This window comes from Oncorhynchus keta, chromosome 15 (genome assembly GCF_023373465.1).
Source record: "Oncorhynchus keta strain PuntledgeMale-10-30-2019 chromosome 15, Oket_V2, whole genome shotgun sequence".
NCBI classification, from domain to species: Eukaryota; Metazoa; Chordata; class Actinopteri; order Salmoniformes; family Salmonidae; genus Oncorhynchus; species Oncorhynchus keta.
The window spans coordinates 30,445,622-30,517,710 of NC_068435.1; the positions used below are offsets into that span (position 1 = coordinate 30,445,622).

Sequence of the window (72,089 nt, forward strand, 5' to 3'; positions counted from 1 at the left end):
AATGGCTCACATCAACACCATTATCCCAGAAAGCCTAGACCCACTCCAATTTGCATACCACCCAAACAGATCCACAGGTGATGCAATCTCTATTGCACTCCACACTGCCCTTTCCCACCTGGACAAAAGGAACACTTATGTGAGAATGCTATTCATTGACTACAGCTCAGCGTTCAACACCATAATACCCTCAAAGTTCATCACTAAGCTAAAGATCCTGGGACTAAACACCTCCCTCTGCAACTGGATCCTGGACTTCCTGACGGGCCACCCCCAGTTGGTGAGGGTAGGTAGCAACACATCTGCCACGCTGATCCTCAACACTGGAGCTCCACAGGGGTGCGTGCTCAGTCCCCTCCTGAACTCCCTGTTCACTCACAACTGCATGGCTAGGCACAACTACAACACCATCATTAAGTTTGCAGACGACAAACAATGGTAGGCCTGATCACCGACAACGACGAGACAGCCTATAGGGAGGAGGTCAGAGACATGGCCGGGTGGTGCCAGAATAACAACCTATCCCTCAACGTAACCAAGACTAAGGAGATGATTGCGGACTACAGGAAAAGGAGGACCGAGCACGCCACTATTCTCATCGACGGGGCTGTAGTGGAGCAGGTGGAGAGCTTCATGTGGAGAGCTTCAAGTTCCTTGGTGTCCACATCAACAACAAACTAGAATGGTCCAAACACACTGACAGTCGTGAAGAGGGCACGACAAAGCCTATTCCCCCTCAGGAAACAAAAAATGTTGGCATGGGTCCTGAGATTCTCAAAACGTTCTACAGCTGCAACTTCAAGAGCTTGGTTGCATCACTGCCTGGTATGGCAATTGCTCGGCCTCTGACCGCAAGGCACTCGAGGGTAGTGCGTACGGCCCAGTATATCACTGGGGCTAAGATGCCTGCCATCCAGGACATCTACACCAGGCGGTGTCAGAGGAAGGGCCAAAAAATGGTCAAAGATCCCAGCCACCCCAGTCATAGACGGTTCTCTCTACTACCTCATAGCAAGTGGTACCGGAGTGCCAAGTCTAGGACAAAAAGGCTTCTCAACAGTTTTTACCCCCAAGCCATAAAACTCCTAAACAGGTAATCAAATGGCTACCTGGACTATTTGCATTGTGTGCCTCCCCAAAACCCTTTTTTTACGCTGCTGCTACTCTCTGTTTATCATATATACATAGTCACTTTAACTATACATTCATGTACACACTACCTCAATTGGACCGACCAACCAGTGCTCCCACACATTGGCTAACCGGGCTATCTTTATTGTGTCCCGCCACCCGCCACCCACCACCCGCCAACCCCTCTTTTACGCTACTGCTACTCTCTGTTCATCATATATGCATTGTCACTTTAACCATATCTACATGCACATACTACCTCAATCAGCCTGACTAACCGGTATCTGTATGTAGCCTCGCTACTTTATAGCCTCGCTACTGTATATAGCCTGTCTTTTTACTGTTGTTTTATTTCTTTACTTACCTATTGTTCACCTAACACCCTTTTTTGCACTATTGGTTAGAGCCTGTAAGTAAGCATTTCACTTAAGGTTGTATTTGGCGCACGTGACAAATAATCTTTGATTTGGAATCATTTTTAAAACATTTATTCATATATATCAGTGGTCACATATCAGTTGACCTCCAAGGCATTTCTCGTCGATCCCAAACATTTCTGTCTCTTTGACCGTAGGTGCACCTAATTCAGCTGCCATGTGTGCCGGGTATGCAAAGTGTTCTGATTTAGAACCCTTTCATATGTCTGAAGGTAGAAATCGGCCTTTCCGGCGGGCCCGTAGAGCAAATCAAGTGCACTATAGGCCTAATGCTGGCAAATTTAGATTGCTCAGATTTGTCTGCAGTAAAGTAACATTGTATGCTGTAGAGATAAGATTTCCCTTTACTAGTACTAATGGGTCCGAACCATGAAAAACAGCCCCAGACCATTATTCCTCCTCCACCCAACAGCAGTATGCATTCGGGCAGGTAGCGTTATACTGGCATCCGTCAAAACCAGATTTGTCCGTCGGACTGCCTAGATGCCAGAGAACGTATTTCCACTGCTCCAGAGTCCAATGGCGGCGAGCTTTACACCACTCCAGCCAAAGCTTGGCATTGCATATGGTGATCTTAGGCTTGTGTGCGGATGCTCTGCCATTGTAACCAATTTCTTGAAGCTCCCGACGAACAGTTCTTGTGCTGATGTTGTTTTCAGAGGCAGTTTGGAACTCGGTAGTGAGTGTTGCAAATGAGGACAGACTATTTTTATGCTCTTCAGCCCTCAGCGGTCCCGTTCTGTGAGCTTGTTTGGGGCTACCACTTCGCAGCTGAGCCGTTGTTGCTCATACATGTTTCCACTTCACAATAGCAGCACAGTTAACCAGGGCAGCTCTAGCAGGGCAGAAATTTGACAACCTGATTTGTTGGAAAGGAGGCATCCTATGACAGTGCCATGTTGAAAGTCACTGAGTTAGCCCATTCTACTGCCAATGTTTGTCTATGGAGATCGCATGGCTGTGTGCTCGATTTATACACGTGTCAGCAACGGATGTGACTGAAATAGCCAAATTCACAAATGTTTTGTATTTATAGTGTATAATTGCATTGGCAGGGCCAATATGTGGTAATAATGTATAGGGCATTTAGCCTACTGCACGAACACCATTGCTCCAGTTGCATAAGCTTACATTTTTTAAAGTAATGTAAAAAAAATCTGAGCGGTAGATCTTGGCTTGCATATTGAAAGGGATTTTGACTGATATATAGTATTGATATATAGTATATTGTTTACCTGTGTCCATATTGTCCATGCGTTTCTACTGGATAGACTATCTGGTTAAAGAGAAAATAGCCTAATTAATGACGAAAAAAAGCATCTAATCAACAATAGTATTATTTCCAATTAACCCCGCGACTCTTCCAACTATTGACTTTTTTCACAACTGCCACCAGTTTGAAGCGAAAACATTTACAACAAAGACATACTGACGTAAATAAATAAAAGTGTTTAAAGAATATATGCAGTATATTTCAAACTGAAACCCTCATACTAAACATCAATGGTATTCACTAAGTTTATGGTTTATATTTAGGACAATGTTATAGAGCTTTGTCATAAAAACAACACACAACAAAATCCAGTAATATACACTCCCTTTGCAAGCCTGGTTGTGACAAAAAATGTTTATGGTCACTGAATGTGTAAGGGAATTCAGCTTTAGCTTGACTTGCTGAAGAGCTTGACATTGAGCTTTGCATGTCATCTCAAGCATGAGACACTCGCTCCAATTAAAAGACATTACTCAAATGTCCCCCGAGGAATGCTCTTGGTGCTTTCTGTAATGTATATCAGGAAGACAGAGACAGTTTAGCTGTGAGAATGTCTTCTCTCTGTATATTTTTGGGAGAGGATCAAACTGGAGAATGTCTGTGATGTTGACTCCCTTTGTCTAGTAGCACAGAGATGAGAAGATCCAGCTGTTTCAGTTAAAAATAACCAGGACAGTTGTATGGGAAGGGCTGATGGGAAGAGGGTGGGTGGGGTGGGAGCTGGGAAGAGCAGTCCAAGAGGCTGCCACCGTGGCCCCAAGGTCGGCTAATGGTTCTTGAGAGTTCTGAGTCGTACTGCAGCTTGTCTGCTCCTTTTTGTTGGAGCGTGTGTGTGTGGGTGGGTGGTTCGAAGGAAAGACGGATGTCAAAAGCTTGAGAGAATCCCAAAAGACCAAACTGAACTTTTTTAAGTTCTCACAAAACCCGCCCCAAGTCTAAAGCACTTCCAATATAATTTTACACAAAAATCCAATGATTGGTCATTAACTTAATGTGTTTTTTTATTGTAATTCAACACAAAAGTGAGAATGTATGTACCCTTCAGATACCAAAAAAACACAACAAAACCTTGAGAACACAGGCTGAGAAAAGCCTTGATATAGTCTGATTAGGATGCTGGTGGTGTGGTGTACAGCATTTTGATGTAAAACAGAAATGAAGCTTTTATATCATCCATATGGGAATGCTCTCTCTGGGCTGTCAGGAGCTTCTTCTGGTGATCTAAGCCAGTCAGAGAGACAAAGCAGAGATGTGTTGAAAGGCTTGCAACAGGAATAGTAACTTATCACCGGCCCCAGGCCCCCTGGCACTTGGCTACAGTCAGGGCTTAGGCACAGCCAGGCCAGTCTTTCCCCTCCCTGCCCCTCTTCCCCTCTGTCTCCCACTTTAGTTTTCCAAACTTCAGCTGCCACACGAAGACTTACTGTATCTGGACTGCTGTACAAATACATATTTATGTGCATGTGTGCACAGAATCTTGTCACTAGCTAGCAATTCCCATATGTGTCACTAGCTACGCATGGCCATATGTGTGTGAGTGATGATAAGACTACAGTATTTCCAATGCTTGACATGTGTGTATTGGAGAGCATTCTAGAAAGTGTTATGACCCTGGGACTTGGCCAGGAGAGGACATTTTTGTTTTCCATTTACTCTTTTTTTACGTTAAAAAGATTCCGATTCCAAAGGGGTCAGAGATATTGTCAGTGTGTTGATGATTATGGCTGGGGCTGTGTCATATGGTTCTAGTGGCAAATGGTTCAGACACGTGTGTTTAATTGGGGTTCCTCCACATTTTGACCTCTTTAAAGTGAATGTTAGCGCTGATAGATAATGCGGTGGGCAGCTGGCTGGTGGGAGACGGAGAATGTTAAGCAGTAGGATGGGTTAGAGCAAGGCTATGTAGCAGCTGCATCAACATCACTCCTGGTGAGATGTTTGACATATAAAGGTTGGTGTAAGACCGTGAGTGGCAGAATAGTATAATAGAGAAAAGGGGTAATGTGTTGTATTTTGTAAGTACGTCTACATTGAATAATTCATAGCACATAGTCTACACAGTAAATTGCATTACTGCATCATAGATTACCTCTAAACCTTTGCTTAAGTAGAGTGTTACAGTATGTGGAAGATAATATTCAAGGATTAATCCTGCAGAAGTAATTTGTCATATGAATTCAGCTTGTAATTAAAGACCATCTGGCATGGTCTGATTCCCTAAAAAGTTTTGCTTCCTGTTATTAAGTGGTTGACAGTAAACAGTTTTGGAGTTGAAAACTTAAGAGACGAGAATAACTTACTTTCACAGTTCATATCAAACCCACACAATTTGCCGAGATGGAGGACATTCAAGAAGCTGCGGTTATTTTCTGAGCAACAATGGTTACGCAGTGAATGCTAATGCTAATCAGAAAATAGGTGGACAAAGGACAAAATAAAATTGCATTACAAACACTGATACAGCATGGAGTGTGTTGCATTGAGAATTACCTGCAATAAACGAGTGTCAGAGAGTCTGAGGAGAGAGGGAGAGATAAAATGAGAGAGAGGTAAAAAGAAAATAAATGTGCAGGCCGCCTGCAGATTTGTTGTGTGAAATAGCCGTTATCTGGACAGGCAGCAAGTTCTTCCAGCTAGCATGTCGTGAGGAATACTAACGTGTGGCCTGGCATGTAATTAACAGATAAAAATGTGGGTTCATTAAATGCATATGCAGTGTCATGTGTTCCCAGTGCCACTATCGATCTGCAGGCAGGTAGGCTGCCTCCACGGCCCTTCCCGCAACACCGTACAATGTGACACTGTACATCCATCATAACCTCCACCATATTTATAGAATTTTAATTAGCTCCGCGCTCAAGCCAACATCATTAGCGTTTTTTTTTCTCTCCAGCAAACAGCCAGCCACACATGTTAATAATTTGTCTGTGAGAGAAGCAGTGGGAGCCCCTATCAAGGACACAGAGAGACATGGGAGGGGAGTGAGGGTGAGAGTGGGAGAAAGGGGTGATAGTTTAAAATGACAATGAAATATTAAGCAGTTTTAAGAAATGTAACTTAACATGTGGCATGACACACACACATGCATTAATGTCACCTTGGAATCATTTTCCAAATGATTAAATAAGCAGAGTTTCTCATTCTTCAGAGATGAACATGTCTGATAATAGTCAATATGTTGGGTGCTGTGTGAATCACGACGTGAGAGGACATGGTCACTAGACAAGATAACCTCTTGAGACGCAAACCAAGTGAACTAAAGGCTAGCACAGCTGGAATAAACAAGGCTGACATCTGCTGGCCCTGAAGAAGTGCATGACCTTATATGAGACCATGTTAAAAACAATATTCAGACAATTGCCTTGATCTGCAACATAGCCCACACTGACATTATTGCCCCCTTAATGTTCAAGGTTTCAACACCACTGCACAAACGTTTTCATCCAATAACAAATCAACTTGAATGAATGTGAATTTACCAAGGTCCAGTTTTTCAAAGGTACTCAAAAGGTATGAGCCCATCAGACCAGACCAATGAAAGACCCAAGACTATGAATAGGTAGTGCTCAGCTCAAACATCATTTCATTCATGTTAAAATGAAACATTTCTCTCCTTTCAATCAGACCTGAACAGAATTGAGGGGAGCAATGAAGAGAGTCCTGAAGTCATAATTTGTCTGGTGATGTGGACTGGAGGGCCTAAAGATTCGTTCTGGCCTTGCCTCTCCGTCTGCCCAACAAGCAAGCCAGGAGGTCGCAGAGATGACAAAACCAAGGTGAAAAGCTGCACATTTAGTGTTAGCCCCTGACTTTCAGCTTCAGCAACTGAGGCCCACTGTATGAGACTGATATCAGCTGTATACAGACTACCATCCTGTATTAGACCAATAGAAATATTGTATGTTGACCACCAACCAGCAAGAGGTCTCAAGCAGCTGTTGTGGAAATCTACTGAATACTTGTTCGTTTTGTGGCCAGATAACACTTTTGTAAGACATTTTTAATTGCATGCCAATGTTGTCAGAGATACTTTGTTGACAGTGTTTTAATTTACCCTTCGTTAAGCCCCGCCCATAATTGTGGGTAACCAATCACAGCGCTCCAATGTACAGCAAGTATCATCGAGTCCGACACCTCGGATAAACTCACGTTTAAATCGCGTGAAAGCCATTGAGGGCTAATCAAATCAAATCAAATCAAATTTTATTTGTCACATACACATGGTTAGCAGATGTTAAATGCGAGTGTAGCGAAATGCTTGTGCTTCTAGTTCCGACAATGCAGTGATAACCAACAAGTAATCTAACTAACAATTCCAAAACTACTGTCTTATACACAGTGTAAGGGGATAAGGAATATGTACATAAGGATATATGAATGAGTGATGGTACAGAGCAGCATACAGTAGATGGTATCGAGTACAGTATATACATATGAGATGAGTGTGTAGACAAAGTAAACAAAGTGGCATAGTTAAAGTGGCTAGTGATACATGTGTTACATAAGGATGCAGTCGATGATGTAGAGTACAGTATATACATATGCATATGAGATGAATAATGTAGGGTAAGTAACATTATATAAGGTAGCATTGTTTAAAGTGGCTAGTGATATATTTACATAATTCCCATCAATTCCCATTATTAAAATGGCTGGAGTTGGGTCAGTGTCAATGACAGTGTGTTGGCAGCAGCCACTCACACTGTTAGTGGTGGCTGTTTAACAGTCTGATGGCCTTGAGATAGAAGCTGTTTTTCAGTCTCTCGGTCCCAGCTTTGATGCACCTGTACTGACCTCGCCTTCTGGATGATAGCGGGGTGAACAGGCAGTGGTTCGGGTGGTTGATGTCCTTGATGATCTTTATGGCCTTCCTGTAACAACGGGTGGTGTAGGTGTCCTGGAGGGCAGGTAGTTTGCCCCGGTGATGCGTTGTGCAGTCCTCACTACCCTCTGGAGAGCCTTACGGTTGAGGCGGAGCAGTTGCCGTACCAGGCGGTGATACAGCCCGCCAGGATGCTCTCGATTGTGCATCTGTAGAAGTTTGTGAGTGCTTTTGGTGACAAGTCGAATTTCTTCAGCCTCCTGAGGTTGAATAGGCGCTGCTGCGCCTTCTTACGCTGTCAGTGTGAGTGGACCAATTCAGTTTGTCTGTGATGTGTATGCCAGGAACTTAAAACTAGCTACCCTCTCCACTACTGTTCCATCGATGTGGATAGGGGTGTTCCCTCTGCTGTTTCCTGAAGTCCACAATCATCTCCTTAGTTTTGTTGACGTTGAGTGTGAGGTTATTTTCCTGACACCACACTCCGAGGGCCCTCACCTCCTCCCTGTAGGCCGTCTCGTCGTTGTTGGTAATCAAGCCTACCACTGTTGTGTCGTCCGCAAACTTGATGATTGAGTTGGAGCGTGCGTGGCCACGCAGTCGTGGGTGAACAGGGAGTACAGGAGAGGGCTCAGAACGCACCCTTGTGGGGCCCCGTGTTGAGGATCAGCGGGGAGGAGATGTTGTTGCCTACCCTCACCACCTGGGGGCGGCCCTCAGGAAGTCCAGTACCCAGTTGCACAGGGCGGGGTCGAGACCCAGGGTCTCGAGTGATGACGAGCTTGGAGGGTACTATGGTGTTGAATGCCGAGCTGTAGTCGATGAACAGCATTCTCACATAGGTATTCCTCTTGTCCAGGTGGGTTAGGGCAGTGTGCAGTGTGGCTATGTCAGAAACGGAGAGAAAACCGTTTAAATGGCTAAATAATTTAACAGTGCACCAGGAGTACTTGCTACTGTGATTGCTGAAATCCACAGTCCGTTGGAGTATTTTTAAAATCCAGCATCATACTTTTGTTAATTATTTTGCTTATTCAGCTGATTAGCTAGCTTTCAGTCTCATTTACCATCAAACGCTGCTAACGCTACCTAGCTAACTCGCCACTTTAATATAGCTTGTTTTCTCCAAACGTATGCCAGCTAACTAAGTAAGCAATGTTATGAATACAACTCCAATCTGCTGTCGACATCAGGATACGATTTGAGAGCACTAGTTAGCTCCAAATGTGGTTAAAGTTTCGACTGCATGCTGAAAGTGAAGTCATAGCCATTCAGTGGCTACGTACACTACAAACTAGGTGCCCGTGAAGTAATTGTAATGAAAGTCCACCATAACATACCCAAGATTTTCCTGATTAGCAAGGGGTCGTCTGTGTTTAATCTCATTGTGTATTAGAAACACAGTTTGAGATCATCGTGAGGGTATTTCACCAGTGGCTGAATGGTGAATTTGGCTGCCTGGGAAAATGTCCGAGGTTGCAACTGTAACCAAGCAAAGGATCTATTTTTGCCATTATGTAATTTCACTTAGATTCCTATTAAGATTAATGGATTTAAATTAGGTAAAGATTGTTAATGTTCGCATATTTTAAGTAGACACACTGTACTCAGTACAATGCCAATCTTGAATGAATCATGTGAAGCTGAAGGGCTCTTTAGCTGTGGTCCAGCAAAGCCTGTTCTGGCCACTTGATATGTACAGGGGCAACCATGATGACCTCGCAGATGCTACGGTATAGAGACATAGTTCCATAGAGACATTATAGACATAATATTCTGCGGTTGGTGTTTTTTGTAATGATTTAAGTGACCATTGTGCTGTTGTTGCTGTTAGAAATACTAAGGTTCCAAAGACAAACCCACGTTTTATTCGTAAGAGAAATTTGAAGTGTTTTAATGAGCAGGCTTTCTTTCATGATTTGTTTTATTTTGACTGGAGCAAGATTGAGCTTATCTCTGATGTGGAAACTGCCTGGAAATTATTTCATGATGGTTTTTCCCAAATAGTAAACAAACATGCCCCATTCCGCAGGTTCAGGGTTAAAGGGCAGGATAATCCATGGTTTTCTTCTGAGCTGTCTTGTATTATTCACGACCGTAATCTAGCCTGGGCTAAAGCAAGGAAATCATGTTCTGATGCTGATTGTCTTATTTTTAGGCAGTTACAAAACAAGTGTTCCTTTCTTCTCAGGGAGGCCTATTCTGAATATTTTATGTCTGTTACCACTGAATGACCCTGAATGACCCTAGAACGTTTTGGAAGGCTATTAAGTCTGTCTGTTAACATTAATGAATTACCGTCATGTGTTTTGAAGGACTCTGTTGCTATATGACAAAACTGAAATGCTGAATTGTTTCAATGTGTACTTTGTATCATCTGGTAGGCTGTTTGATTCAGTGTCCTCTCTCTGTACAACCCTGTGTGGATGAACCAGTGAGAGCTGGTAAAAGTTTGAGCTCTTTGCCATTCTCAGTGCAGGTGTTACATAAAGCCCTGAAATCCTTAGATCAGAGAGAGCCTGCAGGTCCTGATCTTTTGGATCCCTACTTTTTAAATCCGGCAGCTGATTTTATAGCTGAACCACTTACTTCTCTGTTCAAGCTAACCCTGGAATATAATGAAATTCCAAAGATCTGGAAATCAGCATTTGTCCTACCACTTTTAAAAGGGGGAGATCCAACTATTTTAAATAATTATAGGCCAATCTCAAAGCTGTCACCCCTGGTGAAAATACATCAAACCCTTGTAAGTGAACAGCTAAAATACTTTTTATTTACTATTTTAGCAATGTAACAAATCGGGCTTCAGGAAGAGGCATAGCACAATTACAGCAGCCATGAAGGTTTTAAATTATATCACTGAAGCTTTTTATTGATCTCTCTAAGGCTTTTGATACAGTTGATCATGCTATACTAAGGCAGAGATTGTCGAGTGTATGTCTTTTGGAGCATGCAGTTGCATGGATTGCTAACCATCTGTCTGATAGAACTCAGTGCACTCAATTTGATGGGCTTATGTCTGTTAAATTGTCTGTCTTGAATGGTGTGCCCCCAAAGCTCTGTACTTGGTCCTCTCTTATTCACTATTTACATAAATGATTTAGACAAAAGTCCAAAATGCACAACTTCATTTTTATGCTGATGATACTGTTATTTAGTGTTGTGCCTCGTCTCTTACAAAAACTTTCCAGAACATGCAAACTGCTTTTTAATACTGTTCAACATACCTTGTATCAATTGAAGCTTATCCTCAATACTGACAAAACTAAACTAATGGTGTTTTCTAATGCAAGAATATAACAGCAGATTTCCACTTCATCTGAAGAGGAGTAAGGATCGGACCAAGATGCAGCGTGGTAAGTGTTCATGACGATTTATTAAAAACGAACTGAAATACAAAACGATGTGATGAAAACCAAAACAGTACCGTGTGGCGACAAACACCCACAAACCAACAGTGAAACCCAGGCTACCTAAGTATGATTCTCAATCAGCGACAACTAACGACACCTGCCTCTGATTGAGAACCATACTAGGCTGAACACAAAAACCAACATAGAAAAACAAACAGACTGCCCATCCCAAATCACGCTCTGACCATACTAAATAAAGACAAAACAGGAAATAAAAGGTCAGAACGTGACAAAGAAATAGACCTCTGAACCTTTCACCTATTACTACCTGTCAGGGCAAGGAGATTGAGGCTGTAACCTCATATAAATATCTTGGAATTTTAATTGATGACGGCCTCTCTTTTAAATTGCATATTCAACAACTTTCAAAAGAATTGAAGCTGAAATTGGGATTTTATTTTAGGAATAAGGCCTGTTTTTCTTTTGAAGCCAGAAGGAGGCTAGTATGGGCTAAATGTATGCCTTTACTAGACTATGGGGATATTTAATATATGAATGCTTCCACTCAGTGTTTGAGATCAATTGACACTCTTTACCATGGCACTTTGAGATTTATTTTAAACTGCAAAACCCTTACGCACCACTGCACTTTGTATACCAGGGTTGGCTGGCCTTCTCTAGTCACTCGTAGGCTCAGTCATGGGTATAGTTTTATTTACAAAGCCATTTTGGGTTTACTACCTTTTTCTTTGTGCATTTTTTATTGTTCAGAAATGTGGTGGGTACTCTCTTCGTTCGCTGGACTTTATCCTGCTAACTGTTCCAAATGTCCGAACTGAATTTGGTAAAAGGGCTTTTATGTACTCTGCGCCATCGTCTGGGAACACCTTACAAAATACTTTTAAACTGGAAGAACTTGTCCCGATTGGTGTTTTTAAATCACTGATGAAGGATTTTGAGGCTGATTCCCTGACCTGTCAATGTTTTTAATTTGCTGTTTTATACTCTTGTGAATTCAATGGTTTTTACTAGATTACTTGTAGTTTGTATTTTTTTGTAATGACTTGGTTCTGCCTATCTTGGCCAGGGCGCTCTTGAAAAATAGATTTTAATCTCAATGAGCCCTTCCTGGTTAAATAAAAAAAAATAGAAGCGCCTAACTGTGCCTCGTGTACCATCGCACCATTTTTATTTTGATAATTGGTTTTCTTTTGTCAGTCCACATACCTTTTCACACACACACACACACACATTTGGGGGTGACCTAATATCACCACAGGGTAGGTGTAATTCACAGGTGGCTGGTGGCAACATGTATTGGGGAGGACAGGCTCATAGTAATGTCTGGAAAGGAATTAATGGAATGATATCAAACATAAGGTTTCCATGTGTTTGATCCATATGTTTGATACCATTCCATTCACTCCATTCCAGCAATTATTATGAGCCGTCCTCCCCTCACCAGCCTCATGTGGTGTAATTACATGGACCTTTATCTGTTCCAGGCTGCACTACTGGCTGCCTGTGAACTCAATCGCTTTGGGCATGTTCTGCTGTTGCTTGGAGACTGAATGATTTAACCCACATGTGTCACACTCATTCCACGTAGGGCCGACTTTTAAATCCTCCTTTGGACTTGATTGCTGAATTGAGGTCACTGATTAGTAAGGAACTCCCCTCACCTGGTTGTCTTGGTCTTAATTGAAAATAAATATTAAAAACAAGCAGACACTAGGTCCCCCATGGAATAAGTTTTACACCTCTGATTTAACCCATTATTTATAACAACCCTTTTATATTTTACAGCATCACCAGAAGCAAGCATTTAGAAAGCTCTGCATGACTGCATAGTAGGTGAGGGGCTACTGTTCAATGTATGCTTGATATTCAAGTGTTTTTACAGCTTTTTGTTGTATGTAATTTAGGCTTGCATATTTTTTTTCCAGATAGGTCTTTCAGACAGCACCATGTGACACTTGAATTAGAAAATTGGGAGTCCCACGATGTGACCGGTTCGGTTATGAGCTGGCTGAAGTCATTCAGGGAACACATCCATAATCCTGACCTTACTGTTGTTATTTTAAGATTTTGTTGTACTATCATTTATTTGACTATCCCTAGGACAACTATTAGAGCTGCTAACACTGGGAGAATATCTAGAGGTGGGTGTACTGCGTTACTACTACCAGTTAGGTTGATGTTTGGGGTGATTGGGGTTGATGACAAATAATCTTGTCAGCGGCGTCGTCATGTGTGGCGGATGGGAGGCAGTTTGTGCTGAGAGGCCCCGTTAGTAATTAATCACTGTGTTCCAGTAATACATTCCTTCGATCGGAGCGTCAGGGAATAATTTCTCTGGACAGTGGCCCATGAAAGGTCATCCACACCGCCCGCCACTGGCCGGTCATTGGTCATTCCGGGATGGCACCAGGCACAAAGCTCATCCAGTCAATGCAACTTAATGATTTATGCACATATGAAATGAGTCCCGGAAACATCACGGCCAAGTTGGGATTGAATTATTGTGTTGCTGGAGTTTCTAGTCACTGCTACAGTATGAGTGAAATGCTGTCTACTGGAGCAGTACAGGTTCTCTGGAATATGGTACAACTTCTGCCAGGGCTTCAGGCAGTGGACAGTGTGACTGGAATTATAGAGTGCAAGAGATTTGGTGAAATATAAATCATTATAATAATAGTAAAAAATATATATCTTATTGATCATCTGATTTACCATCTCAATAAAATGATGTGATCATGGCGATCCACCATCCAGTTGCTGATTGTCTGTGAAACTCTGTGAACATAGAACGCCGCCACGGAGAAAAGAACTGAGCTCTAACACATGTGACACGGGTTCAATCCACCGAACTGGTGTTCTTCTGCACTATGCATCACCATTCTCTGGCCTATTTTCATTACTTACCATCCATGCTCTGTGTTGATACATACCTGGCCTCCCAATAGGCCTGTGTTGATCCCGGTCTGACAGTAAAATCAATAAAATGCATTCCCTCAGCCTCAGCGTCGGTGGACATAAAAAATGCATTTTGAGCTCAGTCTCAGGAACATGAAAGGGATCGACATATAAGGGCGTCGGCGAGGTTTAAGTTCGCCGGTCTTTGGTATAAATAAACAATAAAGTGGTCACTGAGCTTACTGAGGAATTTTCTGCGATGCTATATTGAATTTTTCACAACCACCTGGGATACATGTATTCTACCTTAATGAATTTGTGTACTTCTATGGCCTGTTAGAGATGTAGATGCACTGTACACAAACTCCCAGGTACATCCCGAGTAGCGCAGCGGTCTTAGGCACTGCATCTCAGTGCTAGAGGTGTCCTTACAGACTCTGGTTCAAGTCCCATTGTGGGTGCACAATTGGCCCAGCATCTTTAGGGTTTGGCCGAGGTAGGTCATCATTGTAAGTAAGAATTTGTTCTTAACTGACTTGCCTAGTTAAATGAAGGTAACACTAAAAATATCCTGTGGGAAAGGCTTCGGTAGAGTATATTGGACACTTTAAACGCTGCATTCATTACACAGTGTGCAAGGAATCTGTAACTTACATTGAAAACAAATATTCTGAAGAGAATAGCTGATGCTACACCCATAGATACACTGCAGAGTCTGTCAAACTTGCCATGAGACAGATGAACTGATCCAAGGCTATTACACTCATAAAACCACATTTTTTTTGTCACAGATCATTTGGAGCCAAAATGGTGTATAGTTGACTAAACTCCTTGATCTAACGCTTTGGCGTTTTTCTCACATCACAATATTTCCCTACCCACACAAGCTTTTCAGATCAACATACTGTAGACCAAAATTCCACACTAGCACAAAGCGATTATCGAGGCCGTAGCTCTCTGGTACCATAAGGATGTTGTGATGCAGATGTAAAGCCCTACCTCCTTATTTACTCCCTCCCTCTGTCGAGGAGCAGGAGAGGACCTCTCTGTCAATAGCACAACCTAGTGAGTGTACATTGCAAGTTAGTGGTGGTCCCCTTGGCAGGTGGTCTGATCTCCGATACAGATCTGTACTACAGGGATGACACACAGAGAGAGCTGAGGAGGAGCCTCCCCTCAGTGAGGAGTCAGGTCCCTGAGGCAGTCCCCCCAATAAGCTCAAAAACACCCTCTTCAAAGCAGCTCGTCTCTCACCCACACATACCATCTTCCTGTCTCTCTCTCTTTCACTCTCCTATTATCTCCCTTGCTCTCTCTTTTGTTCTTCCTGTATGTATCTGTTAATCTCCCACTCTGCCACTCTCCCTCTGTCTCTCCTTCTCTGCATCTTACCAGATCTCTTGACCACATTCACTGAATCTCTCATCTCTTCCACACCCCCTCCATTCTCCCCTGTTCCCTCTCTCTGTGATTGTGAGTAGATTCACTTATACAGTGCTTTCAGAAAGTATTCAAACCCCTTGACCTTTTCCAAATGTTGTTGTTGTTTTACAGCCTAAGATTAAAATGGATCAAATTTATAATTGTTTTGTCACTGGCCTACACACATTACCCTATAATGTAAAAGTGGAATTATGTTTCTCGAAAGTTTTACATGTTCAGGTGTTCAAAATGTTCAGGAGTAAAAATGTGCTTAACAAGTCACACAATAAGTTGCATGGACTCTGTGTGCAATAATAGTGTTTAACATGATTTTTGAATGACAACCTAATGTCTGTACAGTGAATCTCAAACACATATTCAAACAAAAGACCAGGGAGGTTTTCCAATGTCTCGCAAAGAAGGTCACCTATTGGCAGTGGCGTGTATACATGGATTGCAAGGGAAGCCAGGCTTTCCCAAAAAATGGACAAAAATCTATTCATAAATACATACATTATTTTGTATCTTTCGTCTCTTTGTGTTTCATAAATGTAAATTTGCAAGAGGCTGAATGTATCTTGCACGTTACAGCATCCATGTGAACGAAGCAGTGCCCCTCTGGATCTATCTGATGCTGTCTGGTCAGAAAGAGTATGACATTATTGCTGTCCGTAGCATTGAATGCAAGGGAACCAGTGAGCATTTTTCTTCCCTTGATAATATTTGTAAGTAATAGCCAATTAGCATTGAGCTAAACTGAGTGAGCTCAGCTGTTAATGGTCCTGGCGCACCAAAAAAAAGTGTCAAGGGAAGCCAGTTTGGATTTGGCTTCAGACCAATCACATCACAACCCAAAGGTCATTATTGACAGAAAAAAACATGAATTTAGCATATATTGCATCTTCTTGTGTTGTTGTACTCCAGTGGATAGCTAGCTAGCTAGCCATCTAAAATTGTCTCTTTCTTAAATAGCCATGGATGAAGATATGGATTTGGACTTTTTATTTAATTCTCCGTACTGGCCAATGATTATAATGGTGATTCTGATCCAACCATAAATTCATACATTGTGCCCTTGGCCAGAGAGGAAGGAAGTTCAACATGTAGCTAGCTAGATGTAATATGCTAATTATAACTAGCGGGCCTGACGTATCATTGCCCATGAAAGGAAGTTAGGCTAGCAAGCAAGTACTTTCCTGAGGTAGCCTAGGAAAACAAAAACTTAAAGCATGTACTGTATGACAGTTATAGATCGTTTAGGCAACATGAAAGAGGAGGATGGCATTGGCGTTTCTCTACAAGTAGGGCAAGTCGACATGTTTGTTCTACTTGCACGCACACACAGAAATCAGTACCATGGACAGCCACATCATATTTAGCTTACGTTAAAACTAAATAGTTTTTGCTGTCTTTTAGTTGTCACTGTATTAGACTAAGCATAGTTGATTAGAGGATGTTGAAATGTTGAAGTTGAAAGGGTGCTGGAATAGTGGAGGCAGCTCCTGTTTTCTTTGTGACGTGATAACTCTTTGTGGTTATTAGCCTGACCATGCTGTAGGTCATCAATCAATCAATTAATCAAATGTATTTATAAAGCCATTTTTACATCAGCAGATGTCACAAAGTGTTATACAGAAACTCAGCTTAAAACCCAAAACAGCAATCAATGCAGATGTAGAAGCACTGTGGCTAGGAAAAAGACCCTAGAAAGGCAGGAACCTAGGAAGAAACCTAGAGAGGAACCGGGCTCTGAGGGGTGGCCAGTTCTCTTCTGGCTGTGCTGGGTGGAGATATTAAGAGTACATGGCCATTTAAGGCCAGATTGTTTTACAAGATGTTAATTCATAGATGATCAACAGGGTCAAATAATTATCACAGTGGTTGTAGAGGGTGCAACAGGTCAGTACCTCAGGAGTAAATGTCAGTTGGCTTTTCATAGCCGAGCATGCAGAGGTTGAAACAGCAGGTGCGGTAAAGACAGAGAGTCGAAAACAGCAAGTCCTGGACAAGGTAGCACGTCCGGAGAACAGGTCAGGGTTCCCTAGCCGTGGGCAGAACAGTTGAAACTGGAGTAGTAGTATGACCAGGTGGATTGGGTACAGCCAGGAGTCATCAGGTCAAGTAGTCCTGAGGAATGATCCTAGGGCTCAGGTCCTCCGGGAGGGGAGGGAGAGAGAGAGAATTAGAGGGAGCATACTTAAATTCACACAGGACACCAGATAAGACTGAAAACTGGGTTTGGTCTGCTTTCCACCAGACACTGGGAGATAGTTCACCTTACAGCAGGACAATAACCTAAAACACAAGGCCAAATCTACACGTGAGTTGCTTACTAAGAAGACAGTGAATGTTCCTGAGTGGAAAATCTATGGCAAGACCTGAAAATGGTCTATCAATGATCAACAACCAATTTGACAGAGCTTGAAGAATGAAAAGAAAAGAACAATGGCCAAATGTTGAACAATCCAGGGGTGGAAAGCTCTTCGAGGCTTACCCAAAAAGACTACAACTGTAATCGCTGCCAAAGGTGATTCTAGCATGTACATCTAACATCACCCAGAGGTTGAATACTTATCTAATCCATATATATTAGCAATTAATTTCTCATATAATTTGTTTTTACAGATGTTAGACCATTTCTTCCACTTTGACATTACAGATTATTTTGTGTTGATCGTTGACAAGACATGACCATTTTAAAATGACATTTGAATCCCACTTTGTAACACAACAACATGTGGAAAAGGTAAAGGGGTGTGAACTTTCTGAAGAAACTGTAGCTAACTCACTTTGCTCATCCCGTAGCGTCGACTGCTGACTGTTCAGTTGTGAAATTCCAGGAGTTGGGAAAGAGATTGGGGATTGGCCCTAATTTTGATTATAATTACAGAGGAAAACACTTTGCCTGTTCCCTCTCCTATCCATGCCAGATTCAGATGACATCGCCTGGTAATGACACCGTGTTCGCCGAAGGAGTGCAGTTTCACGCTGAGACTCTGAGTGGGCCTCGGAAACAAGCGCCCTTCTTTCATCTCTGATGCGTTACAGAGACTAGCAGCATCTCCCTTTAGATCCCACCGCTTGGTCTGTAATCAGGAACCATCTCGTACATCTCTCTCCGAGTGCATTGCGTACTAATTAAACAGATTGTAACTGTGTTTTGACACAGTCAGTCGAATTGATCTTACTTTCAACCTCGCGACTGGAAACGAGAGGAGCTGAGGATTCCGTCTCAGATGTTTCTGCTTCAAAGATTTTCCAAAAGTTTGATAACCAGTGGGACTCTCAGCAGGTTCAAAATATGGAACATGAAATTACAGCATGATGATTACATGTGTCTCTTCAGCCCCACACTACTAATGGACTTTAAAAAAATGTCTTACGCACAAACGTCTTATTCTTCCAAAGACCAAATATACCTACTCTGTATTTTTATGTGTTCCAGACCAGATGCATTGAATAATCGTCCAATGGAAAATTGGTTTCCAACTTCCTGTTTATAGTTGGTATAAAGTAAGGCACAATTGGACAGATGTTCCAACTGAAAAAAAGATGGAAGAAATATGCTAGACAAGATCTATAAGATATGTATTTTTTTATTTAACCTTTATTTAACTAGGCAAGCCAGTTTAAGAACAAATTCTTATTTACAGTGACGGCCTAGGAACAGTGGGTTAACTGACTTGTTCAGGGACAGAACGACAGATTTGTACCTTGTCAGCTCGGGGATTCGTATCTCTCATGGACAGAAGCACGTAACATAAATGGTAGTAGCGTCTGTCATACAGACTGTGGGATGTGACAATTAATGAGGAGCTTTGTTCCAGTACGCTTCTTTTTCGTTACTGATCATTTGGACATATCACAATTTTGCAGGAGCTCTCATCTTTCGAATTTCAAAAGAGGAGGGGACATTTGGGCCATAAACGTGCCTGATACTTGCTGAGTTTCCGTTTAGGGGTTTGGAGACTTCGCATGTCGCGTTAGTGTCTCTCTCTTAACATCTATCCCCAGAATTTAATCGAGCATCTGACGCAATTATGCAAGATTTTAATTCTAATGAGATACTGAAATTCTGTACAGTTCAGGACGGAAAATAAATTAACCCAATTCCCTTCTAAATTGTTTAATGCCATTGCTGACGCGTTCTGGAGCAAGCTCCATCATCAGAGCACTATTAGATACATTTTCATATCACTTTCATGTTGCAGCATGTGTGTCATTTATATCATTGTACCCCACTCTTATGCCTTAGACCTATAGACAGATGGGATTGCGTATGCTGTACTTTAAAATGCCAGATCAAGATTATTTTCTCAGTACAACACACGTAAATTGAACTCTTCACTTCCTATTCTTGGTTATTTTGTATGAATGTGTATCACCATATTGTGTATGTCACAGAGACATACAAATAGTAGTGGTATTGTACATTTTGTAAAAAGTTTGAATTAGAATGAAGCTAGGACATTCATACAAAGAGTGAGTTAGTTAGAATTTAACTGTTGGCATACACAGTTTTTTTTTTTTTATGAGAGAATGAGCATGTTGTACTGAGATTATGTCAGTCCTCAGAATCTGGTAGAACATCATCCATAGATGTTAATTCTGTAATTGTTTTGACTATCTCCTGAATCCTGTCCATTTTTTACATTTATTGTTTCTTTATTATCTCCTGAATCATGTTGACTAATTGAGACAAAGATTCCTCTCTGGGGCTTTTCGCTGCTAAATGTATTTATCTAATTAACTTGTCAGCTGCGTGTATAAAATTAGCGTGGTTGATAGTGATTGTAACCCCGAAAGAAACACAATAGCCCAAACAAATCATTAAACAGGGAAATTATACTCTTGCATAATTAATGTACAAATAATTAATGGAATATTTTCCCAAATGGTGAGGATAGATCCGATGATGAGATGATTTCATTATGCTTAGGCATATCACATTAGTCATACTCTTGATCTACTCTTACTCTTACTTCTCCCATTCAAATTGATTAGCTACACTGTATACAATGGCTGAGAAAAATCTCATGGTTACCTAGCATGTTTTTCTCTTTCTAGGCTACATGTAAAACAATTCTCTTCAAAACAACAATGTCATTCTTCAATCATGACTATATTTCATACCCAGTGTTCTTGGTCTTTCTAAAGAAATGTCATTCCATTACGCTGACTAACAGACTATAATTACATAAAGTCCATCCAGTAACCTACACGTTTCTACTACACAGGCACTACGATCGATGCTGCTGTGGGGAAGAGACCAAAACATATGTTCCTTCCTCCTTCCCTATTCAATAATCTCTGAAAAAATAAGAGCAAGAAGAAAAATACTATTGTTGTGATCTGTTTGTTCCTTCTACCTTAATTGCTTCATTAGTTGTTGCCGGGTTTAAATGCTCCTAAATCATCTATTACTGATCTCACCCATGTACAGTTAAGGCTCAGCGTCAGCTCCTGACTGGCGCAGCGATCTAAGGCACTGTATCTCAGTGCAGGAGGTGTCTCTACAGTACCTGGTTCAAATCCAGGCTGTATCACATCCGGCCTTGATTGGGAATCCCATAGGGTGACGCACAATTGGCCCAGTGTCGTCTGGGTTTGGCCGGGGTAGGCTGCCAATGTAAATAAGAGTTTGTTCTTAACTGACTTGCCTAGTTAAAAAAAGATAAATAAATACCAAATAAAAATAATTGCCTTATAAATGAGACCTTAAAGAGAGGGGGTGGTGGATAAGGAGAATCTAACTAAGGATGTAGTGAATATAACCCATGCATGCCTAACAGTGGTGTGACACTGAACATCAGTGAGGAACACTTTTTTTTTTAACTAGGCAAGTCAGTTAAGTACAAATTCGGATTCACAATGATGGCCTACCCCGGCCAAACCCTAACCCGGACGACGCCGGGCTAATGTTGCACCAACCTATGGGACTCCCAGTCACAGCCGGTTGTGATACAGCCTGGAATCGAACCAGAGTCTGTAGTAATGCCTCTAGCACATAAAGCCTCAGTGTTGACAAGTCATTCAGGGCATGTGCACCTGTTTTGAGCCCCACCTGTTTAGCTACAACAACAACAACAAACAAAACCAATAATATATATATATATATATACTGTAGATAGATAGATAGATAGATAGATAGATAGATAGATAGATAGATAGATAGATAGATAGATAGATAGATAGATAGATAGGATAGATTTTTTCTGTCATTCTGCCCCAGAACAGGCAGTTAACCCACTGTTCCTAGGCCGTCATTGAAAATAAGAATTTGTTCTTAACTGACTTGCCTAGTTAAATAAAGGTAAAATATATATATTTTCTTTTGCCTGTTTTGCATGTTATTTTGACATTAATACATGTCACATATCAGTTTGCAAACAATGTAAAATAATATATAATTGAGTTAATAAAGCCGCATTTGCTTTATTGAGTAAGGCAGCTCCAAAATGCAGGTGTTTCAGCCTACTTAGCTCAGTGCATTGTTTGCTGGTGGAGCAGCCAGCGGAAAATACGGAGTATAGGGGTTGGTAATGGCCCAACGTCGTTCGGGGTAGGGGAGGGTTTAGCTGGCCTGGATGTCCTTGTCTCATTGTGGCAGGAGTCTCGTCCTTTGCCAAGTCCATAGGGTAGTTGCACCGATGAGACCAATTGGATATCACGAAAAAAGGGGTAACGCCATGGGACAGAAATGTTTGAATACATTGGCCATGCTGTCAATCCAGCATGACTTCTGCCACGGTCAAAACAAACTGGAAACTAGGAACTGGGAAATCTCAGACTTCAGTGAATTCAAGACACTGGGAACTTTGGATAAAACTCGCTCCGACTGGGACAACGCAGAAAATAATTTTGAACGGTCATCCAACTGAGAATTCCAAGTCAGGATTTCAGGGCTCTTTCTAGAGCCCACAAGAAGGACCGCTAAGCCACCTTCCTGTTCAAGTGAGCACAGCACAACAAGGTGAGTCCAAAAATGTATTGTATGCTGCTGCATAAATTATGTAATATGCCAGGGAGATATGTATACGGTAGCTAAGAAAGTAATACTAAGTGTATGTTGTGTAATAAGCTGTTAATAGCCCATGTGCCTCACCCTAATCATTTGTGACCTTCCCTCTCATAATTTAGCCTACTGTTCTGACTTGGTGGTGCACATGTAGCCTATAGCCTGTTTTAGAGAAATGTAATCATCAAATATTGTAAGAGCTTTCATTGTCTGCTTATATGCCCCCTTAATGCATCCTACAATTCTGACTTAATGTACAGGGAGAATACTGTAAGAACGGCTCATGTTCTGAATTCTGTCGCTGTACATTTCAAAATTGCTGAACAAATAGTTATATTGACTATGTCCATCCTAGCTCGCTGAATTGATGTCTTAATCCAAATTACAGATTGCCTCTTGCCTCGTATCATTCCCTTATGCCATAGTTTGTACATCTCAATTGTCAGTAGAAACCACACTTGTTTAAGCAAGTCAGCAATATCATCAATGTTTTTTTAAAGGCAATAAATTCGGCTGAATTAACTGTTTCGCTGTCAGACAAGGCTCGGCTGATAGCCAGGTGTAGCAGTGGTAAGGATTCACAACATGGTGCTTATCATAACTCAAGGTGAGACCCAGATGCAGACAGGAGGCAGATGCTTAATAATCCAAAAAGGAGTAGGCAAGAGAATAGTCATGGCCAGGAAAAAGGTCCAAACCAGATCAGAGGTACAGCGTGGAAGGCAGGTTTGAGGTCAAGGCAGACAGAATGTCAGGTAGGCGGGTACAGAGTCCAGAAACATGCAAGGATGAAAACCAGGAGGACTGGAAAAAGGTGAAATAGCAAAAGCAGGAGAACAGGGGAAAAAAACACTGGTTAACTTGGACATACAAGACGAACTAGCACAGAGAGACAGGAAATTCAGGGATAAATACACTGGGGAAAACAAGCAACACCTGGAGGGGGTGGAGACAATAACAAGGACAGGTGAAACAGATCTGCGTGTGACAGGTAGGACGCCGCCTGGCATCCTACCTGGGTGCATACCTGGCTGAATGGGGTGAAATGGTGAAATGGTGAAAATCGGTCGATGAGGGCTGGGTCCGGGATGTCTTTAGCAGAGACCCAGCACCTCTCCTCTGGGCCAGAACCCTCCCAATCAACCAGGTACTGGAAACCCCTACCCCGTGGTCGAACCCTCAGGAGGTGTCTCACCGTATACGCTGTCTGGCCATTGATGACCCGGGGGGGATGGTAGGGCCTGGAAACAGAAGACAAAGGACAGTGTAACACAGCCTTAATCCTAGACACATGGAAGGTAGGATGAATATGGAGGGTATGGGTTAACAAGACTGACAGCAGTGGAACTCAGGACTCTAGAGATGGGAAAAGGACCAATGAAATGGGGAGACAGCTTGCGGGACTCCACCCGAAGGGGCAGATCCCGAGTGGAAAGCCATACCCTCTGCCCAATGCGGTAGCGGGGACCTGGCGTCCGGCGATGGTCCGCATGTTGACGATACCTGAAGTTGGTCTTGAGAATAGCCACCCTGGTTCTTCTCCAGGTATGTCAACAGCAGCGGACAAACATCTGGGCCTAGGGTACGCTGACCTCCTGCTCTTGTTCCGGAAAGAGTGGAGGCTGATACCCCATGGAGCACTTGAAAGGGAAGTGTCCCGTGGCAAAACAGGGAAGGGTGTTCCAGGCATACTCCACCCAGACCAGTTGACGGCTTCAGGTAGTGGGGTTGGTTGAGACCAGGCATCTTAAGGTGGTCTCCAGGTCCTGATTAGCTCGCGCCAACTGGCTGTTCGATTGGGGATGGAATCCTGAGGATTGACGGGCCAATGCCCCAATAAAGTTGGAGAACGCCTTCCAAAACTGAGATGAGAATTGAGGATCCTGGTCGGAGACCATATCCACCGGGTGACCATGGTGCAGCATGGTCTTCCGGATCCATGAGCTGGGAAGTTTCCTTGGCAGAGGATAGTTTAAGGAGAGGGATGAAATGAGCGGCCTTAGAAAACCGATCCACCACTGTCAGAATGACGTGTTGCCATTAGACGGGGGAAGTCCAGTGACAAAGGCCAGAGAGATATGGGACCAGGGACGATGAGGGACCAGTAGTGGCTGAAGAAGACCAGAAGGAGCTTGCCGTGAAGTCTTGGTTCTGGGTGCACACCGTGCATGCGGCGACAAAAGCAGAGACATCAGGAACCATTGCGCTCCACCAGAAACGTTGTTGAAGGAAGGCTAGGGTATGGGCGGGAACCAGGATGACAGGTTAGCCTGGAGGAATGAGACCATTCCAGGACCGGACTGAGTTGGGGACAAACAGCTGGGCAGCCGGGGCCCTCTTCAGGTCCAGGCAGGGAGCGTTGTGCCTTGCGAACCAGGGTCTCAATAACCCAATCCACTGTGGCTGCTACGCATGAGGTAAGGTGAATGATTTTGGTGACCGAAGGTGTGGCAGAGGAACTGTATAGGCTAGAGAGAGTGTCAGGCTTCACATTTTTGGACCCTGGGCGGTAGGAAATGGTGAAGTTGAATTTGGTTAACAAGAGCCCACCGGGCCTGCCTGAGTTAAGGCGCTTGGCTGTACGGAGATATTCCAGAATTTTATGGTCGGTCCAAACCAAGAATGGCTGTTCTGCTCTTTCCAGCCAGTGCCTCCCCTCTTCCATCTTCCATCTTGACCGCCAGGAGTTCTCGGTTGAGAACGATTGAGACGATGGGACAGGAAGGCTCAGGGATGAATCTTTTGGTTCTGGGCAGATCGCTGGGACAGGATGGCCCCCACTCCAACATCTGAAGCATCCACCACAACCACAAATTGAAGCGACGGGTCCGGATGGATGAGAATGGGTGCTGTTGTGAATCGATGCTTCAGGTCCACAAAGGCTTTTTTGGCAGCAGGAGACCATTTGAACGGTGCCCAAAGGGGGGCCGCCAGGGTGCTGTAACCCCAAATGAAACGGTGGTGGAAGTTTTTCAATCCTAGGAAACATTGCAACTGCACCCTGGACCTAGGTTGAGGCCAATCCACCACTGCTTTCACCTTTCCAAGATCCATCTGGACATTACCCTCAGCAATGACATATCCCAGAAAAGTGATTGTATAGTGGTGGAACTCACACTTCTCGGCTTTCACAAACAGTTGGGTCTCCAGGAGGCGCTGAAGGACCTGCCTGAAGTGAAGACCATGCTCTTGGGCAGACCAGGGAAAAAACAGGATGTCATCAAAGTAGACAAACACAAAACGGTTAAGCATGTCCCGGATCCCATCGTTTACCAAAGCCTCCAAACGGCATGACCTGATACTCATAATGTCCGCTGGCTGTGTTGAAGGCTGTCTTCCACTCATCCCCTTCACGTATCCGAACCAGGTGGTAGGCATTCCGAAGGTCCAACTTGGAAAAAATGGTGGCCCCTAGGAGATTTTCAAAAGCCAAGGAGAGGAGTGGTAGTGGGAAATGATTTTTGACAGTAATGTAATTCAGTCCCCGGTAGTGTATGCGCAGACTCAGGGTCTTGTCCTTCTTCTCCACAAAGAAAAACCCTGCGCCGGCAGGAGATGCAGACAGACGGACGGCCCCAGTAGCCAAAGACTCCTCTTTGTACTCTTCCATAGCCTTGGTCTCTGGCCCGGATAGAGAATGTAGCCGACCGAGGTGGTGTGGTGCCTGGGAGAAGATCAATGGCACGGTGCGGGGGGTAGGGAAGTAGCACGTGCCTTACTGAAAACTTTAAGTATGTCATGGTATTCAGTGGGAATGACAGAAACTTCTAAAGCCTTGCTGACGTCCTGAGGAAGACATCTGGGGGAAGACTGTGCTGCTTGAAGACAGTGGGAATGGCAAAATGGGCTCCAACCCATGATGGAGCTTGTGGTCCAGTCAATAACAGGGTTATGGTTTTGGAGCCAGGAAAACCCCAATACAACAGGAACATGGGGAGGTGCAATGGGGAGGGAACCGAGAGAGGTTGAATGGGAATACCTAACTCAGAAGCAATAGTAGCATCCATAAAACTTTTATCCGCCCCAGAGTCAAAAAGCACTCGGAGAGACTTAGATTGGTCTCCCCACAGCAAAAGCACAAAAAAGGTGTGAGGGTTATGGGAATAAGGGAACTCCCAGTCTGACTCACCAAAGTACTTGTACCCACCAAAGACGAGGGTTTCCTAACAGGGCAGGTGGGTATGTAATGTCCTGCCTGCCACAGTAAAGACAACAGTTAGAATTCAGCCTACGTGAGCGTTCCCCAACCGATAACCTAGCTCTTCCGAATAGCATAGACTCAGGAGAATTCAACTCACCCGTCGTTGATAATTCACGAGGGCGCTCGGGTGGCTTCGGATCCTCTTGGGAAAACTGCCTTCGAGAACTTCCCGATTACTTCGAAGATGAGCGAGCCATAGCGGGTGAACGAGTGTGGCCGAGGCCAGACCTCCTCTCACTCCTGCGTTCCCTTAAGCGTCCATCAATTTTAATGGTTAGGGCAATGAGGGAGTCAAAATCTACCAGCAATTCCCGAGCAGCTAGCTCATCTTTTATCCACCTCAGACCGTGAAGAAAGGTATCGAAGAGAGACTACGGATTCCAAGCAATCTCAGCGGCCAATGTGCGAAAATCAAGAAGTTTACTGGCTGCCTCTCTCCCGGATACTGGAGACTCTAATACCTTCCTCACCTCCGCCATGAATTCCTCCAGTTGACATCAAAGGGTGGCTTATTGCACCCAAACAGCCATGGCCCTGGAGAGCGCCCTTCCCGACATTAGCGTAATAATATATGCTCTCTTCGATCGGTCTGAAGGGAACGAAGATAGCTGTATTTATTTTAATTTTATTTTTGTATTTCACCTTTATTTAACCAGGTAGGCAAGTTAAGAACAATTTCTCATTCACAATTGCGACCTGGCCAAGATAAAGCAAAGCAGTTCGACACATACTACAACACAGAGTTACACATGGATTAAAACAAACATACAGCCAACAATACAGTAGAAACAAGTCTATATACGATGTGAGCAAATGAGGTGAGATAAGGGAGGTAAAAGGCAAAAAAAGGCCTTGGTGGCAAAGTAAATACAATATAGCAAGTAAAATGTAAATGTAAAACACTGGAATGGTAGATTTACAGTGGAAGAATGCGCAAAGTTGAAATAAAAATAATGGGGTGCAAAGGAGCAAAATACATAACTAAAATAAAATAAATATAGTAGGGAAAGAGGTAGTTGTTTGGGCTAAATTATAGATAGGCTATGTACAGGTGCAGTAATCTGTGAGCTGCTCTGACAGCTGGTGCTTAAAGCTAGTGAGGGAGATAAGTGTTTCCAGTTTCAGAGATTTTTGTAGTTCTTTCCAGTCATTGGCAGCAGAGAACTGGAAGGAGAGGCGGGCAAAGAAAGAATTGGTTTTGTGGGTGACCAGAGAGATATACAGGCTGAAGCGTGTGCTACAGGTGGGTGACCAGCGAGCCGAGATAAGGGGGGACTTTACCTAGCAGGGTCTTGTAGATGACATGGAGTCAGTGGATTTGGCGAGGAGTATGAAGCGAGGGCCAGCCAACGAGAGCGTACAGGTCGCAATGGTGGGTAGTATATGGGGCTTTGGTGACAAAACGGATGGCACTGTGATAGACTGCATCCAATTTGTTGAGTAGGGTATTGGAGGCTATTTTGTAAATTACATCGCAGAAGTCGAGGATTGGTAGGATGGTCAGTTTTACAAGGGTATGTTTGGCAGCATGAGTGAAGGATGCTTTGTTGCGAAATAGGAAGCCAATTCTAGATGTAACTTTGGATTGGAGATGTTTGATGTGGGTCTGGAAGGAGAGTTTACAGTCTAACCAGACACCTAGGTATTTGTAGTTGTCCACGTATTCTAAGTCAGAGCTGTCCAGAGTAGTGATGTTGGACAGGCGGGCAGGTGCAGGCAGCGATCGGTTGAAGAGCATGCATTTAGTTTTACTTGTATTTAAGAGCAATTGGAGGCCACGGAAGGAGAGTTGTATGGCATTGAAGACTACCTGGAGGGTTGTTAACAGTGTCCAAAGAAGGGCCAGAAGTATACAGAAAAATAAGCGAGCACTGAGAAAGAAAGCCCTAACAGGTACCATAATCTCTAGAATATCGCTCCAGAGTAGGTAAGCAGGGTTCTCGGGGAACCGGGGTAGGCTGTACCAACTCACCACTAAAATGAAAAAATGTACCGGGAGGTTGGGGTCTCTCAGGGATGGCGAACAGCCTATGAGTTAACTCCTTAATTTGCTCCATAGTAGCCTTAAACCCTTGGATGTGGCGTTCTGTCAGAGAACGAAGCCCTTCCAGAAGGTCCTGTAACAGTTCCTCATGTCTCCCAATGGTGGCTCCCTGCAGGGAGACAGCGTGTCGAAGCTGGTCCAAGTCTGCTGGGTCTGTCAAGGCCAGTTCGTACTATCATAACTCAAGGCGAGACCCAGATGTAGACACAGGAGGCAGATGGTTGGAGTCTTAGATGTTTAATAATCCAAAAAGGAGTAGGAAAGAGAATGGTCTTGGACAGGCAAAAGGTCAAAACAAAATCAGGAGTCCAGGAGGTACAGAGTGGCAGGCAGGCTCAAGGGCAAGGCAGGCAGGATGGTCAGGCAGGCAGGTACAGAGTCCAGAAACAGGCAAGGGTCAAAACCGGGAGGACTAGAAAAAGGAGAAATAGAAAAAGCAGGATAACAGGCAAAAACTTTCAAACTAAGAGCACCAGCAAGACTGTTGACTGGAATTTTAAAAGAAGGGTATATAACTTATACCAGAAAAACTACCAGAATTACCAGAAACTACCGGAACTTTATCACATGACATCTGGTGACCTTTCTGGGTACTTCAGATTATGACAGTTACAGTTTAAGTTGGAAGTTTACATACACTGAGGTTGGAGTCATTAAAATCAGTTTTTCAACCAATCCATAATTTTTTTGTTAACCTCTCTGGGATCGTTCGGGACACTAGCGTCCCACCTCGCCAAAAGCTAGTGAAATGGCAGGGCACCAAATTCAAAACAACAGAGATCTCATAATTAAAATTCTTCAACCATACAAATATTTTACACCATTTTAAAGATACACCTCTCGTTAATCCAACCACAGTGTCCGATTTCAAAAAGGCTTCTCGGCGAAAGCAGAACATATCATTATGTTAGGTCAGCAACTAGTCACAGAAAGCATTCAGCCATTTTCCAATCAAAGAGAGGTGTCACAAAAAACAGAAATATAGATAAAATGAATCGCTAACCTTTGACGATCTTCATCAGATGACACTCCCAGGACTCAATGTTACACAATACATGTATGTTTTGTTTGATCAAATTCATATTCATTTATATCCAAAAACCTCTGTTTACATTGGCGCCAGGTTCAGAAATGCCTCCAAAACATCAGGAGAAATTGCAGAGAGCCACATCAAATAACAGAAATACTCATCATAAACTTTGATGAAAGATACATGTTTTACATAGAATTAAAGATAAACTTGTTCTTAGTGTAACCGCTGTGTTAGATTTCAAAAAAGCTTTACGGCAAAAGCACAATATTCAATAATCTGAAAACAGCGTTCAGCCACAAATGCAAGCCATACAGTTAGCCGCCAAATTGTGGAGTCAACAAAAGTCATAAATAGCATAATAAATCTTCACTTGCCTCTGCTGATCTTCGTAGGCATGCACTCCCAGGACTCCCACAAGAAATGTTTGTTTTGTTCGATTACGTCCATATTTATGTCCAAATACCTCCGTTTTGTTCGCGTGTTTAGTTCACTATTCCTAAGGCAATCCAGACGAAAAGTCAAAAGAGTTCCATGACAGTTTGTGGAAACATGTCAAACGATGTTTACAATCAATCTTTAGGGTCTTTTTATAATATATCTTCAATAATATTCCTTCCAACCGGACAATAGCGTATTCATGACAGAGGAAAAAGAGGGCACGGTGCGCCCGCGTGACCTCGCAGTAAACAACTGATTGGCCTCAGCCTAGTCCACTTGTTGAAACAGCTCTTATTTCGACACCCTTCCACAATAGAAGCCTCAAACAACGCTCTAACGACTGTTGACATCTGCTGGAAGCCGTGGGAAGTGCAATCTGGCCCCATAGACACAGCATATTGGATAGGCAATCACTTAAATGAAACTACAAACCTCAGATGTCCCACTTCCTGGTTGGATTTGTCTCAGGTTTTCACTGGCAATATGAGTTCTGTTATACTCACAGACCTCATTCAAACCGTTTTAAAATCTTCAGAGTGTTTTCTGTCCAATACTACTAATAATATGCATATATAAGCATCTGGGACAGAGTAGCAGGCAGTTTACTCTTATTCATCCAAGCTACTCAATACTGCCCCCCGTCACCAAGAAGTTAACAAATTATAGTTTTGGAAAGTCGGTTAGGACATCTACTTTATGCATGACACAATTCATTTTTCAAAAAATTGTTTACAGACAGATTATGTCACTTATAATTACCCGTATCACAATTCCAGTGGGTCAGACATTTACATACACTAAGTTGACTGTGCCTTTAAACAGCTTGGAAAATTCCAGAAAATGATGTCATAGCTTCAGAAGCTTCTGATAGGCTAATTGACATCATTTGAGTCAATTGGAGGTGTACCTGTGGTGTACCTGTGGATGTATCTCAAGGCCAACATTCAAACGTAGTGCCTCTTTGCTTGACGTGATGGGAAAATCAAAAGAAATCAGCCAAGACCTCAGAAAAACAATTGTAGACATCCACAAGTTTGCTTCATCCTTGAGAGCAATTTCCAAACACCTGAAGGTACCATGTTCATCTGTATAAACAATAGTACGCAAGCATAAACCCCATAGGACCACACAGCCGTCATACTGCTCAAGAAGGAGACGCATTCTCTCTCCTAGAGATGAACGTACTTTGGTGTGAAAAGTGCAAATCAATTCCAGAACAACAGCAAAGGACCTTGTGAAGATGCTGGAAGAAACCGGTACAAAATTATCTATATCCACAGCTAAACGAGTCCTATATCGACATAACCTGAAAGGCCGCTCAGCAAGGAGAAGCCACTGCTCCAAAACCGCCATAAAAAAAGCCAGACTACGGTTTGCAACTGCACATGGGGACAAAGATCTTACTTTTTGGAGAAATGTCCTCTGGTCTGATGAAACAAAAATAGAACTGTTTGGCAATAATGACCATCGTTATGTTTGGAGGAAAAAGGGGGAGGCTTGCAAGCTGAAGAACACCATCCCAACCGTGAAGCACGGAGGTGGCAGCATCATGTTGTGTGTTTGCTTTGCTGCAGGAGGGACTGGTGCATGTCACAAAATAGATAGCATCATGAGGAGGGACAATTATGTGGATATATTGAAGCAACATCTCAAGACATCAGTCAGGAAGTTAATGCTTGGTCGCAAAGGCGTCTTCCAAATGGACAATGACCCCAAGCATACTTCCAAAGTTGTGGCAAAATGGCTTAAGGACAACAAAGTCAAGGTATTGGAGTGGCCATCACAAAGCCCTGACCCCAATCCCATAGAACATTTGTGGGCAGAACTGAAAAGTAGTGTGCTAGCAAGGAGGCCTACAAACATGACTCAGTTTCACCAGCTCTGTCAGGGGGAATGGGCCAAAACTCACCCAACTTTTTGTGGGAAGCTTGTGGAGGCTATCTGAAATGTTTGACCCGAGATAAACAATTTAAAGGCAATGCTACCAAATACTAATTGAGTGTATGTAAACTTCTGACCCACTGGGAATGTGATGAAATAAATAAAAGCTTAAATAAATAATGATCTTTACTATTATTCGGACATTTCACATTCTTAAAATAAAGTGGTGATCCTAGCTGACCTAAGACAGCACATTTTTACTTTGTTTGAATTGTTAAAAACTGAGTTTAAATGTATTTGGCTAAGGTGTATGTAATCTTCCGACTTCAACTGTATCTGTAATTATCTATGGCCCTTTGTATGGTCTTATGGCTTTGTTTACACAGGCAACCCAATTCTGATATTTTGCCCAGTTATTGACTGAAGCTGATCTGATTGGTCAACAAACCAATTAGTGGGAAAAAAACATCAGATTTGTGCTGCCTGTGTAAACGCAGCCTATCACATATCAAATATTTAAAATAATCAAATAAGATCATTTTAAAATATGAAATACAATGACAAAGCTGTTAAACATTATCCTAAATTTAAACTGTCAACTTAGTGAACACCATTTGTTTTTAATACGAGGGTTTTTAAGCATGAAATATCCATTATATTTTTTTACTCACTTATTAATTTTACTATGTCAGTATGTTGTAAATGTTTTGGCACCAAACCGGTGACAGTTGTGAAAAAAATCAATAGTTGGAAGAGTTTTAGAGTTAATAGAAAATAATGCCGTTGTTGATTAAATGCTTTTTAAATTAATTAGGCTGTTCTCTTTAACCATATGGTGTATCCACTAGAAACTTGTGTACAACATGGTCTATATATTAATATTTTGGGGTTGTTGTATTTGTTCTTCAAGTATAAATTACCAAAGTGTTTATAGATTGCCATAGTTTACTGGTAACTTTGGTAAATTACTGGTAGTTTTGCAACCCTAACTGCACTCATCAGCCAACAGCCACCTTCCAGATATGCCTCTAATATCCATAAAAAGTAGACTACAGAACACAGAAGGGGTAAGAGTGACACCTAGCGGTTGTAAAAATTCTCATTTGCATTGTAATAAGACATTTCCAATGGCCAGGTCCTTCATATTGTAAATGGAAATATCCTTACAGTGAACTAAAAATCATTTTGAAGTCCATCAATGGTTAGGTCACTGTGGTAAGGGACAATTTAATTTAAAATCCACTAATATCAGAGTTTACTGTTTATGGAAATTATCTTGACTTGAATTATGTTCATAGAAGCAAAAATGTAAAGTCAACAATCACATTTCATGTCTATTGACTTTGATATAGATTTGGAAACATTTTTCACAGTGACAAGAAAAAAAAGCAATTTTGGAGCGTACAGTAGGCCTTTGTGTTTAAATAATAGGACTGTGGGGTTACAGCCACCAGTGGTTTAAGAGGCCACAGAGAGAGCCCCTGCAGTGCATGGTGTCTCCCTGTCAGCCATGGTGGACTGAGATGCAGCAGCCAAGTGCCCTCAGAGTGTCCCGTGGAGGACGAAAACGAACATCTAGAGAGACTGGTTTCAGAGTATGCAGAAAACTAATTACAAGCAATAAATTAATTTCACGCTGTCGCTTTAGAATTAATTGCATCTTTAAAGAACTGACTGGAAGAGATGGCTTGAGTGGTGATAACAGTGGACAAAGTGTTGTATTAATTTATGTACCAATGGCATCGCCGTGCTGAAGGTTGCACTTCATGCTTCTTAAAGGAATGCACTAAACCTCATTTAATTGCTGCTTCAGTATTTTCGTCATACATCTTATGTGGTCTATCTACAGGCTATAAATGGCCATAAGTGCTTAGATTGCCTCAGCCTGTCTCCCCACTTTTTTCTTAAGTTTGGTGTGGGAAAAGGGAAAGAATGAAACAACTGACATCTCCCAGTCATCTTGATCGACAGTCTGCTAGCCTCGCTTCAACTTCTCACCTATGAGACAGCCATTTTGAGGTGAGGTGATACATTTTACACCATGCAGCTGAGGCTAATAATAACAACTGTTGTACCAGGTAACCCTGACTACCAGGCTTCCAACAGGTCCACGTAACACGGGTGCACATCACAAGTCCTCAACTGGCAGCTTCATTAAATAGTACCTGCGGGTACTATTTAATGAAGCTGCCAGTTGAGGACTTGTGAGGCGTCTGTTTCTCAAACTAGACACTCTAATGTACTTGTCCTCTTGCTCAGTTGTGCACCGGGTCCTCCCACTCCTCTTCATAGTCTGGTTAGGGCCAGTTTGCGCTGTTCTGTGAAGGGAGTAGTACACAGCGTTGTACGAGATCTTCAGTTTCTTGGAAAAGTCACTTATGGAATATCCATCATTTCTCAGAACAAGAATAGACTGACGAGTTTCAGAAGTAAGTTATTTGTTTCTGGCCATTTTGAGACAGTAATCGAACCTACAAATGTTGAAGCTCTAGATACTCAACTAGTCTAAAGAAGGCCAGTTTTATTGCTTCTTTAATTAACACAGTTTTCAGCTGTGCTAACCTAATTGCAAAAGGATTTTCTAATGATCAATTTGCCTTTGAAAATTATAAACTTGGATTAGCTGACACAATGTGCCATTTGAACACAGGAGTGATGGTTGCTGAAAATGGGCCTCTGTACGCCTATGTAGATACTCCATAGAAATCAGCCTTTTCCAGCTACAATTGTAATTTACAACATTAACAATGTCTAAAATGTATTTCTGATCAATTTTAATTTATTTTAATGGACAACAAATGTGCTTTTCTTTCAAAAACAAGGACATTTCTAAGTGACCACAAACTTTTGAACAGTAGTGTATGTGTTTATTTAATATAAATATATATATATATATATATATATATATATATATATATATATATATATATATACACACTGTATATATATACACACTGTATATATATACACACTGTATATATATATACACACTGTATATATACACATATATTATCAGGAGTGCTGCAGCACCCTCAACATCCCTGCATCCCGCAGCTATGTATAGGTGCCAAGGATTCAGACATGTTGAAGCATTGTGCAGGAGGGTATAGTCAGAGGGAGTGTAAAGTCAGGATAGAGAAATCATTGTGTGTCAACTGTGGGGGCGCAGATGCAGCTGAGGATCCGAAGTGCCCTGTGAGAGAGACAGGTTGAGATTGCCAGAGTATCCACTTTGTTAGATTTGTTGAATATACTCCAATCCGGCATCCTTCTTTCTTAACTAGGTTCAACATATATCCCATCTTCGACCTGGTCTTCTATCCCGCACGGTCTGCGTTCCAGTAACCTCTTTACAGCATGAGCAATAAGCATGACACATTTTGAATATTAAGTAACTCTGTGTACAAAGGGGAATGCTTATTTGGATCATGCCGGCCAGGCTTTGGCTCCTGTAAAATACTAGTAATTCAAAGAAAAATAAGAATTAAAAAAATATATTATTTAACGATAAAAAGCACTACGTCATTCATTGCCTTATCCAAGCACAGTTTTAATGTCACAGGGGAACATTTGAAAAATACATATATTTGGTTTGAGGTTATTTGTAAGTCTGTTCTTAGAATGCCTTCTTATTATATTTGGGTCAACTGTTCTTTTCTATTATTTTTTAAATGCAGAAGAACTGCTGAAGTAATTTTTGTGGATTAAAAAACAAAAAGAGTCTAAGATAAAACTAATTGGCTCCTGTGGGAATTTGTGTATAAATCTTTGATGTGGCTGCTCTGCTCCCAACTCTCTAGCAAGGCTCCTTTACATGAAATAAAAACTATATGTTATTGTGTAATCCTCTCATAATTATGACAGGAATTGTAATCTTAACAGATAACATTGTATTTTGTAAAGCACTTCACTGTTTGATCATTGTGAGGAATTTCAGACTTTGTACATTAATTTCCATTCCCATTTTACTGTCCACTCTCATCTTTAATATTCATCACCCACAATTGATTGACAGATGTTCCAATCTGGACCTTCTGTGTTATATGTTTCAAAGACATCTTCAGAGTAATTTTAATTAAATTGAGAAATGATAACTGCAAATCTCCTAAGCTGAAACACGGTACAATTCCACCATTGGAATGTAAGCACAATTTTCTTTCATTATGCCTATAGGCCTACTCTATAACAATTTTAATCACTGTTAGATTGAAACCACCCTCTGTCAAGGGTTATGGTACGATAACCACTTTTTTATTAGTAGGGTTTACACTATTTTTATTCAGCTGTGTTTAGACAGGCAACACAATTCAGATCCTTTTTTTCACCAATCAGATTAGCTCTGAAAAATATCTGATGTGAAAAGATCTGATGCATCTGGTCAATAGACCAATTAATGGGGGGGGGGGAAAATATCAAAATTGGGCTGCCTGTGTGAATGCAGCCTAACACTGAGATCAGCATATGTATCTGGTTTGGGTGTGCTCCCTGTGTTACTAAGCTGTGTTCCCTAGGACCATGCCCCAGGACTACCTGACATGATGACTCCTTGCTGTCCCCAGTCCACCTGGCCATGCTGCTGCTCCAGTTTCAACTGTTCTGCCTTACTATTATTTGACCATGCTGGTCACTTATGAACATTTGAACATCTTGGCCATGTTCTGTTATAATCTCCACCCGGCACAGCCAGAAGAGGACTGGCCACCCCACATATGCTCTCTAATTCTCTCTTTCTTTCTCTCTCTCGGAGGACCTGAGCCCAAGGACCGTGCCCCAGGACGACCTGACATGATGACTCCTTGCTGTCCCCAGTCCACCTGACTGTGCTGCTGCTCCAGTTTCAACTGTTCTGCCTTATTATTATTCGACCATGCTGGTCATTTATGAACATTTGAACATCTTGGCCATATTCTGTTATAATCTCCACCCGGCACAGCCAGAAGAGGACTGGCCACCCCACATAGCCTGGTTCCTCTCTAGGTTTCTTCCTAGGTTTTGGCCTTTCTAGGGAGTTTTTCCTAGCCACCGTGCTTCTACACCTGCATTGCTTGCTGTTTGGGGTTTTAGGCTGGGTTTCTGTACAGCACTTTGAGATATCAGCTGATGTACGAAGGGCTATATAAATAAAATTTGATTGATTGATTATGAACGCCAAAGAGAGATCTGGATGGGTCAGCACGGGAGCCGAGGTAAACAGAGCCCTCAGGTGACTAAAGGCCTGTTCGCCTAAGCTGACCACTGCAAGCGTACCGGGTCCCCTTCAGCAGTGAGGTAATGGGAGGCGCTACCTGACCAAAACCCTGGATAAACCTCCAGTAGTAGTTGGCAAACCCTAAGAACTGCTGCACCTCCTTTACCGTGGTGGGAGTCGGCCAATTACACACGGCTGAAATGCGGTCACTCTCCATCTCCACCCCTGAGGTGGAAATGCGATACCCTAGGAAGGAGACGGACTGTTGGAAGAACAGGCACTTCTCAGCCTTGACATACAGGTCATGCTCCAAAAGGCGACCAAGCACACTGCGCACCAGGGACACATGCTCGGCACGTATAGCGGAGTATATCAATACACACCTCCTTGTGACCCCCCTGCGTCACCATGCCCAAAGGAGCGGTGACCTCCCTAATCAACCCTGACCCTAATGGTCGACTATCTAAGGCGTGAACGGGAAAGGGCACAGCCACGGGAACAATGGGGATCCCTAAACTATAGGCTAAATCGATGAGCGCCTTATGCTGGGAATGCAGGGAAAACTCAGGGAAAGTGACATACATAAACATATGTGCAAAAGAGGGATCTGGGTGAGAATGGTGCCGGCTCACCTGGGGTGACTCCAGAGCGCCCTGCCTGCTGCCTCGATCCCCATAGGAACCAACCTGGCACCGACCAGCAGTGTGACCTCTGTGGCCACAGATCGGAGAGGGGGTGCAGGAGGATGGAACCACCAGACCCTGATCAGAATGTCCGCGGGTAGCCAGCAGGTTGTCCAGCCGGATGGACAGGTCCACCAGCTGGTCGAACGTGAGGGTGGTGTCTCTGCAGGCCAACTCCCGACAGACGTCCTCACGCAGACTTCAGCGGTAATGGTCAATCAGGGCCCTGTCGTTCCATCCCTCGCCGGCAGCCAGGGTCCTAAACTCCAGGGCGAACTCCTGGGCACTCCTCGTCTCCTGCCTCAGATGGAAGATGCGCTCACCTGCCGCTCTACCCACGGGTGGGTGGTTGAAGACTGCCCGGAAACGGCAGGTGTACTCCTCAAACTGGTCCAATGTTGCATCTCCCTCTCTCCACACGGCGTTGGCCCACTCCAGTGCTTTCCCGGTGAGGCACAAGATGAGGGCGGACACCCTCTCACGGCCGATGCAGCCGGGTGGACGGTGGCCAGTTATAGGTCCAGTTGAACAAGGAACCCCTGGCAGTTCGCAGCCTTTCCGTCGTATTCCTGGGGCAGGGAGATACGAATCCCACTGGGACCAGGAGGAAGAGGGGCGCTCAGAGGAGACCCCGGTGCTGGTGGAGGCGCTGGAAGAACTCCCCGTCTCTCCAAGTGGTCCATAGTCTGGACAACGCGGTCCATGGCGGTGCCAAGATGGTGGAGCATTGCTGCGTGCTCCCGGATACGCTCCTCCACCCCTATACCCGGGGTACCTGCTCCTGCTGACTCCATAGTTGGGTCTGTGATTCTGTAAGGGGTGCGTTTTGGCGGCAGAGAAGTCAGACGCAGGAGAGCAAAAACGGTGTTTCCAACGGCTCAGTTTAATAACAAAAACCCACCAGAAAACAGATCAATAAATGGGTACATAACCTGACGCACACCAGGACAGACGTGCACAAGCACTTACAATAAATAATCACCGACAAGGACATGAGAGGGAACAGAAGGTTGAATACACAACATGTAATTGATTCAATTGGAACCAGGTGTGATGGAAGACAAAACCAAAGGAAAATGAAAATAGGATCAGCGATCGCTAGAAGGTCGGTGACTTCGACCGCCGAACGAACAAGGAGAGGGACCAACTTCGGTGGAAGTCGTGACAGTTTCCTTACTTTCCAGCAACTGAGTCAGGACGGAAGCCTGTGTCTTTGTAGTAAATGGGTGTATTGATAAACCATCCAAAGTGTAATTAATAACTTTACCATGCTCAAAAGGAATATCCACTGTCTGTTTTTGTCTTCATTTTTACCCATGTAACGCAAGGTGACCTTCTTTGCGAGACATTGGAAAATCTCCCTGGTCTTTGTGGTTAAATCTGTGTAAGGTCCCTCTTCTAATTGTATGTGTGGGGTACAGAGATGAGTTAGTCATTCAAAAATCTAGTTAAACACTATTATTACAGAGTGAGTCCATTCCATTTATTATGTTAAGCACATTTTTACACCAGAACTTATTTAGGCTTGCCATAACAAAGAGGTTGAATAATTATTGACTCGAGACATTTTAGCTTTTCATTTTTAACGAATTAGTAAACATTTTGAAAACATAACTCCACTTTGAAATTATGAGGTATTGTATGTAGGTTAGTGACCAAAAAAATCTAAATGTAATCCATTCTAAATCAAGCTGTAACACAACAAAGTCAAGGGGTGTGAATACTTTCTGAAGGAACTGTACAGATTACTACTTGGAAATAATGTTTTTGCATGGACATTGCCATTGAGGATCACCATTTTAAAGTAGCCAACTGGGTGGGACTTCCTATAGATTAAGGAAGGATCACATCCAGGTCATCAAATGAATTATACTAGTGAGCAAACATTCCATAACTGCAGGTGTTCAAACCTGTTCAAACACACTCCAGATGGAAGTATGCAACCATTCAGTTTGTTTACCAAGTCATAGTAGTAGAAGAAAATTCATTACTTCAAAATGTAGATGGCCTCAATGGCGCTGCCCATTCCCTCACAGATGCCACAACAGGACAGATACAGCGTGTCGTCTAAGTCTATGGTTCAAGGGTGAATAAAGTGTCCTTAGTTACAGTACCTTGTGATGTTATAGTTATTGTGCAAGGCTATATGTACTGTACTGAACCACACCCTCTTATGCCTAGATAAGCCTGGTGAATGGTTGAGTAACAATATTTCAAAGCTAATCCACTCTCGCTCTCACTCACATCCTCACTCGCTCTCTCTACTTAAAATGAAGTATTTACAGTAAAACAGCATGACCAAAGTGAATAACACAACAACTGTATTTTATATTATTTACTTAAAAAAAACATATTAGCAAAATTTGACACATACAAAATAGGCAATACGATTAATTTACAAAATGGGTCAGTTTGGTAATTGAATTCCAAATTAATAATATGAACATATGACAATGCTGATGAATCCATAGAATTAGGAATTAGAATACTAGAATGGAAATGAACCTTCTAAAAATTGGCCAAAGGTCAGCCATGTTGGTCAGGGAGTATGCCAGTGCTCTGATAAGATAGTGTAAAACAATGAATGTGGAGAATTTATCTGCACTGTATGTGTGTTAGCTAGCTAACCAAACAGTTTTAGATGAATGATTCTAAATTAACTACCAGTATGCCAACATTCCATTCAAACAATGTGGTCAATTCACAGCCATACACTGGTTCAAATCAGTTGATAATAGGACATAGAAAAGTTGTAAATGCAACAAGTACTGAAATTGTATCATATATTAGCACTCACTGCTTTCCAATAAAACTACATCTGAGACATTTAGGGGCTATTTACACATAACACATTTGTATAAAACCCATATACATTGTATTTATAATTATATGACAATATTTGAGGTCGACTATAATTACATTACACAATTTCTGATACATCACATGCCTCACTTTTATTTTTCTGCATAAGTAAAATCAGGAAATAGATCACCTATGCCTCTACTGCCATTCATTCCAATTAGACTAGTTATGGATTTCTCCCTGACCAAGACAGCTGCCATTTTCGCCCCATTATGGAACGAATTTTGAGGGTTTATGACATAGCACCTCTAGTAATGTCATAGGGGGCGGCAGGTAGACTAGTGGTTAGAATGTTGGGCCAGCAACCGAGCTGACAAGGTAAAAATAGGTCATTCTGCCCCTGAGAAAGTTAACCCACTATTCCCTGTGGATGTTGATAAAGGAAGCCTCCCACACCTCTCTGACACATTTCAGTTGAATTCATTCAGTTGTACAACTGACTAGGTATCTCCCTTTCTATGGATCAATCAATAGAACAACATGTCGCTATGAATACTCACAGGCTGTCTGTCTGGTTCAAACCCCCTCCCTGTTCACACACTCAGCCTCATGCTGAGTGTGTGAACTGACTCACTGTCAGACACTGTCTCATCAACCCCATGGGCCGTATCGGCACCTGTCTCTTCAGAACCTTCTATTCTAAAAATAATCACCCAGAACCTTCTATTCTAAACAGAAGCAGGCAGAACATTATATTCTAAAAAGAAGCACCCAGAACCATTTATTTTAAACAGAAGCACCTATAACCTTCTGTTCTAGTCTAAACACAAGACTCTCTGCAGCCAATCAATCATAGGAATTGAATGGACGATCGTAGTGTGACCAATTAAACATAGAAACCCCAATGCAGTCTAATCAACACTCATATAGAATAGTGTGTAATGTTTGTACCCCATCCACCTAAATTCATAAGTTATTTTAAAAATCAAATAATCTCGTCAAATATTCATGTATTCTTCAAGGCACCTGTTTTTAGAGTCACATGAACAAACATTTGATTCTACGATACTAAACTTCATGGGGCTTTACCATAATATACACAAATAAAATAACATGACCAATGCCCCTCCCCCCAAAAAATCTTTAGCGCTAAAAATCACATAATGTACATTATTTAATGTACATTATTTAATGTACATTTCTAGTTCAGGATTTAAATGAACATCAGTGGTGCAAAAGAACTCCAGTGTTGGTGTTAATAACCAGATTTGAATGTGATTAAAACACTTAAAAACACAGCCATCATTATCATATTTCCCAGCATGCTCTATTACAGTTTTTATTTTTATTATTGTTTGTTTCAATATCTGTGTGTTTGCGTGTACTGTACATTGACTGATCAATGAATATTATGCTACACAAAGATAAATAACAATTTTTTCTAAACTAATTCAATCTGTTAGTTAGATTTATTGCAATGGTTGTTTCAGTTTAGATGGTTTAGGTAGTCTCATCTATCAAATTTTCCAAACTCTGACAGTCATTCTGAATGCAGGCTACGGGTGATGAAAAATGTAAACTCTTGGATATCCACACTCTGGCTAGATTCCAATACGAATGACATCACCTTGCAAGCCAGCATAATGTGAATGCACGCCTGATGTGGCCTGTAAACTATGAGTTTCGGGCCACTGTTAATAATTTTATTTTGTTGAAAGCCACAGGACTGAAAATGAATGAATGCAATGACCATGTCTTTGTCACTAACAACTCTACAATTCACTCGAAAAGGTAAGGCACACTGGGAAATATGCAAATATGGCTTTACACCATACCCCAAATACAAGTTACCTTAACACTACAGGTATTCATTAAAATGTTAATATCACTGAAAAAAAAAAGTGTGGACCCGTATAGACTCTGAAAAGGTGTTACATTTAACAATCGCAGAGTTGATTCAACACTGGGGAATTTGCTGTACAAGTAAATACATAGTACTTTCCAGTGAAAAATGTCGAACTAACAAACAGTTCGAGCAATTCAGTGTGTTTACTCTGAATGATAGCAACCCTCTTAACAGATTCCTAAAATTCATGGTATTGGCAGAAAAAGAGTACACTTACAGTAACAAAACATATTGCATTATATTCTCTTTGTTAATTTCTTGTTGTTACAGACCTCAGCTAACGTCTTGAACTTTGGCCCCAATGTGTTTAGGAAGTCCAGGTCTTCCTGGTTGCCTTGGTCACTGCAGCAGCCCACCGAGCCGGCTGGAGACCCCACCCCCTCGAAGCCGTACGCGTGGATGATGTCATCGGCATATCGCCCCTCCTCCCTCGCCCCTAGGTAAGCCAACTTCTGCAAAGACCAGGTAGACAATGTAAGAGATGAGGTGAAGAAAGGAGAATGCATTTTGTTATTAGTCCATAGAGAGCAGCCAAGGACTAGTCCGATAGTAGGGAAAATATTACAGTAGGTGATATTACATCTTTGCATAGGATATTACTGACAGGTATTACACTGAGAACAGACCAACATTTCACCAACCAGACAAGATATATGAAAGCTAACACAGGATTTAGCAAGTAAGAAAGCATTTTAGATGGGAATAGTCTAGGCTTTTACCAATAGGAAGAACGATTGACATTGTTTGAGCTGTTTCCCAAGTTCTCTACAACCACTTTACCTGTTGTAAAAACAGCCCGTTTGTTTGCCAGGTGTGCCAGGCTGCAGAGTTGTTGAATTTCATGAAACGTGTGTTGTCAAAAGTCATGTTTCCACCGCCATATTGACCTCCACCATATTGTCCACTGCCAAATTGTCCAACGTATTGGCTGCTTTCGTATTGGCCTGAGAAGCCGGTCTCCATATCGTTCACTATGACACCGCCGGACTCCTGTAGCAGATTCTGTTGAGCGCCCAGGCCTCCTCCAATCATACCAGAGTTCTTAGCTCCCACCCACCCCACGTCAATCATGGATCCCTTCACTGATGAGTCGATCCCAGATGCAGGAACGATGATGAGATTTGAATCCTGAGGAGCCATATAAACAAATTAGGATATAACAGTGAAATTAGCTAAGATTCCATGAACATGAGAAATGTGTTTTGTAATGCTGTCATAATGACAGACTTACCACTGCATCCCCTGGGGCCTCAATGTTAGACTTCAGGAGGATACCACCACTGTCTCCCATATCTTCCAGCTCCATTTTCTCATTCTTTGTAACACAGATGAATGCAAAGAAGATACCTGCAATAAAGAACGAAAAAGAAAAGTATCTCAATTAAAATGTATGGTCCGAAAGTGGTCACAGGTTCGTCTGACGAACAAGAAGCACAAGCCATTTGCTAAGGAACAAAGTTATACTAGCTGTCATCAGCTGCTTAAGACTTCACCTAATGTCTAACGCCTCTGACACCAACCTGTCAGGCCTACATAAATAAGATGAATGAACATAATAAAATATTAGAGACTCACAGAGAAGAAGTAGCAGGCACAGCGCCAGCAGCATGGCCAGGATGGCCCACACCCCCAGCGACGTGGAGTTCTGGTAGGCCAAACACGCTCCGTTCCTGCAGCTGCAGATCCGGACCGTTACCGTCTGGGTCTTTCCAAATCCCTGTAGGTCCTTGACCATCAGGGGGACAGTATACAGACCATTAGGGAGCTCCTTGGTGTGCTCCAACATCCCTGCAGTGTCTGAGGAGGAAATACACTGTTGTAAAGAACAGGAGTTTGGGCACTAGTTTTCCTGGTGAGATTACATTGTAAGGACAAAAACTCCTGGCTCTAAACAATACTCATTGTCAGTTAGGTGCTGTGTAAGGTGGCTCTGGTGAGGTTGCATTCTAGAGTATTTTGGCTCTAACGTTGTATTGAAGAATGTATGAGACTGACTACTCACTATAAAATGCACATTTTCTGTTTAGATTTAAATAATTGCTTCACTTTTTAAATCACATATGCAAGATATCAATTTATATAGAGATGGAACGGAGTCCGGAGGTAGGAATCATTTTCATACCGTTAAGTCGCTTCACAGCCCATCTCCCATCATGCTCCTCTCCCAGTTCGAAGCTGAAGGGGCCGGCGAATGGAGCTCGGTCTTTGTCCTCTGCTACCACCAGCACAGAGCCCATCTCTCCCCCATCCTTCTCACACACCACCAGGTCTTTAGAGGGGATGACTGGGACGTGGTCGTTCACATCCTCCACTTGAATAATCACTGTGCCTGTACCTGTCTTGAGACCTAAAAATAGAGTAAGAAACACAATAACATGTCAATGAACAATTTTTGCTGTTTTGTTTTGTGGTTTTATTGTGAGAGCTTGACTGAGTAAGATTTCCAATGTATTCAATAATCACACTCAGCAATAAACTTTAAAGTTCAGTGAAATACAGATGCTATACAGAACTGGTATCTCCCTAGTAGTCCCTCCGTGTTATAAATGCAAAACAGAGATAAGGGCCAGTAGCTAGGTTAGATGTGGTTCTGTCCTTGAGCTTTTCTTGTTCTGTTAATGTGCTGTATTATGTCATGTATTGTGTGGACCCCAGGAAGAGTAGCTGCCGCTTTCGCAATAGCTATTGGGGATCCTAATAAAATACCAAGTCACACCAGGTGTTAGAGTGACTACTATACTCCTCATCTTGTCACTTAAACAACACAGACGTATTGTTCCAATTCATCCCAAAGGTGTTCGATGGGGTTTAGGTCAGGGCTCTGTGCAGACCAGTCAAGTTCTTCCACGCCGATCTCGTCAAACCATTTCTGTATGGACCGCTGTGTGCACGGGGGCATTGCCATGCTGAAAAAGCAAAGGGCCACCCCAAACTATTTCACAAAATCATCTAGAATGTCATTGTATGCTGTAGCCTTAAGATTTCCCTTCACTGGAACTAAGGGCCTAGCCTGAACCATGGAAAACAGCCCCAGACCATTATTCCTCCTACACCAAACTTTAATAGTTGGCTATATGCATTGGGGCAGGTAGCATTCTCCTGGCATCCGCCAAACCCAGATTCATCAGTCGGACTGCCAGATGGGGCAGCGTGATTCATCAATCCAGAAAAACTGGTTTCCACTGCTCCAGAGTCCAATGGCGGCGAGCTTTACACCACTCCAGCCAACTCTTGGCATTGTGCCTGGTGTTCTTAGGCTTGTGTGCAGCTGCTCAGCCATGGAGACCCATTTCCTGAAGCTCCCGACCAACAGTTATTGTACTGACGTTGCTTCCAAAGGCAGTTTGGAACACAGTAGTGAGTGTTGCAACCGAGGACAGACGATTGTTAAGTGCTAGGCTCTTTAGCACTCGGTGGTCCCGCTTGTGTGGCCTACCACTTCGCGGCCGAGCCATTGTTGCTCCTAGATATTGCCACTTCAAAATAACAGCACTTATAGTTGAAGCTCTAGCAGGGCAGAAATTTGATTAACTGACTTGTTGGATGCCACCCATCCTATGACAATACCACGTTGAAAGTCAATGAGCTCTTTAGTAAGGCCACTACACTGCCAATGTTTGTCTATGGAGATTGCATGGCTGTGTGCTCAATGTTATACACCTGTCAGCAACAGCCGTGACTGAAATAGCCAAATCCACCATTTTGAAGGGGTTTCCACATACTTTTGTATATATTGTGTATTTAACTAAGACACTGTAAACAATATCTACTTACTGGCATCAACAGCTTTCATAGTGACGTTGTACACGCCATTCATAACAAAGTGGGACTCCCTGTCGATATTATTGGCGATCTTCAGCTGCCCGGTGCTTTCATCTACCTTGATCCATGAAGCAGGGTCTGAGACCTTGTAATACCTGAGAGGGAACAGAGAGAGAAGGAACTTTTACAGCATTCTGTTGTATAACGGTACAATTCTGCTGGAGTGAGAAAAAACATGTCATTCCTCTATCTTCTTTTGAAACACAATCTGACCTTACTTATTATAACATCATATTATTGCCAATATTACCCTGGTTCCAGATCTGTTTGTGCAGTCTTGCCATCTCCTGTAATTATGGCAAGACTGCACAAACAGATCTGGGACCTGGCTCGGTCAATTATTGGTGAGATCAATAAGGTAAACTAGGGTCTTACTTGATGCCGGCGCTGCTCTTGGTCTCTGGGTCTATGGCTATGTAGGTCCCAATCAGGGTGTCGTTAGGAGTGTTCTCCTTGACTGTGAAGAGTATGGTGGGGGCGGTGAACTCTGGTCCCTCGTCCTCATCCACTACAGAGACGTCTACAGGGATGGACATCCACTGGGCCGTGGTCTCACTCAGCTCAGCCTGGTTACGGGCCAACACCTCCAGCTTTAGGTTCTTGGTCTTCTCGTAGTCTAGAGGCTGGAGACACAGCAAGGACATAGTGTTATTTAACTGTATTATCATCTGTCAATGACAATGCGCAAAGAAGTCTTTTGGCTCAATATTTTGACTGTCTTTATGTTATGGGATAGTTCACCAAATGTATAGATTAGCCTCATTTTATAAATAACTAGCAAGACATCTATGGAAAGTCATGATCAGATAAAAAAATGAGAGGTTCATTGTGAGTACCAGCTCACCTTTATTAGGTAAATTAGTCCTTCATTCGTTTTGGGGTCTCTTTCGATCCTGAAGTTCCCGTTTTCGTTCCCCTTTTGGATGACAAACTCAGTGTTCCAGTTTGGTGTCTTCACCAAGTCCTTATCTTCAATGGGGATTCTGAGGATGAGTCCCTCTCCTTGGTTCTCTTTAACTTTTACATCGTACTGCAAAAGGATTTTAGTTATTTGGCCAAAGCAAACAGAGTATTCATAAAACAAACTGGGACATCCATGCCTTTTTTGTTACATTGCGGAATAAACTGCAATACACAAACTCCACTACTGTAAAAAGTTGTCAAAGAAAACGTACAGATGTCTTTGTGAATGTGGGAGGGTTGTCGTTGATATCACCCAACACAATGGTGGCTGTGGCTGTGTTGAATAGACCATTCAGAGCTCCATTCATGTCTCTGATTTCAACTGTCACCAAATAATTATCATTCACCTGAAAAACAAATACAAACATACATTTAGATCAATAATTTAAGCAATGATAGCCGTGATCAACAACGTGGAACCCTGGAAAACTGTAAGTGAGATATTTTTTTAAAGGTACAGCGATGGGACTGACCTCTCTGTCGAGGGTGTCTGTTTTGGTGCTGATGACTCCCGTCTCTGGGTTAATGTAGAACAGGTTAGTCCCAGAGAGGAGGGAGTACCTGATCTTAGTGTGGTCTGTACCACGCTCGTCTATGTCTGTGGCATTCACCATTCCCACAATCGTCCCTGCAATAGAACGTATCACAACACACCGGCTATTAGTTCACATCCACAAGTTCCCGTTACAAAGGTCAATGTCTGGATGTGTGCACAAATTGCTCAGACAATTGACTAACTTGTGAAACGTATGTCACTTTTTCAACATACTATATTGCAGAGGCTACGGGCACTCTGGTATTTCTTATTTCAGCTGTGTGTTTCTCACCTGCTTTGCTTTGCTCCAGCACAGTAAACTGCAGTAGGCCAGTGAAAGTTGGTGCATTGTCGTTCACATCGTCTACATTCACTGTGATGGGTAATGGTAGATCTGTCTCCTGGTTGGTGTATCTGTCAAACACTCTGGCTTGAAACTGGAGGAAGATGGACTCAGTTTAGAAATGGCTTACACTGTTTGTGTTGTCTGTGCTACGGTATCAAGAGTACAATTGTCATGTTAACATCACAGATAAAGAATCAATCAATTATTCAAGCAAGCAATCAATAATTGTTGTTTACTACTCACTACAAACTGAGGAGTTCTCTCGCGGTCGACAACTTTGTTGACCCTCAACATCCCAGTCTCCATCACCACACTGAACACACCCACAGGCTCCTCTGTCACTCCAGGCCCACTGATGGTGTAGTACACACTGCGAGTGGCCGACGAATCAGATGCAATCTGGGCCAGGAAACAATCAAGTATTATTTGCGGTCAAGCTTCAACAAGCAGTGGGATAATAACATCACCCTGGTTCAAGGCCGTGCACAGACCTTTCATGGGGTAGGTGCTCAAAATGACAATTTTAACATATTTGAGCATAAGCCTATTTATTTGTGCAGCAACACTCTCACTCATTATCACAAATTGTGAACTTGATAATGACTTGCGGGCAGTGGGTTACGAACAACAATGACAAAAAAATGAATACAAAATTATACCACCACCCAAAAGGGCACTTTAGTGACTAGAAGGACAAAGGGGCATGTGCTCTGCTCAGGTAGAGCCCTATATGTATTCCCCTAGGCAGGTTACCACAGATCCAATTACAGTGCACACCCAGCCCAGTAGTTAGAAAGGAAGGGGAAGGGTTAAAAAGGAGAAAAAACAACTAAGTAAATGTTCCAACTGATCCCTCTGTTTGTGTCTCGGTGTGTGAACCCCCAGGTGAGGGCGTGGACCATACAGGTGCAGAATGTGCATTAGCTCCAAGTGAGAACGAATGAGAAATAGAGTGGAACATGGGGGTGGGAGAAAGGCAAGGACATGTAGAGGATAAATTGTTACATGACACAAAATATGTACATGGCTTAGGTTTAATATCAATATTCAAACACAAAATGTGCTGAACTGTGATGCAAGTTGTGACTTATTTTAAGGACATTACCAGATCAACGTCCTTTGGAAATGGTGGAACGTCGTTTTCTATGATGTTGAAGGGCAGAGGACTCCAACGTCTTTTGGAGCGCTTTAGTAGGCCATCTTTCAATACCTGAATAAGCAGGAAAAAGACCACCCAAAGTCACAAGTCAACAATGTGATATAGATAATTTCACAAAAACAATACTTCTTTGAAAACTGAGACTTTGTACTATAAGCCCATGCAGAATCCACCTTACCTTTCTAGAGTTCTGGACAAGGTAAACATTAATTTCTCTCTTCTGACCATTGGGGTCCTGAAACTGCACTGAGAATGTTCTGCCATTGGCTGGTACCATGGTGATGGCGACTGTTACTATAGTGCCATCAGGTCGTACTGTGAAGTCGGGGTCACTAGTTGTAAAGTGCAATGTGATGGTGTCACATTGGTCCACATCAACTGAACGACGAGAGAGAAACATTGTCAACTATACAAGGACTAAAAAACAAACATGGATCATCCACAACACAATAACTTGATTATGATTAACAATGTCAACTGGTTATAAACAGTTCATGACTATATTGATTGTTTCATTCAGTATTAAGTACATTCAAAGTTAGACAGGACGGAAACATTTCTGAATGGCAGAACCTTTTGCAATAACATGTCCAACTTGTACTGTCTGAGGTACTGTTGCTTGTATGGAGGCAGGGATGAAGCACGAGTCCACACATGAGAGGGTCTGGAATTGCATGAGAGAGATATATTGTTCATACATTCTAACAGGTGGCATATCATATCATGGATATTCTGTCTTGTCAGTTCTTTGTACTAGATGAACCAAAAGAATATACATTTAAATGTGTACATGGACGTTTTCAAGGAGTGCATAGGCTGCACAGGTACAGTGCCTTCAAAAGGTGTTGACACCCTTTAACTTGTTCAACATTTGGTTGTGTTACAGCATGGATTTAATATAGATTCAATTGAGATGTGTCACTGGCCTACACACAATACTCCATAATGTCAAAGTGGAAATATGTTTTTCAAAATGTTTACAAATGAATTAATTTAATTAAAAGCTAAGATATCTTGAGTCAATAACTATTCAACTTCATTGTTATGGCAAGCCTAAATTAGTTCAGGAGTAAAAATGTGCTCATCAAGTCACATAATAAGTTGCATGGACTCACTCTGTGTGCAATAATAGTGTTTAACATTATTTTCGAATGACTACCTCATCTCTGTACCCCACACATACAGATAATTGTAAGGTCTCTCAGTCGAGCAGTGAATTTCAAACACAGATTCAACCACAGAGACCTGGGTGGTTTTCCAATGCCTTGCAAAGAAGGGCACCTATTGGTAGATGGGTATAAAAAAAGCAGATATTAAATATCCCGTAGAGCATGGTAAAGTTATTAATTACACTTTGGATGGTGTATCAATACACCCAGTCACTACAAAGATACCAGCGTCCTGCCGAACTTAGTTTACGGAGAGGAAGGAAACCGCTCAGGGATTTCACCATGAGGCCAATTGTGTCTTTAAAACAGTTAAGAGTTTAATGGATGTAATAGGAGAAAACTGAGGACCGACCAACAACATCGTACTGTAGTTGCTCAACAATACTAACCTAAACGACACAGTCAAAAGAAGGAAGCCTGTACAGAAAAATAATATTCCAAAAGATGCATCCTGTTTGCAATAAGGCAATAAAGTAAAACTGCAAAGAAATGTGGCAAAGAAATGAACTTTGCCTTGAATACAAAGCATTATGTTTGGAGCAAATCCAACACAACATCACTGAGTACCACTTAATATTTTTGCACACATGGTGGTGGCTTTATCATGTTATGAGTATGCTTGTCATTGGCAAGGACTAGGGATTTTTTTTGATACAAATTAACTGAATAGAGCTAAGCACAGGCAAAATCTTAGAGGATAACCTGGTTCAGTCTGCTTTCCAACAGACACTAGAAGACAAATTCACCTTCAGCAGGACAATAACCTAACATCACGGCCAAATATACACTGGAATTGCTTATCAAGACGACAGTGAATGTTCCTAAGTGGCATAGCTACAGATTTGAGTGAAATCGGCTTGAAGATCTATGGCAAGACTTGAGAATGTCTGTCTAGTGTAAGGGACATTTTTGTTAAACCTTGCTGATCCTTGTGTACTAGAAGATCTTTCCAGAAGCTTAGTTGCTTAGGCATTAAGATTGAGATTGCTAAAGAAATGAGATCATATAAGATAGAAGATATGTACGTTCATTAGTATAGGCCTGTTTTAACTTGTCTTGTGAGTGTGTAGCATAGAAACCTAACTAGGAAATTAGGTCCCTATGATGTTCTGGGCACACAGTCAGGAGCTGACTGGGGCAACCTATGGTTTCCTGTTAGTCAGAAGGGAATGATCTGGTTCCTTTTCAGTATATTAAAACAGAGCAAAGTGTTGTATCCTGCACACCAGTCATAGAGCCTGTTGCTGGTCGACAGGTTCATGCTTGTGAATGTGTGTGTAAGTTAAACCATACATCATCCGGGCAGACAGTAAAAGGCTCTTGCTGGCTACTTCCTGTTGCTTTGACACCCATTGTCCTCACTAGAAGATTAGAATAACCAGCAGTTGCTCCAGAACGAGATGACCAAATTCACAGTTAGTCTGTAACTTCAACTTCAGTTTCGTCCTGTTCTCCACACACGTACACATAACAAGATCATGCGTTTTGTACACTCTTGCGTAAGACGGTGGGCCTATATAAGGTTTCTGTACTCCTTGTTTCATTTGAGCTCTCGGCCTTACACCTCAGAGTGTAGGGTTGACCAGCTACATTATTGCAAATCTTATCAAATAAAGGTTGATTGTATTGAAGAAATGTCAAGTGTCTCCTTATTGATTAGAGTTTCGACGACACTAGCAATGAGCAACATGACAGTGCTTGAATATATTTTTTTAAGAATAATGGGCAGAAATCGTACAATCCAGGTGTGCAAAGCTCTTAGAGACTTACCCAGAAAGACTCACAGCTGTAATCACTACCAAAGGCGATTCTAATATGTATTGACTCAGGAATGTGAATACTACATTTCTAACAGCATGCTTTCACATTGACATTATGGGGTATTGTGTGTAAATGGGTGAGAAAAATAAATATATGTAATCCATTTTGAATGCAGGCTGTAACACAACAAAATGTGGAATAAGTCATGGGGTATGAATACCTCCTGAAGGAACTGTCGATGTATCAACAAGCTGCACCTTGCCAGTGATCTTTTTAGCTGAATGTTAGAAGTAGGGGTGCTGAGAGTTCTGCACACCCCCTGAAAAATCTTAATAAAAAAAAAACATAAGCGGAAATAGGCCTATATACACTATATATACAAACGCATGTGGATCAATTCCATATTAATGCCCATTATTTTGGAATGAGATGTTCAACGAGTGTATATATACAGTACCAGTCAAAAGTTTGGACACACTGATTCATTCAAGGGTTTTTCTTTATTTTTACTATTTTCTACATTGTGGAATAATAGTGAAGACATCAAAACTATGAAATAACACATATGGAATCATGTAGTAACCCAAAAAAGTTTTGAACAACTCAAAATATATTTTAAATTTGATATTCTTCAAAGTGGCCACCCTTTGCCTTGACGACAGCTTTGCACACGCATGGCATTCTCTCAACCAGCTTCACCTGGAATGCTTTTCCAACAGTCTTGAAGGAGTTCCCACATATGCTGAGCACCTGTTGGCTGATTTTCCTTCACTCTGCTGTCCAACTCATCCCAAACCATCTCAATTTGGATGAGGTTGTGTGATTGTGGAGGCCAGGTCAACTGATGCAGCACTCCATCACTCTCCTTCTTGGTCAAATAGCCCGTACGCAGCTTAAAGGTGTGTTGGGTCATTGTCCTGTTGAAAAACAAAAGATAGTCCCACTAAGCTAAAACCAGATGAGATGGCGTATCGCTGCAGAATGCTGTAGCCATGCTGGTTAAGTGTGATTTGAATTCTAAATAAATCACTGACAGTGTCACCAGCAAAGCACCCCACACCATCAAACCTCCTCCTCAATGCTTCACGGTGGGAACCACACATGCAAAGATCATCCGTTCACCTACTCTACGTCTCACAAAGACAGTGGTTGGGACCAAAAATCTCAAATTTGGACTCATCAGAAAAAAGGACAGATTTCCAACGGTCTAATGTCCATTGCTCATGTTTCTTGGCCCAAGCAAGTCTCTTCTTCTCATTGGTGTCCTTCAGTAGAGGTTTCTTTGCAGCAATTCAACCATGAAGGCCTGATTAACACAGTCTCCTCTGAACAGTTAATGTTAAGATGTGTCTGTAACTTGAACTCTGTGAAGCATTTATTTGGGCTGCAATTTCTGAGACTGGTAACTCTAATGAACGTATCCTCTGCAGCAGAGGTAACTTGGGGTCTTCCTTTCCGGTGGCGGTCCTCATGAGAGCCAGTTTCATCATAGTGCTTGATGGTTTTTGTGACTGCACTTGAAGAAACTTTCAAAGTTATTGAAATGTTCCGTATTGACTGACCTTCATGTCTTAAAAGTAATGATGGACTGTAATTTCTCTTTGATTAATTTAGCTGTTCTTTCCATAATATGGACTTGTTCTTTTACCAAATAGGGCTTTCTTCTGTATAAAACCCCTACTTTGTCACAACACATTTGATTGGCTAAAATGCATTAAAAGCATTAAGGAAAGAAATGCCACAAATTAACAAGGCACACCTGTTAATTGAAACACATTCCAGGTGACTACCTCATGAAGCTGGTTGAGAGAATGCCAAAAGTGTGTAAAGCTGTCATCAAGCCAAAGGGTGGCCACTTTCAAGAATCTCAAATCTAATATATTTAGATTTGTTTAACACTTTTTTTGGTTACTACATGTTTCCATATCCATTATTTCATAGTTTTGATGTCTTCACTAGTATTCTACAATGTAGGAAATAGTAAAAAATAAACCTTGAATGAGTAGGTGTGTCCAAACTTTTGACTGGTACTGTATATATATATTTATTTATTTTTTCCTCACAAAAGTAGAGCACTGGGCCTTTACTAGTCCTGTATCAGTGGACCAATGCCATCTGTAACATGGGAAAATGTATACATTAAAAAATAATAATAATAATTTAAAATCACAAACGTACTGCACTGGGCCTTTCGTAGTGTATTAACTGACCTATGAAGCCCCCCACAAAAAAAATACATTCCCAGGCTATGCAACACTGTAAAGTCAAAGTTTGTCTACAAAGTTTGCAAATTCAATTACATTAATAGAAACTTGAGCAGAATCAAATGTGAAAAATACAGAAACACCAATTTAATAGAATTGACTTACTTACCAAAAAGATGCATACATGTACAGGTAAATTCGGTGCCATTTTTGTTGTCGCAATTCTAAACACTGTATCCGACTAGACACGATTACACACGCAATAACAATAACTAAAAGTTGTTCAGTCAAATGGCGGGATTGAGATGGTGGATATTCTTTACGTCAATCAATTACAGTACCCTCATTTTATCCTTATGGCGACTGGCATTGCCGGTAGCGGAATGACGATTTCGTTTGTTCTAATGACTGTAGAAATGAGTGCATGCTACCACACCCGCGATTACTCACTAACCTGCATGTCGATGACGCATTCGTAGTCTAGGGATGAGATTACTCCCCCTCTAGCATTCGTCAGTAGGAATTAGATCGAAGTCATGCCCAGCCTTCCTGTGGGGAAAACAACCTGTTGGCTCACAGCAAAAACTTCACCCTTTTCAAACGCAATTTTCTTGTCCGTTTGTTTTAGTCAATTACACAACTACATCTAAGAAAAGGGCAACATGTCTAAAGGGCAACATTGCCTGCACCCTAGCGTTCTCACTACTTAGAAAAACCCGCATGCCCTTTTTCATGACGGTGCTTGCTGCCGACCGGAACATTAAGCTAGCCAAGACCAACAACACAAACAAACAGCTACAAGTAGTGAGTGGAGTTATAAACTGACTATACTAAACAAGTTAAATGTCTTACCTGTGGTGAAATGTTTTCTACACACATAGCTACATGTAGCCTACTTGGACACCGGGTCAAATAAAATAGTATTTGTCACATGCGCCGAATACAACAAGTGTAGACCGTACGGTGAAATGCTTTCAAGCCCTTAACCAACAATGCTGTTCAAGACTATCCCACTCCCCTTACTAAAACAGATTGCAGTCAGCGTGCACATACGAATTTGAAACCAATAGTCTGTAAAAGTTTTAAAAACAAATACATTGTTACATTTGTTAAAGATTTTCATTGTAGTTTACATATGTACCTTCATTTTCAATACATTGAAACCATGATGCACGTGGTATATGAACATATTTTAGCGGTAACAATTGTGACCAATGGGAAAATATACTGGCACTAATTTATTATATATTGTATATTTGACCATAGCAGATTATACTTTTTTCGGTAGATTGAAGTTGAGTTGGGTTCAAATTAAATAAAATCCCAATTTATTTGTCACATGCTTCGTAGACAACAGGTGTAGACCAACACTGAAGTACTTACCTACGGGTCCTTTTCCAACAATGAGGATTTAAGGATAGGATAAATAAATTGAAATAGTGACACAGTGAATAACAAATGAAAATAAAGAATAAGAATAACATGGCTACATATAGGGAGTAGAAAATGACCGCTATGTACAGGAAGTACAAGTACGGAATCGATGTGCAGGGGTATGAGACTACGTCTTGACAAAATGTATAAATACATATTTATAAAAAGTTTGCTATTCGAATGGTTGTTACAGTGACCACGGTCATTTGGCTGGCCAATTACCGTCATACCACAAATCCATGTCACAGCCCTAGTCCCCATGGGGCATGGGGCAAGATGCCTCATGAAGATTAGCGTGTTAAAATCCATTTTATACATTTTATTTAAAAAATGTTAAGTAATTGACTCTTAAAATCTAAATTCTACGTATCTTATTTTTATTTATTAAATCAAATATCGAAATAAAATGTTATTGCACCTCTCACTAAAATATTGTCACTATGATGAAGTTTTTAATTTTCAAGCTTCATGTCCAAATCAAATTGTATCTGCAAATTGATTGTGAAACTAAATTAAGTTGCTTATACATTATTTGGAAATGATTGGACATGATTTGGAAAATGGCAATATACAGGAGGTACCATTGACTTGCACTGGATTGCCCTGAGGGCATCTTTCCCCGCTGGAGGGGGGAGGGGGCCCAAACATCACTTAAAATATTACAACTTTATTAAAAACTGATTAAAATGTTTCTTTCTTAACAGGTGAATTACTTATCTTTAGTCTGCGCTACTGGTATATATAAAACGTTTATAGATCTAACTTCATATGTAACTTTTTCTAGATTACTATTTTTTTAATGATTTGATTTCCAAATAATTTTGTTGGTTTAACATAGATGAGATGATACAGATTACATTTTTAGTTAAGGAAGAGTAGTGGCAGCCAGGGAAGGTGTTGGGAAATAAAATGGATGACAAAAAGTGTTTTTTTTTGTGAGAATTACAGGCAGAGGCGCCTTTCACCGGGGGTTTGCTTTACCCCAAGTTACCCTACTGTAGTCCACCCCCCTGGTCTGTAAAAAATCAAATATACAAGTGTGATTGATGCTCTATTCACATGTGATCATAAGCTGCTCAAAACATGCTAAGTAAATTGTGTTACATTGTAACATGAGAAAGCACTGTGAAGAAATGTTACCGACAGGGGGAAAAGTATTGGCAAAGGGTCAGTCTGAAATGGAATGCCCCTTAGCGCTTGTTCCCACCTATCAACTGTCCCACCATGCAATGGATTTACAGTGCTTTGCAAAAGTATTCAATCACCTTGGATTTCTTAACATTTTATTGTTACACAAAGTGGGATTGAAATGGAATTAATTGTCAGCAATCTACACAAAAAAGTACAACAGTTTTTAATATAAATGTAATAACAAAAAATATAGTTGTTGCATAATTATTCAGCTCTCTGGGTCAGTACATGTTAGGAACACCATTGGCATCAATTACAGCTGTGAGTGTTCTTCGGTAAGTCCCTAAGAGCTTTGCACATCTGGATTGTGCAATATAACATCCCTATATTTTATGTCTTTACTCTTTTATATAATTATATCCTCCTAGTATTAATATCTAGTTTTTATGTATCCTTAGATATTGAACGTAGTGTTAGGTTTAAGCTCTTTGTGTATAGAAGTGTAATTATACTGAACCAAAATATGAATGCCACATGGGCCTGGGAGGTTATAGGCCCACCCATTGGCGAGTGTGGCCCAGCCAATCAGAATGAGTTTTTCCAAACAAAAGGGCTTCATTATAGACAGAAATAACCCTCAGCACCCCTCATGCTTTTAATCAGCTTCTTGATATGCCACACCTGTCAGGTGGATGAATTATTCCTTTACACTTGTGTGTATAAGGTAGTTGTTGTGAAATTGTTAGGTTAGATTACTCGTTGGTTATTACTGCATTGTCGGAACTAGAAGCACAAGCATTTCGCTACACTCGCATTAACATCTGCTAACCATGCGTATGTGACAAATAAAATCAGATTTAATTTATATTGGCATAACAGGGATGTCAACAAATTTATGAACAAAATATGATAGAAATAAGCTTTTTGTGCGTATCAAAAATGTTGATCTTTTATTTCAGCTCATGAAACATGGGACCAACACTTTACATGTTGCATTTATATTTTTGTTCAGTGTATTTAGTGGACTGCAGTGAACTGTAGGAATGTGTACTCCCAATAACTCAATGCTTCTCGTGACTGATAAGAAGTCCTGTGATATGCACAGAGGAGCATGGAGAAATCCTGGATGATGGAAAAGTACACATTTGTAGTAGGGACGGTTTGAGTGCTAAGGGTAGGCATCGAATGTATGCATTCAACTGGTACATCTTCCCAGAGTAAACATTTGAAATGTCACTCAGTGTTTGGCCTCTTTTGTATGAGAAATATGTTTATTGTATATTGAGAGTGGTTTTCTAATCACTAGAGCTTTTGTAATTTCTTTTGTAATTCCTTGGAAATAGGGTCAGATACATTTAATCACATCCACATCCAAGCCCCTACCAATTTGATTTGTTCTGAAGAGAGGAGAGATTAAAATATGTTGTATGGTTAATGTAATCCTTAACGCAGCTATCATGTAAAGTGTCTTTCCATTCAACAAACCTATGATCAGCATTTTCTACAGCTGCTGTGACGGTTCCAGGGAAATGAAGATGACATACCTGACATGTTCCCATTTCTTTCTCTCATAATACAGGCATGCCAACGTTTGAATAGAGCTTGGAGTGAGATTTCCTAACGTGAATGCCATTGGCTCCACTAGTTTTAAAGCTAATTTCCTGCTATTCAACATATTTTCACATGGCTTAGGCCCATGAACAGGGTGGAATAAAAAATACAAATACATGATTCTTTTAAAGTTGAATACACACAAACCATTTGACCACATGGTTTGAAGGTACTTTGAAATCATTTTGCCATGAAAATTGGAGTATGCTAACTGGGGAACATTGAATTACATTGGTTTTTGGTTAGAAATGGCTCATATTAACAGTTGGTAGCACTGGCTAACCATAGGATGGATTTCAGTTTCTCCTTGTCCATAAGAAACAAATGTAAATATGTCATTCATTTTGATGAACTATCGCTTTAAAATAGGACCATAGAAAATCCTGCCTAGAGGTGCATGTATAGCTCTCCAAGAGCGTTGGCCACCGCTGGTCTATGTTTCCCAAGTCCTGTGGGTTTGAATATGTTCATGTTACATTAGATTTATACAAATTACCTGACAGGTGGTTGAGGCTGATTTGCAAAACCTTGACATCATCTTTCGCTTTATAAGCAAGATCTGTTGCGTTTCTGCCTGCCAGTTCTGCCTAGCAGCTTGTGCACAATACTAAAATGACAAAACAGTATATTTGAGGCAAGGGGCATTTCAATATGGCCTATTCTCATTTTATGCATCTTATTATTCAACAATATCCATAAATGCTAATAAAAATGCATAAGCCTCGTTGCATTTCTGTATATATATTTTTAAAGACATGAGTTGGCATATGTTATTTCAAATAGCCTAATTACACCAACAAAATTGGTAAAAGGTTCAATGATAAAATTATGGGAATAACAGTAGTGTTCCTGCTGAGATAAGCACACTAATTAGTCTATATTTTAGCCCATTGTATGGGATGAGAATGACTTTCATCAGCTATTGTGAAAGACCAAATAAATTAACACCCAACCCAAATTATCTGTCAATGTTTTGTCTCCCCACAAGATTCATTTGCACATTTGAGTTTACACTCTGACAAAATAATGTTCATAATACAGTAAGACAAATGTCACCCCAACAAAATTCCTGCTGAATTCTGCTGCTACAGCCTAATGAACCTAGTGCTAAATTGCCAATGACAAACTGTAGAAATAGAATGAATAGAAAGGGCATCTCATTTCAAGTCAATGGTGGCATAATGTGTGGACTGACAGCCATTTTGAGTGTACCCATTCCTAGGTTGAAAATGACAGTATATTTTCAACCTAGACCCATGCAGGAAGTAAATAGCCTATGGATCTGGGATCATGCAAGTGGTCAATTAAATCACGAGTACTGTCAAAAAGCATTCTGCGACAGAAACAGGCAGGGCCGTAGCTACATATGAGGATACCGAGGTCCGGAATAGTAGAATACACAAGGTGCAATTTCGAAACTTGGTTGTGCATTAGCAGTTTTCCTCTTTATTATATGTCACTCACTGACAGTCACTCAATTAGCCCATGTCACTTAAAACGTTTAGTTTGGTAAATTAGCTGGATAGTCTAGTTAGTCTAAATTTGTAGTAATCATGGCTGAAGGTGCCCAGGGGCCCTCATTGATTTTGTTAGTCACTCTCACACATACAGTGGGGCAAAACAGTATTTAGTCAGCCACCAATTGTGCAAGTTCTCCCACTTAAAAAGATGAGGCCTGTCATTTTCATCATAGGTACACTTCAACTATGACAGACAAAATGAGAAAAAAAAATCCAGAAATCACATTGTAGGATTTTTAATGAATTAATTTGCGAAAAATAAGTATTTGGTCAATAACAAAAAGGTACTCCCCGGTAGGAGCAGCCCTCCATAGGAATGAGTAACGTTTTGCAGTATTTCAATTAAACGTAATTAAGTGACAGGAGAAGTGTGCCTCTTTGGGATGTAGTTAATCCAGTTGGTGCTCTTTGATCATGGGATGAAATACTATAAAATAAAAAGTTAGTGCTGGATAATGAACAATGCCGATATAGCCTTTGTGCAAGAACAAACTTCCAGAAGTAATCAAGGCTCATGTAGTTAATTGTTCCTTATTTCTTCACTTCACATTAGTACCTTGATAACCTCTAGAAGTTCGTTTTTGCACAAAGGCTATTTTGGAATTGTTAATTATCCAGCATCAATTTGTGTTTATCCTAAATGTATGTTATTGTAGTAGGTACAGTAACATTAGTACTCTGAATATTTTTCTGTTTAGCTCACATAACAATTTTAAAATATGCATTACGGTGTCTGTAATAGAATAAACAAATATAGACATTAATAAATGCATTTCTATAGCTTCCAAATCTTTTGTAAAATTGAGGAGGTGTACCAACATGGCTGTGCAGTGGCTTCAATACTGCTCCCCCTGTCAGTCATCCAGTGTTTAGACACATCATTGGTTTATACACACCCCATATTCATTTTTTAAACTGGGTGGTTCGAGGCCTGAATGCTGATTGGCTGTGTAACGCTCTTCTGAAGAAGAGGACCAAAGCACTGCGTGGTACTTGATCATGATAATTTATTCAAACTGAACACTGACACAAAATAAAGTGGAACAAAACTAAACAGTTCTGTCTGGTGCAGACACAAAACTACCCACAAACCCAGGTGGGAAAAAGGCTACCTAATTATGATTCTCAATCAGAGACAACGATAGCCAGCTGCCTCTGATTGAGAACCACACCCGGCCAAACAAAGAAATAGAAAACATAGAAATAAAGAAACTAGACTGCCCACCCTAATCACACCCTGGCCTAACGAAAATAGAGAATAAAAGCCTCTATGGCCAGGGCGTGACAGTACCCCCCCCCCAAACATGCGGACTCCGGCCGCAAAACCTGACTCGAAAGGGGAGGGTCCGGGTGGGCTTCCTTTACGGCGGCGGCTCTGGTGCAGGGACCCTCGCTGCCGACCCCAGACTGGGGACACTCATAGCAGGCCCCTCGTTGCGGGCCCCGGACTGGAGGCCGTCTCTGGAGTGGAGAGACACACAGGAGGCCTGGCTCAGGACTTACCAGGCTAGGGAGACATACAGGAGGCTTCTTCCTTGGCCGAGGCACCGGATACACTGGACGGGGAGTTGGCTCAGGTCTGATTCCTGACTCTGCCACACTCGCCGTGTGCCCCCCCCCCCCCAAAAAAAAATGTTTTGGGGGCTGCCTCTCGGGCTTCCTTGTTAGCCGTGTTCCCTCATAACGCTGCCGCTTTGCCTTCGCTGCCTCCAGTTCCTCCCTTGGACGGCGATACTCCCCAGCCTGCCTCCAGGGTCCCTTACCATCCAGGATCTCTTCCCATCTCCAGGAGTCCTCTCTGCCACGCTGCTTGGTCCTTTGGTGATGGGTAGTTCTGTAACGCTCGTCTGAAGATGAGGACCAAAGCGCAGCGTGGTACGTGTTCATGATCATTTATTCAAACTGAACACTGCCATAAAATAACAACGTGGAACAAACCGAAACAGTTCTGTCTGGCGCAGACACAAAACAGAAAACAACTACCCACAAACCCAGGTGGGAAAAAGACTACCTAAGTATGATTCTCAATCAGAGACAACGATAGACAGCTGCCTCTGATTGAGAACCACACCTGGCCAAACAACAAAGAAATCCAAAACATAGAAATAAAGAAACTAGAATGCCCACCCTAGTCACACCCTGGCCTAACCAAAATAGAGATAAAAGCCTCTTTATGGCCAGGTTCGTGACAGGCTGACAGTCGTGGTATATCAGACCGGATACCACGGGTATGACAAAACATTATTATTTTACTGCTCTAATTACGTTGGTAACCAGTTTATAATCACAATCAGAGAGTGAGAGAGAGAGAGAGAGAGAGAGAGAGAGAGAGAGAGAGAGAGCGAGAGAGAGAGAGACAGACAGACAGACAGACAGACAGACAGACAGACAGACAGACAGACAGAGGCAGAGGCAGAGAGAGAGAGACATTATGTTAATCCTAGCACCTTGGGGGTTTATTGTGTATGGCCAATATACCAAGGCCAAGGGCTGTGTCCAGGCACTTTTTCAAATCAAATCAAATTTTATTTGTCACATACACATGGTTAGCAGATGTTAAATGCGAGTGTAGCGAAATGCTTGTGCTTCTAGTTCCGACAATGCAGTGATAACCAACAAGTAATCTAACTAACAATTCCAAAACTACTGTCTTATACACAGTGTAAGGGGATAAGGAACATGTACATAAGGATATATGAATGAGTGATGGTACAGAGCAGCATACAGTAGATGGTATCGAGTACAGTATATACATATGAGATGAGTGTGTAGACAAAGTAAACAAAGTGGCATAGTTAAAGTGGCTAGAGATACATGTGTTACATAAGGATGCAGTCGATGATGTAGAGTACAGTATATACATATGCATATGAGATGAATAATGTAGGGTAAGTAACATTATATAAGGTAGCATTGTTTAAAGTGGCTAGTGATATATTTACATAATTCCCATCAATTCCCATTATTAAAATGGCTGGAGTAGGGTCAGTGTCAATGACAGTGTGTTGGCAGCAGCCACTCAATGTTAGTGGTGGCTGTTTAACAGTCTGATGGCCTTGAGATAGAAGCTGTTTTTCAGTCTCTCGGTCCCAGCTTTGATGCACGTGTACTGACCTCGCCTTCTGGATGATAGCGGGGTGAACAGGCAGTGGTTCGGGTGGTTGATGTCCTTGATGATCTTTATGGCCTTCCTGTAACAACGGGTGGTGTAGGTGTCCTGGAGGGCAGGTAGTTTGCCCCGGTGATGCGTTGTGCAGTCCTCACTACCCTCTGGAGAGCCTTACGGTTGAGGGCGGAGCAGTTGCCGTACCAGGCGGTGATACAGCCCGCCAGGATGCTCTCGATTGTGCATCTGTAGAAGTTTGTGAGTGCTTTTGGTGACAAGCCGAATTTCTTCAGCCTCCTGAGGTTGAATAGGCGCTGCTGCGCCTTCTTCACGACGCTGTCAGTGTGAGTGGACCAATTCAGTTTGTCTGTGATGTGTATGCCGAGGAACTTAAAACTAGCTACCCTCTCCACTACTGTTCCATCGATGTGGATAGGGGGTGTTCCCTCTGCTGTTTCCTGAAGTCCACAATCATCTCCTTAGTTTTGTTGACGTTGAGTGTGAGGTTATTTTCCTGACACCACACTCCGAGGGCCCTCACCTCCTCCCTGTAGGCCGTCTCGTCGTTGTTGGTAATCAAGCCTACCACTGTTGTGTCGTCCGCAAACTTGATGATTGAGTTGGAGCGTGCGTGGCCACGCAGTCGTGGGTGAACAGGGAGTACAGGAGAGGGCTCAGAACGCACCCTTGTGGGGCCCCGTGTTGAGGATCAGCGGGGAGATGTTGTTGCCTACCCTCACCACCTGGGGCGGCCCGTCAGGAAGTCCAGTACCCAGTTGCACAGGGCGGGGTCGAGACCCAGGGTCTCGAGCTTGATGACGAGCTTGGAGGGTACTATGGTGTTGAATGCCGAACTGTAGTCGATGAACAGCATTCTCACATAGGTATTCCTCTTGTCCAGGTGGGTTAGGGCAGTGTGCAGTGTGGTTGAGATTGCATCGTCTGTGGACCTATTTGGGCGGTAAGCAAATTGGAGTGGGTCTAGGGTGTCAGGTAGGGTGGAGGTGATATGGTCCTTGACTAGTCTCTCAAAGCACTTCATGATGACGGAAGTGAGTGCTACGGGCGGTAGTCGTTTAGCTCAGTTACCTTAGCTTTCTTGGGAACAGGAACAATGGTGGCCCTCTTGAAGCATGTGGGAACAGCAGACTGGTATAGGGATTGATTGAATATGTCCGTAAACACACCGGCCAGCTGGTCTGCGCATGCTCTGAGGGCGCGGCTGGGGATGCCGTCTGGGCCTGCAGCCTTGCGAGGGTTAACACGTTTAAATGTCTTACTCACCTCGGCTGCAGTGAAGGAGAGACCGCATGTTTCCGTTGCAGGCAGTGTCAGTGGCACTGTATTGTCCTCAAAGCGGGCAAAAAGTTATTTAGTCTGCCTGGGAGCAAGACATCCTGGTCCGTGACTGGGCTGGATTTCATCTTGTAGTCCGTGATTGACTGTAGACCCTGCCACATGCCTCTTGTGTCTGAGCCATTGAATTGAGATTCCACTTTGTCTCTGTACTGACGCTTAGCTTGTTTAATAGCCTTGCGGAGGAATAGCTGCACTGTTTGTATTCAGTCATGTTGCCAGACACCTTGCCCTGATTAAAAGCAGTGGTTCGCGCTTTCAGTTTCACGCGAATGCTGCCATCAATCCACGGTTTCTGGTTAGGGAATGTTTTTATCGTTGCTATGGGAACGACATCTTCGACGCACGTTCTAATGAACTCGCACACCGAATCAGCGTATTCGTCAATATTCCCATCTGACGCAATACGAAACATGTCCCAGTCCACGTGATGGAAGCAGTCTTGGAGTGTAGAGTCAGCTTGGTCTGACCAGCGTTGGACAGACCTCAGCGTGGGAGCCTCTTGTTTTAATTTCTGCCTGTAGGCAGGGATCAGCAAAATGGAGTCGTGGTCAGCTTTTCCGAAAGGGGGGCGGGGCAGGGCCTTATATGCGTCGCGGAAGTTAGAGTAACAATGATCCAAGGTTTTACCACCCCTGGTTGCGCAATCGATATGCTGATAAAATTTAGGGAGTCTTGTTTTCAGATTGGCTTTGTTAAAATCCCCAGCTACAATGAATGCAGCCTCCGGATAAATGTTTTCCAGTTTGCAAAGAGTTAAATAAAGTTCGTTCAGAGCCATCGATGTGTCTGCTTGGGGGGGGATATATACGGCTGTGATTATAATCGAAGAGAATTCTCTTGGAAGATAATGCGGTCTACATTTGATTGTGAGGAATTCTAAATAAGGTGAACAGAAGGATTTGAGTTCCTGTATGTTTCCTTCATCACACCATGTCCCGTTAGTCATGAGGCATACGCCCCCGCCACTCTTCTTACCAGAGAGATGTTTGTTTCTGTCCGCGCGATGCGTGGAGAAACCCGTTGGCTGCACCGCCCTGGATAGCGTCTTCCCAGTAAGCCATGTTTCCGTAAAGCAGAGAACGTTGCAGTCTCTGATGTCCCTCTGGAATGCCACCCTTGCTCGGATTTCATCAACCTTGTTGTCGAGAGACTGGACATTGGCAAGAAGAATACTGGGAAGTGGTGCGCGATGTGCCCTTTTCGGAGTCTGACCAGAACACCGCCGCGTTTCCCTCTTTTTCGTAGTCGTTTCCTTGGGTCGCTGCAAGCGATCCATTCCGTTGTCCTGTTTGTAAGGCAGAACACAGGATCCGCGTCGCGGAAAACATATTCTTGGTCGTACTGATGGTGAGTTGACGCTGATCTTATATTCAGTAGTTCTTCTCGACTGTATGTAATGAAACCTAAGATGACCTGGGGTACTAATGTAAGAAATAACACGTAAAAAAACAAAAAACTGCATAGTTTCCTAGGAACGCGAAGCGAGGCGGCCATCTCAGTCGGCGCCGGAAGTTATACACTCCGCAATGCATCGTGCTTAAGAACAGCCCTTAGCCGTGGTATATTGACCATATACCACACCCCCCCATGCCCCTCATGCCTTATTGCCTTATTGATTCTTGACATAGCTCACTCTAATATATCTACTGCTGTACACATCATTCTCTCTGCTTCCGCACGGCAAGTGGTACTGGTGCATCAAGTCTGACACCAACAGGCTAAATAGCTAAGAGAATGAATGAATGGACTACCTGAGGTGACCCTTGTATTTTATAAAATAATTTGCACTGTCTCTATGCACATTCACAGGACTCTACACTCTACACTCTCACACACACTGACACTCACATAAACTGCACACACATGTATACTGACTCCACACACACACACTCTTACATACAATCATAACTGCTGCTAGTCTGTTTATGATATACTGTATCCTGATGCCTATTCACCTACTGTAGCTAACCCCTATACATATCTACCTATGTCACTCCAGTATCCCTGTTCATTGTAAATTTGTTATTGGAACTGTATATAGCTTCTTACTTTCCCATGTTCTTCTTATTTATAGTTCTTATGTGTTTTTTTGTTCTACCTCCATGTTATTTTTAGTGCTACATTGATATTGATTACTGCATTGGGTTTGGAACTTGCAAGAAAGGCATATGATTGTGCTTGTGCCAGGACATAAAGAAATGTGGTGTAAATTCTTCTGGTGTATATATGTATAGATTGCATTTTGATTACCGTTAGAGTGCTATTTGGGTGGTTAATTGAAATCGTCCCAACAATCTTAATTTCTTGTTTTTTTTTATTGTGCTTTTTTAACATTTAATTATTTGTGTACTTGTTCTGGGAATATGCTTTGTCATTATTAAAATGAGTATGAGATTTCAGTGAGCCAAGTGCACCATACACTCCAACGGACACACCCAAGGCCTGTTAACCCATGTAAAGCCTTCCATGGTCTGTACTTGAAAGTACATGACCTCCCTCTGCCCCTCTTGCTGCATGTGGTAAATGTGTCTTGGATGGGAGCTGAAGTGGAGGAGGCTGGGATTTGTGTTTAGACCGTTGAGCTCATGCTATCACAATAAACTGCCGATAAGACTGGAGCATTCAGTCAGCTCAGTACATGTAGATCTCTGCTGAGAGAGAGAGAGAGAGAGAGAGAGAGAGAGAGAGAGAGAGAGACATTATGTTAATCCTAATTGCTGCTATTATTACATTTAAGAAAAATCCTTCACGCGTGGGTCTGGGTCATGGTTGTGGACATTTTGACAGGCCTTGAGAAGGAATGTAACACCATAATGCAAAGCAGATACACACGCTCACAGGCAGACACACAAAAACACACTACAAATGCCCCTACAACGATGTCCCTCTCCTCTGTCTCTCTCTCCTCTTTCTCCTATGTCAGTCTCCAAGTGAACAACTTTTATACTGTTTATTCTATTTATTTATTTTATTTAACCTTTATTTAACTAGGCATGTCAGTTAAGAACACATTTTATTTACAATGACGGCCTACCAAAAGGCCTCCTGCGGGAATAGGGGCTGGGATTAAAAATAAATAATGAAGGACAAAACACATCATGACAAGACAGACACCACAACACTACATAAAGAGAGACCAAAGACAGCACAGCATGGCAGCAACACATGACAACAACATGTTAGCAACACAAAATGGCAGCCGCACAAAACATGGTAAAAACATCATTGGTCACAGACAACAGCACAAACAGTACTGTAGGGTCTGGACCAACAAAGTTGTGGTGCAAAGCATAAAGGATTATTCACCGTGTGCAGACGTTGATAATAATATAGACAGGAAACAAACCACCTCATCCTGAGTTTCTGTCGTCGTGCCTGTGTTGAGGCATAATCTTTCTTCCACGTGAGTCATCCATTAACTGATAAATACTTAGTCATTTAGAGCTTAGTGTGAATAGGTGTGTCTACTACAGGCTAGTAGACAACTGCAGGTGTGAACACAACCCCAGGATACCCTCTGCACAGGTCTGTTAGTGTTAGAATCATTTCACTGGGAAGTTCATTTGAGGTAGTAATGTCTGTTATTGTCAACCAAGGCCCAGCCAAAACTCCAAACAAAAGTACCTTACCTGTGATAGCAATTTCATGTAAGAGTGTTGTTTTAAGTAGAAATCCATCCCTGACCATATATTGCATTAAAACCTGTGCATTAAAAACATAGTGTGAGAAAGTTAAGGTAAAGTTATCCTCATGCTGGACAGTTCTGGAGACTTTCTGGAAGAGTTTGATGAGATGCTCTGATGTTACCGTTTCTAACCCTCGCCTTCACATGTGCGCTGTCAGTTTTACACACATGATCCAACAGAAGAAAATATCCCGTAATTTAAATCAGTTAAATGTATGGGCATATACAAATGACAGATTGGATTTCATATTCTCTCTGATTTACGAGTGTCACGACTTCTGCCGAAGTCGTTGCCTCTCCTTGTTCGGGCGGTGCTCGGCGTTCGACGTCACCGGTCTTCTAGCCATCATTGATCCTTTTTTCATTTTCCATTGGTTTTGTCTTGTCTTCCCACACACCTGTTTTCAATCCCATTCATTACCTGTTGTGTATTTAACCCTCTGTTTCCCCTCATGTCTTTGTCAGAGATTGATTTGTTGTCAGTGTAGTGTGATTGTTTGTATAGGTGCGCGTAGGGTCTTCGTACCCATGTTTGTTTGTTTGTTTGTTTGTTTGTTTGTTTGTTTGTTTGTTTGTTTGTTTGTTTGTTTGTTTGTTTGTTGTTTTGTTTGTTGTTATGGAGCATACTCGTGGAACTTTATTAAAAGACTCCATATTTACACTCCATTTGACTCTCCTGCGCCTGACTTCCCTGCCACCTATTACACCTATGCATGACAGAATCTCTGACCAATATATATGAAGTCAGCAGGAGAAGACACTATACCCATGGACCTGGAGGAACGCGTTCAGGAACAAGCGAGGGAGCTTGACTGTATCAGCTCCGTCATGGAGCACATTGTCCAGAAAATGGATCGCTGGGAGAGACAGGGAGTTTCTCCAGCGCCACCACCACCACAACCGGAATCTCCCGTGAACGTTTTTTCCTCTCCGGAATCGAGGATCCATTTATCCCTACCCACGGGATACAACGGAGATACTGCCGGCTGCCAGGGTTTCCTCCTCAAGCTAAACTTATATCTAGCCACGGCCTCCCCAGTACCATCTGACCGTGAGAAGAGTTACGCCCTCGTCTCATGCCTCACCGGGAAAGCCCTGGAATGGGCCAGCGCTGTGTGTAGAAGGGAGGATGCGGCGTTGGACCATTTTGAGGAGTTCACCTGCCAATTCTGGATAGTATTCGATCACCCACCTGAAGGCAAAGCAGCGGGTGAGCTCCTCATCTGAGGCAGGAGACGAGGAGTGCACAGGATTTTGCTTAGGAATTTAGGACCTTGGCTGCCGGCGCTGGATGGAGCGACAGGGCCCTGATCGACCATTACCGTTGTAGTCTACGCGAGGACGTCCGTCGGGAGCTGGCCTGTAGAGACACCACCCTCACCTTCGACCAGCTGGTGGACATGTCCATCAAGCTGGACAACATGCTGGCTACTCGTGGACGTCTAGATCGGGGTCTGGTTGTTCCATCCTCCCGCACCCTCTCTCCCGAACCTATGGAATTGGGAGGGATGGTGCGCAGGGAGACCGGAGGGGGTTCCCGCTCGAGCACCATTCATGGTCGCAGAGGGCACACTGCTGGTCGGTGCCGGGTTGGTTCTTCTGGGAATAGAGAGGGCAGGCAGGGCATTCTGGCGTCACCCCATGTGAGTAGGCACCATTCTCATCCAGAGCTCTCTGCTGCACTAATGTTTGTCTCTGTCTCTTTTCCTGATTTTTTCACTGCATTCCCAGTATAAGGCACTAGTTGATTCAGGTGCGGCTGGGAATTTCATTAATAAAAGTCTAGCTCATAGTTTAGGGATCGCTATTGTTCCTGTGGATATGCCTATCCCTATTCATGCCTTAGATAGTCGACCATTAGGGTCAGGGTTTATCAGGGAGGTTACCGCACCTTTGTGTATGATAACGCAGGAGGGTCACAAGGAGAAGATTAGTCTTTTCCTTATTGATTCTCCTGTGTATTCTGTGGTGCTAGGCCTACCCTGGTTAGTTTGTCATAACCCCACTGTTTCTTGGTCACAGAGGGCTCTCACGGGGTGGTCGCGAGAATGCTCAGGTAGGTGTTTAGGGGTTTCCGTTGGTGCTACTACGGTGGAAAGTCCAGACCAGGTCTCCACCGTGCGCATTCCCCCCGAATATGCCGATTTGGCTCTCGCCTTCTGTAAAAAGAAGGCGACTCAATTACCACCCCATCGACGGGGGGATTGTGCGATAGATCTCCTGGTAGACGCTGCATATCCCAAGAGTCACGTGTATCCCCTGTCGCAAGCGGAGACGGAGGCTATGGAGACATGTCTCTGAATCCCTGCATCAGGGGTTCATTCAGCCATCCATTTCACCCGTCTCCTCGAGTTTATTTTTTTGTAAAGAAAAAGGATGGCGGTTTACGCCCGTGCATTGATTATCGAGGTCTTAATAAAATCACAGTGAGATATAGCTACCCGCTACCTCTGATCAACACGGTTATTGAGTGGAAGACGGCATTTTAGCACTACCTCAGGTCATTATGAGTACCTGGTCATGCCATATGGGTTGATGAATGCTCCATCAGTTTTCCAATCATTTGTAGATGAGATCTTCAGGGACCTGCATGGGCAGGGTGTAGTGGTGTATATCGATAATATTCTGATATACTCTGCTACACGCGCCGAGCATGTGTCCCTGGTGCGCAGCGTGCTTGGTCGCCTGTTGGAGCATGATCTATATGTCAAGGCTGGGAAATGCTTGTTTTTCCAACAATCCATCTCCTTCCTAGGGCATCGGATTTCCACTTCAGGAGTGGAGATGGAGAGCGACCACATTACAGCCGTTCGTAATTGGCCGACTCCAACCACGGTAAAGGAGTTGCAGCGTTTTTGGGGGTTTTCCAATTACTACCGGAGGTTTATCCGGGTTTTGGTCAGGTGGCAGCTCCCATTACCTCACTGCTAAAGGGGGGCTCGGTGCGCTTGCAGTGGTCGGCTGAGGCGAACAGGGCTTTTGAGCACCTGAAGACTCTGTTTACCTCGGTGCCTGTGCTGGCTCATCCGGATCCCTCTTTGCCATTCATAGTGGAGGTGGACGCATCTGAAGCTGGGATAGGAGCAGTGCTCTCTCAGCGTTCGGGTACGCCACTGAAGCTTCGCCCCTGTGCTTTCTTTTCGAAGAAGCTCAGCCCAGCGGAGCGAAACTATGATGTGGGGAACCGAGAGCTGTTAGCTGTCGTAGAAGCCTTGAAGGTGTGGAGGCATTGGCTTGAGGGGGCTAAACACCCTTTTCTCATCTGGACTGACCACCGCAATCTGGAGTACATCCGGCAGGCGAAGAGATTGAATCCTCGCCAGGCAAGGTGGGCCATGTTTTTCACTCGTTTTGTGTTTACTCTTTCTTACAGACCAGGCACCCAGAACGTTAAGGCAGACGCATTGTCTCGGCTGTATGACACAGAGGAGAGGTCCATGGATCCCACTCCCATACTCCCAGCTTCGTGTCTGGTGGCGCCGGTAGTGTGGGAGCTGGACGCGGACATTGAGCGGGCGTCACGTGCAGAGCCTTCTCCCCCTGAGTGTCCAGCTGGTCGTCTGTACGTTCCGTCTGCTGTCCGCGACCGATTGATATATTGGGCTCACACGTCACCCTCCTCTGGTCATCCTGGGATAGGTCGGACGATGCGCTGTCTTGAAGGAAGGTACTGGTGGCCCACTTTAGCTAAGGATGTGAGGATTTATGTTTCTTCCTGTTCGGTGTGCGCCCAGTG

At 42.6% G+C, this 72,089-nt stretch overlaps 1 protein-coding gene and 1 long non-coding RNA gene across 5 annotated transcripts; one reads left to right on the plus strand and one right to left on the minus strand.

The window, feature by feature from the left end:
- The first annotated feature begins 12,563 nt into the window (after positions 1-12,563).
- On the plus strand, positions 12,564-13,790 carry LOC118395121 (uncharacterized). Of its 2 annotated transcripts, XR_004827900.1 has the most exons (3): positions 12,564-12,680; positions 12,823-12,870; positions 12,963-13,790. It is a non-coding gene; the product is annotated as an uncharacterized LOC118395121 (long non-coding RNA). The 2 variants fall into 2 exon arrangements; XR_008065462.1 differs by lacking the exon at positions 12,564-12,680 and having other exon boundaries at positions 12,768-12,870.
- Positions 13,791-40,160: 26,370 nt separating this feature from the next.
- On the minus strand, positions 40,161-55,483 carry LOC118394758 (desmocollin-2-like). Of its 3 annotated transcripts, none has more exons than XM_035788285.2 (17): positions 55,360-55,483; positions 54,962-55,056; positions 49,947-50,037; positions 49,552-49,751; positions 49,320-49,424; positions 48,458-48,613; positions 48,161-48,305; positions 47,807-47,961; positions 47,546-47,680; positions 47,215-47,400; positions 46,746-46,993; positions 46,323-46,465; positions 44,671-44,895; positions 44,124-44,345; positions 43,780-43,895; positions 43,329-43,676; positions 40,161-43,000 (listed from the first exon to the last, which is right to left on the minus strand). In XM_035788285.2, the coding sequence occupies exons 2-17, from the start codon at positions 54,965-54,967 to the stop codon at positions 42,785-42,787; spliced, it is 2,697 nt and encodes an 898-aa protein (XP_035644178.1). In that variant the 5' UTR covers positions 54,968-55,056; positions 55,360-55,483; the 3' UTR covers positions 40,161-42,784. The 3 variants fall into 3 exon arrangements, with proteins under 3 accessions (XP_035644178.1, XP_052319798.1, XP_035644177.1); XM_052463838.1 differs by lacking the exons at positions 54,962-55,056; positions 55,360-55,483 and adding exons at positions 53,003-53,220; positions 54,677-54,950; XM_035788284.1 differs by lacking the exons at positions 54,962-55,056; positions 55,360-55,483 and adding an exon at positions 54,677-54,950.
- Positions 55,484-72,089: the final 16,606 nt, after the last annotated feature.

Excerpts from the sequence above, each read along its gene's own strand:
- LOC118394758 (XM_035788284.1), bottom strand. The coding sequence starts at position 54,715 with ATGGCACCGAATTTACCTGTACATGTATGCATCTTTTTG. Across the intron at positions 47,401-47,545 it reads CCACATTCACAAAGACATCT|TACGATGTAAAAGTTAAAGA; the intron begins GTACGTTTTCTT and ends ATCCTTTTGCAG. Across the intron at positions 46,466-46,745 it reads AAGAGCAGCGCCGGCATCAA|GTATTACAAGGTCTCAGACC; the intron begins GTAAGACCCTAG and ends GTTCCCTCTCAG.